The sequence below is a fragment of the Clarias gariepinus genome, chromosome 28 (genome assembly GCF_024256425.1).
Source record: "Clarias gariepinus isolate MV-2021 ecotype Netherlands chromosome 28, CGAR_prim_01v2, whole genome shotgun sequence".
Taxonomy (NCBI): domain Eukaryota; kingdom Metazoa; phylum Chordata; class Actinopteri; order Siluriformes; family Clariidae; genus Clarias; species Clarias gariepinus.
In genome coordinates this window covers 6194741-6266829 of record NC_071127.1, presented here as the reverse complement: position 1 = coordinate 6266829, position 72089 = coordinate 6194741, and the positions used below count along the sequence as shown (strand labels likewise).

General features: G+C 39.8%; 1 protein-coding gene and 1 long non-coding RNA gene across 2 annotated transcripts; one reads left to right on the top strand and one right to left on the bottom strand.

The window, feature by feature from the left end:
- The first annotated feature begins 30923 nt into the window (after positions 1-30923).
- On the top strand, positions 30924-32510 carry LOC128516066 (uncharacterized). Its single transcript, XR_008356737.1, has 2 exons — positions 30924-31427; positions 32157-32510. It is a non-coding gene; the product is annotated as an uncharacterized LOC128516066 (long non-coding RNA).
- Positions 32511-37876: 5366 nt separating this feature from the next.
- Positions 37877-71005, bottom strand: LOC128516061 (NACHT, LRR and PYD domains-containing protein 5-like). The gene is made up of 9 exons (XM_053490365.1): positions 70891-71005; positions 69479-69621; positions 65135-65251; positions 62362-62415; positions 60374-62140; positions 53452-53646; positions 51175-51348; positions 38787-38963; positions 37877-38054 (listed from the first exon to the last, which is right to left on the bottom strand). The coding sequence occupies exons 2-9, from the start codon at positions 69529-69531 to the stop codon at positions 37877-37879; spliced, it is 2715 nt and encodes a 904-aa protein (XP_053346340.1). The 5' UTR covers positions 69532-69621; positions 70891-71005.
- Between the last annotated feature and the right edge of the window lie 1084 nt (positions 71006-72089).

Sequence of the window (72089 nt, the reverse complement as noted above, 5' to 3'; positions counted from 1 at the left end):
ATCATTAACCACGTTTTCTGCCGCTGCAATATTCAGACATCATTTGGACAGTTCTGAATACGCCTTGTTATTGAACAGTGATGATCATTATACTGTCCTACTCCGTCTTCTAAACTGTCCAGCTGTTTACAAACCCCTACTGCTATTCAGGCAGAATGAAGCGACAAGTCCGTATACACTGAAATGACTTCCGTTTACACTGAGAATATCATAGGTGTGTGTGCGCAGAGAGTTTGTGTGTGTATGTGCGTGCATCTCATAGGTGTGTGCGCGCATTTCATATGTAGTTGTTTAAGCAGTTAGTAGTATATACTGTGTGTATGTGTGACTGTTTCATATATGTGTATGCAAGTGTTTCATGTGTGTGTGCATAAGTGAAGTTTGATTTAAACCCCATACGGTGCCTCATATAGAAATGTGTTGTACAGAACTAAAAAAATAATAGCCAATGAAAGTGGATCCATTAAACATTGGACATTTGTTAAGTTCGACTTTGTTAAATTAGATTAGATGAGTTTAGTTATTGTTTTATTGTAACTGGTTACTATTAATAAGTGAATAGTGTTTTTTAAAAAAGTCATGGAACACATTCCAGAAGATTTGCAGTTGTAAATGCACCCCTGTTGGTGACTGTTACTTAAGTGTGCAACAGAAAAGAACAAGATGTCAAACATTTAATGACTCAGTTTTCTTTATTTTCTGAACCAGAAGGAACAGGATAATAATGATGTGTCCTACATTTGTAACACTTCGGGAAAGCTGGAGTGCTGTGACGGGTGTCCACGGGTGACCAAGGTATGAAAACAATAGATATTTTATGAAAACTTAAGCGTCATCATCATAGTGTGAAGACATTTGTTGCTGATTCAAAGCACAGACGGGTTCGTGCAGATAAAGGCAGAATGAGCAAGGTTTCTGCCAGACAAATTCATCGGATTAAAAGAGCAGCTGCAAAAAAGACTAGTCTTGTTTACTGATCTGAACCATCCAGTGTCGTGCAACCATGGGGGACTGGCCTTTGGGAGCACCGGGAGTTTTCCCGGTGGGCCGGCCCAGTCAGTGCGCAAATATATTAAAAATTAATGGAAACCATAATATTGTATCTCTTTTCTGCGCAGATGGATAAGTGTTAATCGTTGTTAATCGTTGTTAATGGCACGGGCGCCGCCGACAAAGTGCGCGTGTTTGTGTGCACTCCCTCCCTCTTAATTAGTTTGGGCTACTGCATACTGTAGGTTTCCTGAACACACCCCCTTTCAGTTTATTTTTACAGAGAAGGAGATATTGCTCCTTTCGTGACACAAACGAATTTCTCTGAGTAAATAATTAATAATTCTTTTAATGGATGAAAAGGGGAAAAAAAAGAAAAGGTGGAGCTGAAAAGTTACACAAAAAGAAGAAAAAAAGCTTTGGAAGCAGATGCTGTGAAATGCTTCAGATTAACAGATTATGCTTTTGGTGTGAAGGGAAATTTCAGTTCTGCAGGGTCTGATGATTCTAGCATTGCGGTCAAGGATAAAGAGGCTGGTTCCAGCAGCAGGGTCAGTGATGATGACCAACACCTCTCCTCTTCTCTACCTGAGCCGAGTGAAAAGCATGCCAATCAAACTGAACAGGTAAACTGGAATAAAATCAGTAGCAGCATTAGCTCGCGCTAGCAAGCTAGTTACTCATTAAAATTATTATGGTAGTCAAAATAATATACCTTAATTAATTACATTGTTTTATTTTAAAAATAGGTTCCTTGTTGTATATTTATCTTTTACTTGATACTGTAATGACCATTTTACTGATACTCTAATTTCATTTGTCTCTAAGAGGAGAGAAATGTGAATTTTCTAATAACATTTGTAGATTTTATACCTATGATGACCATTGCAGATAAAACCAACATATAGTATTTAATATTTTATAAATATTAATATTATTTGCTTTTTTGAATTTTGGAGCTAGCTAACATTGTTCTGTTCAAACTCATAAATTATCCTATATTTTTTACTCCACCTATATAAAATTTAATTGCAAACAGCATTATTATTATTATTATTGTTATTATTGTTATTATTATTATTCAGGAAGATAGATTGAGTCAGAGTCAGGAAGCCACCACCAGCTTTGATTTCTTTAAAGTACCAAAATCAGACAACCTAGAAATATTTTTCAAGTTCCACCCTCAACAAAATACAAGAAAAGCTTTAGTGCAAAAGGTTTTCTGCAGTAAAGATGGTACCAGCAGAAAGTGGTTATCATACAGTGAGGAGAGCCATGTATTATACTGCTTTGTATGCATGGCATTTGCAAAGCCCACAGACACCAGCCCCTTTATATCTGGAATGGTAGACTGGAAGCATGTTCATCAAATACTAGAAGAACTTAAGAATACTGGCATATGAGGCATACTTTCTGAGAGCATCCAAAAGTAACATAGAGGGTTTGCCCATGGGGAGTCAATTATTAGTTCACAGACAACAAGTACACAGGAAAAGGCAAGTGCTAGAACGAATCATCGATGTTATTAAAGTCATTGGCAAAAGAGGGCTGAGTTACAGAGGCACTAAATCCGAAGCAGCATACACCCTTGATGATAGCAGTCTTGACCATGGTAATTTTTTAGAGATGGTCATCCTCTTGGGAAAATATGATATTTGTATGAATGAGGATCTTGTTGAGTGTATTAAGAAAAGCCAAGCACTCCACAAGGCTGTGTCAAGAGGGGGAAGAGGTGCTCTCATCACATTGTTGTCCAAAACTACTGTCAATAACATCATTATCACCATTCAGCAGACAATGCAAGATACCATGGCTAGACAAATTGAGAAAGCTGGTATGTTTTCTGTGCAGATTGACACAACACAAGACATTACAACACAAGACCAATGTTCTGTTATTGTCAGATATGTCACTGATGACAACATCCATAAGAGGCTTGTTGCAGTGGTGAAATGCGAAGCATCCACAGGGCAGTACTTTGTCCAGGTGTTGACTGATGTTCTGGAGAGGAGGAAGCTAGACTTGTGCAGTTGCATCAGTAATTCTACTGATGGTGCCGCTAGTATGCAGGGGAGGTATAAAGGCTTTAATGCCTTGCTTTCAGCAAAATCTCGAAATCAGGTGCATGTATGGTGTTATGCTCATGTGTTGAACTTGGTCTTGGCAGACACTACAGAGAGCATGTTGGCAAGTGGTAAACTTTTTCCTTTTGAATACCACTGCTGTTTTTCTTTAAGAATCATACCAGAGAATGAGCATCTGGGAGAATGAAAGCAAAGACCCCAAACACAAACGCCTTGCCCCCATTCGAGAAAAAAGGTGGTGGTCAAAAGACAGCATGTTAAAGAAGGTATTTGGAGATTTTGGTAATCCAGGCAATGCAATGTATGTTGCTCTTCTCTTCACACTTTCAGCTATATGCACGGGTAAGAGCACAAGGCTTCATTGAAGGTCTTCTAAAGTATGAGACCATCCTCACAGCCCAGATCTTTCTAAGGATATTTGATGTAACCTCCCCAGTGTCTAAATATCTGCAGACAAGTGGCATTGTTATCCTTGCTGCTCATCATATGGTTGTCTCCTCAGAGGAACAGCTGAAAAAAATGGCACAAGATTTTGATAGTGTCAAAGCAGCTGCAGACACAGGAGCGGGATGCAGAAACAGACTTAGTGCATAAAACACTGCCTCCAAAAAGGATACAGAGGAAGAAAACTATCCCTGGAGAGATGGCTCAACATGAACCTTTTTCTGATGCAGAGAGTGCATACAGTATTGAGGTCCATAATATGATTATGGATACAGAAATTGAAAGCCTACATCAGCGGTTTCTGAGTAATGGGACTTTGTATGCCGACTTGGCTTTTCTAGAACCTAAAAATTTTGACCAGATTACGGGCAACAACAATGATTTTCCACAAAGTTTGACAGTAAAGCTACAGGGACCAATTTAAAAATTGAGCTCTCAAGTCTGGCTAAACAGTGGCCTAGACTGAAAAGATCAACACTCGATGAATACACTATCAGGACAACAGAGGATGTGCCTAAAGAAGACGATGGGATGGAAATTGTGAACAAGAGCTGCTCATCTTGCAAGAACTGTCCAGTGTGTTGTTACCGTATTCTTTGTCAATACAACCTTTTGACCAATGCATACCTCATTTTGGGACTTGCTTACAAGTTCTTACTTACACTCTCAGTCACCCAAGTAGCTTGCCAACGAAGCTTCTCCACTCTTAAATTCATAAAGAGTAGGCTCAGGAGCTCTCTCACACAACAGCATCTAGAAGCTTTTATGCTCATGGCTTCAGAAAGAGATGTTTTAATGGCCTTGGATAGTGATCAGATCATAGATGGCATTTCTGAGAGAAGTGAGCAACTACGGAAATTGCTCACCTAATTTAAGGGAACAGAAGGTACTCATTTTCAGATGTAAGTTCTGCTTAACCCTACTTCTATGTTGTCTTGTGTACTGGATTTCTTTACTATTTAATAATTTATCATAAATAATAATCACTAATCTGTTTTGTCTCCTTCACAGGAATCCTTTCATTATCTCTCACTGCATCAAGATAATACCCCTAGCTAGCTAAAATATTGTCTTTATAGTTTTATATTTTGTCTTAATGTTTTTTCCTATTTGTTTTACAAATATGATGCAATTATGTATATTGTATGTTCAGTGATACTTCAAATAAATGTTTAAATAGCATTTATTCTGTATTGTGTTATATTTTTATGCTAGTAAGTGGTGTTAAATCTTGAAAAAAAAAAAAGCAATTTCCCTCTGGGATTAATGAAGTTATTTGAATCTTGAATCTTGAATCTAAAAATGAGTCTCCCCATTAATGAGCCGATATACATGTATAATGATGTGGGATGTGGTGTGGCGCTGTGGGCCAGGAAGTCCAGGGCCATTTTTTGGTCCCAGTCCGCACCTGCGTGCAACCCTGGATGGTTCAGATAGATGGAGTAGTGGATGGTTGGTGGGAGGTCACCATGTCCCAACAAGGCTGCGACGTCAACAAGGAAGTGGCGGAATCATGTTTTGGGCCAGAATCATGGGGGGAGGGCTGGTAGGCCCCATTAGGGTCCCAGAAGGTGTGAAAATGACCTTGGCAAAGTATATGGAGTTTTTGACTTTCTTCCATGGTACAAAAAGAATAACTGTGCCTTTAGTAGCAAAATCTTCTTCATGCATGACAATGTACCATCTCATGCTGCAAAGAATACCTCATATGTCATTGGCTGCTATGGGCATAAAAGATGAGAAACTCATGGTGTGGCCACCATCCTCCCCTGACCTCAACCCTATTGAAAACCTTTGGAGCATCCTCAAGCAAAATATCTAGGATGGGAGGCAGTTTCATCAAAACAGCAGCTCTGGAAGGCTATTTTGACATCCTGCAAAAAGTCTCAAGCAAAAACTGTCCAAAAAATCCCAAGTTCAATGAATGCAAGAATTGTGAAGGTGATATCAAAGAAGGGATCCTATGTTAAGATTTAACATGCCCTGTTAGGATGTTTTTGATTTAAATAGCTTTTGATTTCAGTAAATATGACCTCATAATGCTGCAAATTCAACAAAAGCCTGTTTTCAGTTCTTTACAACCTATCAGATGTTTTAACTCTGTTGTGCATAATAATTTGGAACAGTGCATTTTTAAAAAATAAATATTATTATTAGGAGGTTTGTTCAATAAAATTTGAATTATACCCTGTCGTGGCAAATTTAAAAAGTTAAACTTTGCTGAAATAGCAAAAGAGTTTATTGCAGCCAAAAGTAAATGGACAGCACTGGGCCAGCCAGACAAAAGACAAACCGACAAACTGCAAAGCTGTCTATTCCTCACCTCCTCTAACTTCCCTAATTTTACATGGTTTATATACCTTTATTTAACAATTACATCATTGTTTGCTCCTCCTTAAGTCAAGAAATCACTTAATATTTATCTCAATTGCATAACTTCTTCTTTTACTTTTTTCCATCTCATATTTATTTAAGTCTGGGCCTAAGAAGTCTTATGCTTTCCTTTTTTGGAGAAAATTTGGTTCGTTCCTTTTTCTTGACCAGACCATTGACCACCGCTGGTGACTTGGGTTTTGTTGAAGCCGCAATAAATTTTTCTGAATTTTCCTCATCAAGATGTTTAAGTGTTCTATTTAAATAGTTATATTTAATCATTTTTATTATTCCCATCACAGTATATTTTGTCTTATTTGTCTTTAACTGTCCGTTACATATATTTTTCCCATTTATAGAGATTATTTGTCTATTAGTACTTTAACATCTGTTCTGGTTATTCATTTAGATTATGAATATAACTAATTAATTTAACAGATTATTTTAATGATTTGCTCTTGTATTTTAACTAAGATAAGCATTGAGGTGAATTTAATCAGCTTAAATCTGATTAAAGTCTTGAAATAACTTCAATCAGATTAATTCAATCAACTGATCATGTTTGTTAATATTTATTTTTTGTTTACTTACTACTATTCCCATATTATGTGGGAATATAAGGTTAGTTTAAGACAATCACATTAATCTGATCATTGCATGATTATTCGTATTGCTAGTTTTGAACCTACACTACTAAAATCAAGATTACGTGATTACATGTATACATATATAGTAGATTATTATTGTGTATATTACAATATTAGTTCAATTTGATAAAGTAACGAGTAATTTTTTAGTTGTGCATGTTGCAGTATGCTTTGTTTTGTTATATTACTTTTAATATGTGCAAAGTGCATTTGTTCAGATTTTTGTATTGTTCTAGTTCGCAGGCAGCGCTCTTCTCATACACCTTCTCGTCTAAGATTCCTTCTGGGAGCAGGTGGCTACAAATAGTCACAATTTGCATCTGATTCGAGCTCTGATGGGCGAGGATGATGATACAGCTGAAGACCAGTGATTTACTTTAACAATTTACCTGATATACTTCTTATATTTTTCTTCCCAATCTGATAAGTCTGATTTATGTTGTTTATCTGTTTTTCAAAGCAGTAGTCTGCCTTTTTGCACTTTGTCCCAATTAAAGCAGAACTGAAAGTTTATTTTTATATTTTGGATCACTGCCTGCACTTTCTGTATTTTTCCATTCCAATAAAGTTCCTTAATTTCTTGCACCCTGTTTGTACGGGTTGTTCTTGGGTCACACTTTGCATATTTTCTTAATGTACATTACCCAACCATCGTTAATCATCTTAAGCGTAATCGTAGTGAATATTATTAGTATTATTATTACAGATTACAGGTTATAATTTTTTCTGATGTTAGTTTTCTTATCTTATTGCTTTATTACCTAACCCCCTTCTGCCTGCATGTTTTTCTCACTTCCTCAATTTGTCGTGCAAGCGTCTCTTTGAACAAGTACTGCGGGGATTAAGGCCTCTTGAACTAAGGCCTTCTGGGTATTTGGTACCTTCCACTCAACTTCAATTATAGATCAATAAGTTTTTTCCACAACCCTAATGGTTGATGACTTGAGAATTATACTGCCTGTCATTTGCATTGACTAATTATGAAAATCGGAGAAAGATATCATTTGCGTAATAATTTGGAACACAGTGTGTATATATATATATATATATATATATATATATATATATATATATATATATATATATATATACACTCACCTAAAGGATTATTAGGAACACCATACTGATACGGTGTATGACCATCTTTCGCCTTCAGAACTGCCTTAATTCTACATGGCATTGATTCAACAAGGTGCTGCAAGCATTCTTTATAAATGTTGGGATGCACATCCATTCCACCACATCCTAAAGATGCTCTATTGCGTTGAGATCCGGTGACTGTGGGGGCCATTTTAGTACAGTCAACTCATTGTCATGTTCAAGAAACCAATTTGAAATGATTCGAGCTTTGTGACACTGTGCATTATACTGCAGGAAGTAGCCATCAGAGGATGGGTACATGGTGGTCATAAAGGGATGGACATGGTCAGAAACAATGCTCAGGTAGCCCGTGGCATTTAAACAATGCCTAATTGGCACTAAGGGGCCTAAAGTGTGCCAAGAAAACATCCCCCACACCATTACACCACCACCACCAGCCTGCACAGTGGTAACAAGGCATGATGGATCCATGTTCTCATTCTGTTTACGCCAAATTCTGACTCTACCATTAGAATGTCTCAACAGAAATCGAGACTCATCAGACCAGGCAACATTTTTCCAGTGTTTAATTTCAATTTTGGTGAGCTCGTGCAAATTGTAGCCTCTTTTTCCTATTTTAAGTGGAGATGAGTGGTACCCGGTGGGGTCTTCTGCTGTTTTAGCCCATCCGCCTGTGGCTTTACAAATGCTTTGCTGCATAGCTCGGTTGTAACGAGTAGTTATTTCAGTCAAAGTTGCTCTTCTATCAGCTTGAATCAGTCGCCCCATTCTCCTCTGACCTCTAGCATCAGGACTGACCTCTAGCAACAGGACTGCCGCATACTGGATGTTTTTCCCTTTTCACACCATTCTTTGTATACCCTTGAAATGGTTGTGAGTGAAAATCACAGTTACTGAGCAGATTGTGAAATACTCAGACCGGCCCATCTGGCACCAACAACCATGCCACGCTCAAAATTGCTTAAATCACCTTTCTTTCCCATTCTGACATTAACTTTGGAGTTCGGGAGATTGTCTTGACCAGGACCACACCCCTAAATGCATTGAAGCAACTTCCATGTGATTGATTGATTAGATAATTGCCTTAATGAGAAATTGAACAGGTGTTGATAATAATCTTTTAGGTGAGTGTATACACACACACTATATATATTTCACAACTTTTTAGTTGACCTTTTTGCTCATGATAATTCTGCGCCCAGTCTTGGATGTAAGCAGTTCTTGGTTGTAGCCCAGCAAAGCAAAGGGTTTGGAACCAATATTTATAGCAAAGGGGAGGTTCTTTGGCTGTGTGAAAATAAAGATCTGGTTTAAAATTCTGCACCAAAAATTTGTAAATAAGTAAATAAACAATTAAGACAGATTAAACGATTAAAAACTGTTTACTCTTAGATGCTGTGATGTAATACTCATAGACAACAGTGTTGTGTGTTGGTTTTGTTACTTATTTATTTACATTGATCACTTTGTAAAATGTTAGGTTGCCTTGATTTGGTAAGAGCTTCTTTTTATTCCATTAAAACCAGTAGATGGTGATTATGCATTAATGACATCATGTTTTATTCAATGTACTGTATTCAGACTTTATTTAATACATTTAGACTTTCATTTAATATTCCCAAGTTTTATTCAGTATATTGAGAGTTTCATTCAATATGGACTTTCTCTCATGTCCTCCATTCAGTTTTGTACTTTTCACCCTTCAAAGGGAGTTCACACATCACAACTGTCACACGGTTGCAAACAACCTTTCGTATTATATATTATTTTTTATTTGTAAGAAAATTATTTCATACCTATCACTCGATCTATTAACAGATCATTGGTGTCACAAACATTGTACCTAATGCTGAACCTTCTGCAAGTTAACAAGTAAAAGGCAATCCACGTTTTAAGTATTCTTGTTTTTTGGCTATGGTTTCAGCAATGGTCATTAGGTTGACTACTTCTATTATACAGTAACTCCATGTTATCATGTTTTTCACGCTGTTGGTAATTTGTCACTGGGACATGATTTTGTGCCTTTCATAAATTATTTTAAAAAATTATAATGAAAAAAAGGATTATTTGAATGGTCCTTCGTTTTCTTATGGATAAAACTCCTTTCATAAGATCATGTACTCTCCATCAGTCTTGTGCACTCTACTCTATATTAAAACAAGTGCAAAAGCTTAATGGAAATTTTTCATTACTAGCCCTATTTGTAAATGTGTTTGTTTGAAAATAATTTCCTTTATAATTTATCTACTAATATTGTAGTAGTACTAGTATATCTGCATTAATGTAGTTAGTCATAAAACATATAGAATATTAACTTTCTTGGTGATAAATTATGTTTAAATAATATGTATGTGTGTGTGTGTGTGTGTGTGTGTGTGTGTGTGTGTGTGTGTGTGTGTGTGTATACAGGATAATGAGTTTGGCAAGATGGAAGACAGACTGAGCAAGCTCTTTGTACAGGATCTTTACACTATCTTTAAAATCAAGTAGTGTGCTTAAATTGTAGTAACTCTTTGATATTCAGGGTCTATTATACCCAGTAGGGTCTTTAAAATTTAGTAGTGTCTTTATTATTTAGTAGTCTTTTTTTCTTTAAGGTTTTGCATTGACTATTTAAACAATATACAGTATACAGTATTTAGTGTCTGTTTATTTAAGTTAAACGTTCAGCTTCTGTAACATTTGTTTATAAGGATATCAGTTTGTTGGAGCTAACTTTCCAACAGTACTGCAATCAAACCAGATGGTAGTTTGTAAAAATGTGTATAATCAGTTTAAAATACACATGCTACTAAAAAAGTTGTGATTTACCATGAGCATGGTATGTAACACTGATTTCTTTTTTATTGTAGCCATTAATATATATATATATATATATATATATATATATATATATAATCTTTATATACAGGGGTTGGACAATGAAACTGAAGTTTTTATATTGGTGGGGACCACATTTTTGACTGTTTTTATAGTTTTGGGAAGTTTTTATTTCCACACACCAAATAGCCATAACATTATGACCACGCATCTAATATTAAGTAGGCTTCCCTTCCGCCGCAAAATCAGCCCTGACTCATCACGGGAAGGTCACTAGACTTCTGAAGGTGGGCTGTGCTATCACCAAGCTATCGATAGCTGCCCTTGGTGGTGGAGTGTTCATACATGTAGGTTATGTTTTTCCAGCACATCCTGTGTTTCCCACAGGTCTGAAACATATTTGTGGTGGTAGCTACAGTAGCAGAATGGGATGGCATTATCCGCCCGCACAAAAGTGGTCTTCTACATACAATACAGTATTTTGATTTAGTTGATATGTCTATTAATTTCAAATTTTAAAGATCCCATATACTCATATGTAAAGAGTAAGACAAAGTAAAAAAAAAAAAAAAAAAAAAAAGATATAAACACTCTTTGGTGTTCAGAGCTTGTAGACCTTAAAAGCATTTTTATCCATTCTTTGCAATACTATGTTTTACCAAATATGTATGGGGTGACATATTCTTTTTTTTCCAGCATAACCAAGAAAAAACTGTATGTTGAACTGAATTTTATCTTATACCATAACTATTAGCAAAAAAAAAAAAAGGTCACATAGGAAAAAACATAGCATTGATACTTATGATCATATGTTTTTATGGTTGTTTTAGGTCGTTTCTGTAATAATAATAATAATAATAATAATAATAATAATAATAATAACAATAATTTGCATTTTATGAGTTTTGCATTTTTGTAGTGTCATTCCCATATTCTGGTAGCAGTGAATTTTATTTCAACTGATTGATGTGATACCTTTGGTTCTACATGACATATCAGAAATGTAAGGGACCACCACCGGAAGTCGCTGTTTTTTAGTTCTAGTTTTGTTGGCTGACTCAGTTTCCCAGAAGGCACCTCGGTCAGGTGATGCAAGTGCACACCTGAGCCGAGGTAGCCATTAATCAAACTATAAATAGCTGTTTAGTCTGGGAAACTGGGTTGATTATAGATATGTGGAACAAAAGTTTAGAGACCATATTCAGATTTTCACAGACGGATCAAAATAACCTGAAACTGGAAGGACTGGATCTGCAATTGTTATAAGTAACCAGGGAAATGAAGAAAGCAAACGAACATCGAATAATCTGAGTGTGTATACAGTTGAACTGTATGCTATCAAGATGGCATTAGAATGGATTGGAAAGGAGGAAAAAATAAGCAAATACTTAATTGGAAGTGATTCATTGTCTGCACTGATCAGTCTCAGATCAGGGGTATCCAATAGCCGTCAGGATTTGGTATATACAATATTGATAACATATATGAGAATAAAAGAAAAAGGTAAAGAGATTTAGCTTATTTGGACGCCAGCCCACATAGGTATATTGGGAAACGAGAGGGTGGATGAATTAGCCAAGCAAGCAATTAAAAAAGATAGAATTGAAGTAAATATAAAAATGTCAAAGGCGGAAGGGGAAATGCATAGTTTGGAAAGAAGCTGTGAGAGAATGGCAACAGCAGTGGGATAGAGAAATTAAAGGGAGACATTTATATGGCATTCAAAATAAAGTTGGTACTGAGAGGAACTGGGGAGGGACTAGAAGAGAGGAAACAATAATGACAAGATTAAGAATTGGACACAGCAACCTAAATAGTACACTATACATTATAGGGAAGCATCCCACGGGGTTTTGTGAGGTTTGCCAGACTTTTGAAACCATAGAACATGTACTTATAAATTGCAGAAGATATGAAGAACAAAGGAGGAAAATGATGAAAGAACTAAGAAAAGGTGGATTGGTTGGGACAGAGATAAAAGAGGTATTGAAAAGTGGGATGATTGGGCAAGGAAAGAAAAATATCTGTAACTTCTTTGTTGCAACTGGTTTGATGGATAGAATATAAGCGATGAAAGAAATAATCTGGAAATAGAGTGAAGAAACATCACAGGAAAAGTAACCAGAAGGTGGCGGTAGTGCAACACGTACGGATGCAAGCCGCCGTAAAACTCCAAAAGAAGAAGAAGAAGAAACTGGGTTGAGCATTATTGGTTTAACTACTGTCATTTGTGTAGGCATTTTGTTCTGGTTTGTTTTGTTCTTTGTTTAGTTTATATTTTGATTTAAGTTGTGTTGACTTGGGCTCTCAGTTTGGCAATGTTTTCTGTAGATGTTCTGTGTGTGTGGAGCTGATTCAGTCATGTCATATGTGTATGTACGTACTGTGGTTCTTGTCCCCCTGTTTTCATGTGTGTTTAGCTAGATCAGGTAGGTAGATAGTTGTGTGTTGGCTAGGAGTGCGTTTAGCTAAAACCTATGTTAAACTAACTAACATTCTTCTAGCCATAGCCCCTTTGTGTCTCTAGCTATTCTGTGTTTCCTGCCTCCCTAGTGTCCCAGTGAGCTTAGCCTTTGAATGTCCCCTAGCCTAGCCACTGGGTATCCTGTGTCTCTTTGTTTCTGTGCCCCAATTCCCTAGTGTGTGTTGAGCTATTAGGTAAGTGTAGCTTAGTGCATGTCGGGCTAAAGACATGCTTAGCTAGGTGAATGTGTAGCTGACTGCCATGGTTAAGTAATCTTAACCATGTTTAGCTAAAAGCCATGCCTAGCTGATTGCCATGTCTTTAGCCCTAGTCCCGAATCTAGTCTCTACGTGCCCCCCCCCCTTTAGTCTCTACGTGTCCCCCCCTGTGTGTGTGTGTCCCCACTCTCTACGTGTGTGTGTGTCCCCACTCTCTACGTGTGTGTGTGTCCCCTCTCTCTACGTTTGTGTGTGTGTGTGTGTGTCCCCACTCTCTACGTGTGTCCCCCCAGTCTCTACGTGTGTGTGTGTGTGTGTCCCCAGTCTCTACGTGTGTGTGTGTGTGTGTGTGTCCCCAGTCTCTACGTGTGTGTGTGTGTCCCCAGTCTCTACGTGTGTGTGTGTGTGTCCCCATTCTCTACGTGTGTGTGTCCCCATTCTCTACGTGTGTGTGTGTCCCCATTCTCTACGTGTGTGTGTGTCCCCATTCTCTACGTGTGTGTGTGTCCCAGTCTCTACGTGTGTGTGTGTGTCCCCATTCTCTACGTGTGTGTGTGTCCCCATTCTCTACGTGTGTGTGTGTCCCCATTCTCTACGTGTGTGTGTGTCCCCATTCTCTACGTGTGTGTGTGTCCCAGTCTCTACGTGTGTGTGTGTGTGTCCCCCAGTCTCTACGTGTGTGTGTCCCCCAGTCTCTACGTGTGTCTTGTCTTGTTGTGTCTAGTTTCAGCTCCACGCGTAGTAGGTGTGTTCTTTCCCGTGTTTCGTCCTTCTGTGTGTCTTCTGTTTCGTCCTTCTGTGTGTCTTCTGGGGGACACACACGTAGAGACTGGGGGGACACACACGTAGAGACTGGGGACACACACACACGTAGAGACTGGGGGGGCACACACACGTAGAGACTGGGGACACACACACACACACACACGTAGAGACTGGGACACACAAACACACACACACGTAGAGACTGGAGACACACACACACGTAGAGACTGGGGGGGAGGGGGACACACACACACGTAGAGACTGGGGGGGAGGGGGACACACACGTAGAGACTGGGGGGGAGGGGGACACACGCGTAGAGACTGGGGGGGGAGGGGGACACACACGTAGAGACTGGGGGGAGGGGGGGACACACACGTGAGACTGGGGGGAGGGGGGATACACACGTAGAGACTGGGGGGGACACGTAGAGACTAGATTCGGGACTAGGGCTAAAGACATGGCAATCAGCTAGGCATGGCTTTTAGCTAAACATGGTTAAGATTACTTAACCATGGCAGTCAGCTACACATTCACCTAGCTAAGCATGTCTTTAGCCCGACATGCACTAAGCTACACTTACCTAATAGCTCAACACACACTAGGGATATGGGGCACAGAAACAAAGAGACACAGGATACCCAGTGGCTAGGCTAGGGGACATTCAAAGGCTAAGCTCACTGGGACACTAGGGAGGCAGGAAACACAGAATAGCTAGAGACACAAAGGGGCTATGGCTAGAAGCATGTTAGTTAGTTTAACATAGGTTTTAGCTAAACGCACTCCTAGCCAACACACAACTATCTACATACCCGATCTAGCTAAACACACATGAAAACAGGGGGACAAGAACCACAGTACGTACATACACATATGGCATGACTGAATCAGCTCCACACACACAGAACATCTACAGAAAACATTGCCAAACTGAGAGCCCAAGTCAACACAACTTAAATCAAAATATAAACTAAATAAAGAACAAAACAAACCAGAACAAAATGCCCACACAAATGACAGTATTGTGTGAAAATGTAAGGAGTATGAGTAAAAAGTTGGCTGAAAAATAATTACTCCAGTAAAGTATAGATACCCAAAATTTCTACTTAAGTAAGGTAACAAAGTATTTGTACTTTGTTACTTGACACCTCTGCTACAGAGACATACAAAACTCAAGTATCATGGATCTGTGCGGCAACACAGCATTGGTCAAAGACAGCTTTTTTGCTTTTCAGCTGCTTATACAGATCTGGCCTTAAAAAACGCACGTTTTCGGAAAAGGGATCCCACGACTTGCCGCGAGTGCGCGCGGCAAGCTGTGAAAATGCCCTTCAATACCTGTAGGGGGCAGTCGTGTTTCAGTCTAAAGTATTGTGTGTCTACTGAAGCCGAAAAATGTTATGTCTCTTAGGCGCCCATTGACGGCAAGCGACAGAGCTCATAAACGTGTCAAGCTCAAACTGATATGTATTTATTCTTCATTTTCATTCAGAATTATTAATATTAGTAGTAGTAGTAGTAGTTCTCCAAATTTATTATTATTATCATTATTATTGTAACGCACCCGCGCGTGTGCAAAAGGACTACAAAGATGTATGACGTTAGCCTATATGTACGCGCTTTCAACGCAGACGGGTACTGGTGGCTCAGTGGTAGGTGATTCGCCCGCCATGCGGGAGACCCGGGTTCGATTCCCAACCAGTGCTTAAAATACCGGTGCTATTCGCTAAAATACCTTTATATAGCCATTACATTATTAACTTATGCTTCAGTACTAAATGCATGTTTGCAATTGAGAATTTTTTTTCTTAAGCTATGAAACACATAAGCACTCACCTCACAGTTGCTGTAATTTAATGATTATCATAAGCAAAAAGTGTAAAACAAAGGATTCACATTTATTACATTTTCACCCAGAGCGGGATTCGAACCAGGGTCTGGACGATTTTATAGGATATACGGATATTATACAGATATTATTTAAGCAACGCCACACCACGTGGAAAGCAACAAAAATGCTTCAATTTCATTGGCTGTCACTGAGTGTCAGCTATTCACGACTGGCCCCCCGCGGAACACAGAATCCCCGGGCTTTGACTGCGCTTTCTCCATTCGTTATTACAGGGGCGAACTGGGACCAAAAAGTGGCCCTGGACTTCCTGGCCCACAGCAGCCCACACCATAATACATTGGCTCATTAATGTGGAGATACATTTTTAACACCAGTTATTAGTATAAAAATATAACACAATACAGAAATCAATGCTATTTAAACATGTTATTTGAAGTATCACTGAACATATATTGGGTCAAAGAAACGAAAAAAAAAGAACATCAAGACAAATATAAATCTATAAAGACAATATTTTAAAAAGAAATGGCAAAAAAACTGAACAGGTAAGCTGAAATAAAATCAGTAGCAGCAGTAGCTCACGCTAGTAAACTAGTTACTTATTTTAATTATTATGGTAGTCAATATTAACACGAAATAATGCTGAGAAGCATTATTTCAATTAATATTGACCACCATCATAATAACTAGCACAAGTTAATGCTGCTACTAATTTTATTCTGTTTGATTGCCATTCTTTTTACTTGGCTCTGGTAGATCAGGGGAGACGTGTTGGTCATCATCAGCATGTATTATGATGTGGGATGTGGTGCGCTGCTGGATCAAGCCTCACTGTCCCTGACCTGTTATAGGCAGAATCTGTTCATTTAAAGCATTTCACAGCATTTACCTCTAAAGCTTTTTCTTATTTTCGCGTAACCTTTTCTTCTTCCTGCTTTTCATTCATGGAAATTATTATTAATTTGCTCAGAAAATTCGCTGCATCGAGAAAGGATCAATATCTAAAAAGTTTAAGATGCCCACGTGTGTGGACAAAGAATACAAAAGTGTATAATCTTTAATAAAGTTAGCCTAATACAATATTGTTTCCAATTCTGAAGCAAACATGATTTTGTTTTAGTCTATTCATTGAATACAACGCGACAGCGCGCTCCGAGGTGAAGCGCACCCACAGTTACTGTAATCCCCCATCTCACCTTTACAACAGGTGTGAAGTCACCAAACCGGTTTCGCTGCTGGGGGAATTCACAGAATTGGGGTTTTTTAAAACAAATTAACAAGACTTCAGACAGGGGGTTTGGTTGGTTAGAAGTGGCGCTGACGGGGGGGCGGGAGGGAGTCTCGCCCGCGGAGCAATTCAGTGTAGAACCGCCACTGCCTATTTTCCACCACATCGCGGACTTTCCTGATCTCCATCTCCGCGCTTTGCTTTTATAATGTGGAGACGGCCCGAGATTATATTTACGTAGAATTCATCATTCAAAGTTATTCATATCAGTGTATAGTAAGTGTGATTTGAAAAGTGCTATAACTCCACCTGCTACAGTTTCAGCCCAGTGGAACAATCTGACTACATGTGAAGTGCCATGAAAAAGTATTTGCCCCTTCCTATTTTTTTTCTTTGCATATTTCTCACACTTGTATAGGTGGAATTTTACCTAAACACTTTAGGTGAGAACGTATATGTTAATATGTATAGGTGAGAACAGCTGATTCACACTTGGGGAGAGTGAATAGTTTGCATTTGAATGTTGTCTGGCATTGTAAGCACACGCTGTGACACTAAAAGAACAATAGGATTAATAGGAATAGGAGGCACTACAGAGGAGGATTTTAATTTAGACTATAAAAAATTAACCTGCGTCTATTTTTAATCGTGCCAGCTGCCACTTTTTAGTCTTATAATGCTAAATAATATAATGATTTGCACCCTGCGCTATAAAATACGAATACGACGGCCATCCGCGGACAGCAGCTCCTGCCTCCGTCCGCTCGCGCTTGCTCTTCTTTGAAGTCTGGGGCGCGTTCCATTTGCCCCGCTTGCATGCCGCACTTCCGCGTTGTGTGCGCGCGTCTCATTCACACCGCGTAGTAAAATCCACTGTAAACCAACAAACCCGGATATAGCGCGGATGAACCCGGGATAATTAGCAAGGAGAGCTCTTCTTTACTATTCGTGCCTAATTCTGCAGCCCTGCTTCTTCGTATATCTGAAGGAGAGGCCGCCTAACTAGTGAGCGAGGAGCGATATTGATTTGGGCGCATGCCGTGACAGGCTGAAAAAAAACTATTGTCCTCAAAAATGTAACAGATGAGGACTCTGATTAATGTGCAAAAACTGTATAATAAAACTATATAAGACTACATGCCTTTATAAGACTCAACTTTTATTTAAGCGCACTCACAATAACGAAAAAACGTGATTTTATAAATGTTTGAAAGCAAATAAGCTGCGCTGTTCTGTATTGTTTTTGGTGAACTTGAGCGCGTCAGAAAATGAACGCAAACGTTTTTTAAATGGTCAGAGTCAGTCTGCTTGCTGTTTTCCCGACGCGTTCATAATCATTAGTCTACTTCTGCCGGTGCGCTCTGGAAAACTCCATGCATGCGGCTGAGCGCTGATTAAAACTATGGAGTAAATTAAAGAGGAGAATCACGATGCCGAATCGAAGTCCTGAGCCCAAACCTCATTTAAATTAAATTAACAAATACTATAAGTAGGCTAGGGGACATTCAAAGGCTAAGCTCACTGGGACACTAGGGAGGCAGGAAACACAGAATAACTAGAGACACAAAGGGGCTATGGCTAGAAGCATGTTAGTTAGTTTAACATAGGTTTTAGCTAAACGCACTCCTAGCCAACACACAACTATCTACCTACCTGATCTAGCTAAACACACATGAAAACAGGGGGACAAGAACCACAGTACGTACATACACATATGGCATGACTGAATCAGCTCCACACACACAGAACATCTACAGAAAACATTGCCAAACTGAGAGCCCAAGTCAACACAACTTAAATCAAAATATAAACTAAATAAAGAACAAAACAAACCAGAACAAAATGCCCACACAAATGACAGTATTGTGTGAAAATGTAAGGAGTATGAGTAAAAAGTTGGCTGAAAAATAATTACTCCAGTAAAGTATAGATACCCAAAATTTCTACTTAAGTAAGGTAACAAAGTATTTGTACTTTGTTACTTGACACCTCTGCTACAGAGACATACAAAACTCAAGTATCATGGATCTGTGCGGCAACACAGCATTGGTTAAAGACAGCTTTTTTGCTTTTCAGCTGCTTATACAGTATGGGAGTCCTCTCAGTGTCTGTCAATGGATTAGGCTTCGGACATCAAGCTGGGCATTTGGGTTTTCTTGTCACGATCGGGGTGTAATGGCTGGTGTTGATCGCCGTGGGCGGAGAGAGCAGGCATAGAGGCAGAGGTGTGTTGTAACTAAAAAGAGTCTTTTAATGATGGTAAACTCAAAAGTATAAATAAATACACAAAAACAAAGGAACAACCAAAGTCAAACAATACTTAATAAGTTTGGGTTAACACGGGCTCTCTGGCGTAACACAGGCAGAAGGACGAATACCACACGTCCTGTGGCATAACACAGGCAGAAGGACGAATACCACACGTCCTGTAAAAAAAACAAATAAAAAAAGACAGCCATGTAAATCGCGCCATCCGGATGGAGCGAATTTGATTGTGGTTGGATGAGAAGTATAAACATACCATTCCGACACCCTATTGGTTGGTACGTGATCCATCGCACCTGCACATGACGTCACATCACACACTCCAGCAAGGACATTTGAATAAAATAGCATTTTCGGTTGATAAGGTTGTGATAAGTAGACGAAGATGCCCGTGATTGAGACTGAAGATTCGAGCGAAATGTCACAACTAAGCACCAGTGAGGAAGGTAACAGCACAAGAAAGGTAACAGGAATGATGTATATATATATTTTTTTATTATTAATTACTTAGATTAATCATTCATTCTGACAGCACTAATGTTTATTGTAGAAAACCATACAGGGGTAATTGTTACTAAGCCTGCCCTGGGTACACTAATTTTTTTGTATGTTGCCCTCACAGATTCCTGCAGCTAAGCTTGGATGTACATTTACATTGCAAGAAAGGTTACTGATGACATGCCCCTGAAGTTTGACTTTTTGCACCATTAAAATACTTATAGGCAACTAGTTATCATATCTTCTTCTCCATGAAACATGTTAATGCTCAGTAGTACACATATATGGTTCTTCAATGTATTTGCATTGTTCTAAAATGCATTCTTTTTCAGTTGCCATATATAGTATCCCAAATCACCATGGCCGTTAAAAAATACAACAAAAAAAACAACACATTTTTCTTGATTTTTTTTTTTAATGAGGTGCATATAGGCCCGTGGCACAGCCTAAGCTTTTATCCTTAATGCTTTTTTCCCCCTCACGTTACCTTTTACTTTTATACTTTAAGTAGTTTTGAAACCAGTACTTTTACACTTATGATGAAGTAAAAAGCTTGAGTTGATACTTTAACTTCTAAAGAAGTCTTTTTAAACCCTAGTATTTATACTTCTACCCAAGTTATAAATGTGAATACTTTTGACACCACTGCTCTGGAGATCATGTGTGAGCATCAGTATTCCCTTCCCCTGGCATCTGCTGCATTTACTGCCTCTCACTACACCACCCTCATGGTAGCAGGTACAGGAGCAGAAGTGTGACGGGTAACTGCCTGCTTCTAGTTGATTGATCACCAATGGCATCATTCCCCCAAGGTTTGAGATATGTGGAATTTGGAGGCAGAGGCAACACCTCATGTTCATTGTTGTGTTCCTCAAAATATTTCTGAACCACTTTGCAGTGTCAGGTCTAAATTGGCCAAGTTTCATCTGAATGACAATTAAGAAAATTTTAAGGTTTGAAGTTATGGACACTACATAAAAGGGCGGGCATGAAATTGTATTTAGAAAATGTGTTTCTTTTTCATCTAATAAAAATATAAATGTATACAGTATGTCAAAGCAGCATCCTGATGAAAAAGTGTTTTATTCTAAAATGCAATATTGTTAAGATATCACAACATCAATTTTACATGTTTTTTTGTTACGGACACTACAGCTTTTTCTTTGGGGGGGGGGGGGGGCGGTCATATGTTTCTAGAAGCTTACAGCCATTTTTGCATCAATACTCATAAAGAAATATGAATAATGCATTTTACATTATAATTTAAAAAAAATCCTCGACATATAAAATCATCACTCCAAAATGGCTGAAGTTAATAACTTAAAATGTTTACGGAAGCAAGATTGGTTACTTCCAGGTTGCATAAATTTCAGAAGTAGCTACTTCTGGCTACATATATTCATTATTGTGTGTGTGTGTGTGTGTGTGTGTGTGTGTGTGTGTGTGTGTGTGTGTGTGTGAGAAAGTGAGAGAAGACATACACTAATGGAAACACTTTTCTATTGGGAAACTTGTCATGACACTCACACATGCGCACACACACACTAACATAATCACTGCTTTCTGACAGAGAGAGACGCTAGAAACTGGATCTTTAACAAGGAATCTCTCTAATGACACTTGCTTTACACACGTGCACATGTGGTCATAATGTTATGATAAACAGTACATACAGTACAGAGACTGAGCATGAAAGACAATTACCCCATTGTGCATAAAAAAGAAGAACCATTGGCTCAGTTGTAATCACAAGACGCTTGTGGCAGACAATGCACATGCGTACTACTCGTATGTTAAGACCTCGCTTATTATATAACTTATACTAGGTTGAAATTTTTGCTCATCTTGCAAAATGCTCACAGACTGAATTTTCACTATACCGCATAGTAACAAAAAAATCTAGTCCAAGAAGTAAAACATAACATTTCCTATTAAATATGGTAGTGGTTTACCGTGGACAGGTATTTTTTACACCCACCATTATGAACTACTGTACAGTGTGTAAGCGCATACAGCCTTTGTCAAAAATTTTGAGAATGACACAAATATTATGTGTCTCTTGTCTCATGTGTCTCTTGTCTCTTGCTTCAGTCATTTTAGACCTTTTGTCAGGTGTTACTATAGTTATACAGGTACAGATGTGGCCATTAAGAATGTGTGTTTTTCCCGCGACATGCCACAATTCGGCGTGTGCCATGCCGCAAAATCCCACAAGCATTATTCGAGAATTTGAATAAATGATGTGCTTCACTGAATATCCGCTAGATGCCGCATGGCAGGACTTTATCTAAAAGCCAGACCAGGTACAATGAAGAATTGTGTATAATTAGTTAGCCTAAAACAATATTGGTTAGAAAGTTTAAGCAAGAATGAATTTAATTTTGTTTTACAAAAGATCTTTTATGATGAATTTGTGTAATTTGCTTCAGATTATTTTCATAATGTTAAAATAAGATGCCCAAAATTGTGCTTTAAAATTCCGAATAACTTTTCTTATATAGTTTTTAGTCTTAACAAGGACAAAACAATGAAAGACATGTCAATGCCTCGATTTAAATGGTCTTGGAATTAATTGAATTTCCTGATAGTAGGCTATCTGATAGTGTTAAATATGCGAATGTCCTGATTCGTGAACATGCCAACATATCTTATTTAAAACGTAAAAACGTGTTGACATTGAGCATCATCAAAAAACATGAATGAACAATATATATATATATATATATATATATATATTGTTCATTCATGTTTTTTGAACATGATATATATGATAACTCCTATATATATAGGAGGGTCTAGGAGGGAAACAGGTTTTGTTATTTTACAAAATCTGAATATATTCAGTAAATTTATGAATTACACTCCAAGTATCAAATCCAACTATGAAGTCTGATTTAATTGGTACCATTAAACATTTTATTTCTATTTATGTTTATGTTTTGCTGGCTAAATACATTTTAGGCAGAGACGTCTGCTCGGTCTTGTTATATCATTTTAAACTCCTCAATTCAGTGAATTCCCCCATCAGCAAAACCGGTTAGATAACCTCACACCTATTGTGAATGAAAGGTGAGATAAGGGATTACAGTAACTGGGGTTCTGTGGGTGTCACCTCGGAGTGCTCTGTCGCATCGTATTCAGCGAATAGACTAAAACAAAATCATGTTTGCTTCCGCATTGGAAACAATATTGTATTAGGCTTATTATTGAGATTATTCACTGTTGTATTCTTCGTATTCGTCTTTTTGTACATACGCGTGGGCATCTTTAAATTTGAACAGAACATAATAGTGGGCTGGTAGGAACGTTATTTTTCATATAACTTAAACGGCTTCTTCTTTGTCTTTCGGCTGTTCCCTTTCAGGGGTCGCCACAGCGAATCATTTGCCTCCATCTAACCCTATCCTCTGCATCCTCTTCTCTCACACCAACCAACTTCATGTCCTCTCTCACTGCATCCATAAATCTCCTCTTTGGTCTTCCTCTAGACCTCCTGCCTGGCAGTTCCAACCTCAGCATCCTTCTACTGATATATTCACAATCTCTCCTCTGAACATGTCCAAACCACCTCAATCTGGCCTCTCTGACTTTATCTCCAAAACATCTAATGTGGGTTGTCCCTCTGATAAACTCATTCTTAATCCTATCCATCCTTGACCCTAAGTACTTAAAATCCTGCACCTTCTTTACCTCTGTTCCCTGTAGCCTCACTGATCCTCCTGGGTCCCTCTCATTTACACACATGTATTCCGTCTTGCTGCGGCTAACCTTCATTCCTCTGCTTACCAGAGCATACCTCCACCTCTCCAAATTTTCCTCCACCTGTTCCCTGCTCTCGCTACAGAGCACAATGTCATCTGCAAACATCATAGTCCATGGGGACTCCTGTCTTACCTCATCTGTCATCCTGTCCATCACCAGAGCAAACAAAAAGGGGCTTAGAGCCGATCCTTGATGCAGACCCACCTCCACCTTGAACTCTTCTGTCACACCTACAGCACATCTTACCACTGTCTTACAGCTCTCATACATGTCCTGCACCACTCTAACATACTTCTCTGCCACTCCAGACTTCCTCATACAATACCACAGCTCCTCCCTTGGCACCCTGTCATACGCTTTCTCTAAATCTAAAAAGACACAATGCAACTCCCTGTTACCTTCTCTGTACTTCTCCGTCAGCATCCTCAAAGCAAATACTGCATCTGATGTACTCTTTCTAGGCATAAAACCATATTGCTGCTCACAAATGCTCACCTCTGCCCTTAACCAAGCTTCCACTACTCTTTCCCACAGCTTCATTGTCTGGCTCATTAGCTTTATACCTCTATAATTGCCACAGCTTTGCACATCCCCCTTGTTCTTAAAAATTGGCACCAATACACTTCTCCTCCATTCCTCTGGAATCCTCTCACTCTCCAAGATCTTGTTAAACAAACTTGTCAAAAACTCTACTGCCACCTCTCCTAAGCACTTCCATACCTCCACAGGTATGTCATCAGGACCAACAGCCTTTCCACTCTTCATCCTCTTCAACGCCCTTCTCACCTCACTTCTACCAATATTTGCTACTTTCTGTTCCACAACAGTCACCTCTTCTACTCTTTGTTCTCTTTCATTTTCCTCATTCATCAACTCCTTAAAGTACTCCTTCCATCTTCCCATCACCCTCCTGGCGTCTGTCAGTACATTTCCATCTCTATCCTTAATCACTCTAACCTGCTGCACATCCTTCCCATCTCTATCTCTCTGCCTTGCCAACCTGTACAGATCCACCTCTCCCTCCTTACTGTCTAGCCTAGCATACAAGTCCTCATATGCTCTTTGTTTGGCCTTTGCCACCTCTACCTTCACCTTACTCCGCATCTCCCTGTATATATAACTTAAACGGCTGAATGAAGTTAAATATACACAATAAATTAATAATTGCTTTTGCTTTACATTTAAACACTCATTGAGCTTTTTCATTTTATATACTACCATATCATATATTTGTGTCTAATACTGTTTTATTTATATTTTACAACATCACCTGCAGTTAGTAATTTACTTTCAAAATGTAACATACATATCTACAGTATAAGCATATTTAACTACCTCAGCAGTGAAAGAGAAATCTGGTCGGTCTGGCTTTTAGATAAAGGGGGGCAGTGTATGTCTGCATTTTTATCAATATATCTTACGTAAGTATGTTTCCTGTCCCTTAGAAGTCTTCTTAAGTCGCTGCCTCTTATGTCCGATGTTTCAAGGTGCTGTCTACAGTGAAAATACTGAATTAGCTGACATCGATTGCTCAGGAATCGACTTTTGACTCCTTTTGCATGACAGCATTGAGAAAGACGGCACTTTCTATACAAATTAAACATTGCACTAAATTCTTTTAATAATGTTTATTTTTACATGGGTTAACTTATCAATAGCATGCCATAATAGACAAATATATAAATTAAATCACCAAACTGTCGCTAATATTTTCATGCAACCTGTAGTGGCAGTGAAACGAACCGGGAATACAATCATGGTTGATGGACAAACTGCTGACAACACTCTTCACCAGCTTCAGAAACAATGTGAAGCATGTCAGTTGTTGGGGTTGTATAGCGCACTTATGGAATTAATACGATGGGTATCTTATGGAATGAATACGATACGATCGCGTCAAAAAATAAACATGTTAAATTTTTAATCATGTTAAATTTTTTTGCCGTTCCTCGCGGAAGCTCGCGGACCATGCAGAACTTCGCGGAACATCGGTGGGGCGTAGAGCATAATTATGACGTTTTGGCCTGGCAAGCGCAGGTCTGAGCAGGTCAAGAAGCTTCATAATTTGTTGGCTTGGCGACCCTTTTTTTTTTAAATAGCCACCTCAGGCAAAATATGAAAAGGGCTGAAGCTTAAGCTGTTTTGCTTAAAGAAAATGTTTACATAAACCACACGGCTCTGCGAACGGCTCCATCTTCAGTTTAGCACAATAACACACTGTATTGCTGCCAACTATTTGCTAACTGTTCAATATTAAAAGTGATTGCCAATTTTAATGCATTAGTCACATTATAAAATAGGCTAATTAAAAGTCACTCTATTAGTTAACAGTAAACAGGCCTACAGTATATTCCATCATTAATACGACTTTGATAACGTGCCATAATGTGCTTGCATACACCGCTGATTTATAAAGACTGCTGCACAGTGGCGGCGACCAACGTCTTGAGCTGAAACTACGCTAAGAGTAAGTTAAGGTTGGTCCAGACCAATCTTACGAACGTGTGACTTACCCAAGAGATACTTAGCGTAAGAACGTTTCGGGAAATGCGCCATAACGTTAAGAGAGAGGTTAAGGTACAACTTAAGAACTACAGTATTTAGCGATAAGAAGTTTTCGGGAAACTGGGCCCAGATCTGTACATTGTTTGACTGTGACCATACCTAACTGTTATCTCTCCTTCTCTTCTGCTCCATTCTCCTCTCTTTTCCCCCTCTACCTGTCTCTCTGTCTTATTACACATGTCGCTCTTGAGCTGCCAGTGATCCAGACTCCCTCTGCCCCTGGAGCTGTCTGACTCGTCTTGGTGTCCTGCTTCCAGTTGGAGGTCTCATTACATGGATGCCCTGTGTGGTCTGCCTGGGATGCGTGTGGGGACTGGGGACTTTACCATGAAGACGTTCCTGTCCCCGGCTGATGCAGACAGCTGTTTTTTGAGGACTTGTGACTGCAGTCACTTGATAGTTCAGGACTGGAGTTTTCTATAGTCTACCTGAACCTCCAATAACAAACTGGACTCAATTTTTACTTAAACACATCCCCTGTTATACTGAACTTCCAGTCTCACACAGTATGATGCAGATCAATCCCTGCTATCCGTTATCACCCAGATCAGGATGGGTTCCCTGTTGAGTCTGGTTCTTCTCAAGGTTTTATCCTATTACCATCTCAGGGAGTTTTTCCATGCCACTGTCACCGTCGTCCTCGGCTTGCTCATCAGTGACAGTCTTATCATTTTTTTTCATACACATTCAAATCTCATAAAAACTTAAATTATTCTTTTAATTGTGTAAAGCTGCTTTGCGACAATGTCAATTGTTAAAAGCGCTATAAAAATAAAATTTAATTGAATGTCTGAAAAACAAAGTTAATTTTAAAATTTTTAAACATTTTCATGCTTGAAATTTTTTTAATCAAGATTTCATAAGAATCACCCATTCGATTTATTTTGGCGGTGAGCACAGCGGTAATAGGCATTCTGGTTGACTACCTATTGTACGTAGGCTAGGTATGAGCAAATGTGAGCAACTGAAAATTTTTTAGGCTTTTGAAAATAGACATAGAAATAGAAGATTCGATCGAGAGCAACAGTAGCACCAAGTCTGGTCTTTGAAATGCATGTGTTTTGGGAACCTGAGTTTTATTGTGGTGATGTATCAGTAACATGCCTGGCAGTTCCAACCTCAGCATCCTTTTACTGATATATTCACAATCTTTCCTCTGAACATGTCCAAACCACCTCAATCTGGCCTCTCTGACTTTATCTCCAAAACATCTAACATGGGTTGTCCCTCTGATGAACTCATTCTTGATCCTATCCATCCTTGTCACTCCCAAGAAGAACCTCAACATCTTCAGCTCTGCTACCGCTAGCTCTGCCTCCTGTCTTTTCTTTAGCGCCACTGTCTCTAAGCCGTAGAGCATTGCTGGTATCACCACTGTCCTGTACACCTTTCCTTTCATTCTCGCTGATACTCTTTTATCGTACAACACACCTGACACTTTTCTCCACCCATTTCAACCTGCCTGCACCCGCCTCTTCACCTCCTTTGAACACTCTCCATTGCTCTGGACCGTTGACCCCAAGTACTTAAAATCCTGCACTTTCTTTACCTCTGCTCCCTGCAGCCTCACCGATCCTCTTGGGTCCCTCTCATTTACACACATGTATTCCGTCTTGCTGCGGCTAACCTTCATTCCTCTGCTTTCCAGAGCATACCTCCACCTCTCCAAATTTTTCTCCACTTGTTCCCTGCTGTTGCTACAAAGTACAATGTCATCTCCAAACATCATAGTCCATGGAGACTCCTGTCTTACCTCATCTGTCATCCTGTCCATCACCAGAGCAAACAAAAAGAGACTTAGAGCCGATCCTTGATGCAGACCCACCTCCACCTTGAACTCTTCTGTCACACCTACAGCACATCTCACTACTGTCTTACAGCTCTCATACATGTTCTGTGCCACTCTAACATACATACATACCCTAACATACTTCTCTGCCACTCCAGACCTTCTCATACAACACCACAGCTCCTGTGTACCTTTTCTGTACTTCTCCGCCAGCATCCTCAAAGCAAATACTGCATCTGATGTACTCTTTCTAGGGATAAAACCATATTGCTGCTCACAAATGCTCACCTCTGCCCCTAAAATAGCTTCCAGTACTCTTTCCCACAGCTTCATTGTATGGCTCATTAGCTTTATACCTCTATAATTGCCACAACTTTGCACATCTCCCTTGTTCCTAAAAATCGGGACCAATACACTTCTCCTCCATTCCTCTGGAATGCTCTCACTATCCAAGATCTTGTTAAACAAACTTGTCAGAAACTGCCACCTCTCCTAAGCACTTCCATACCTCCACAGGTATGTCATCAGGACCAACAGCCTTTCCACACTTCATCATCTTCAACGCCCTTCTCACCTCACTTCTAGTAATATTTGCTACTTTCTGTTCCACAACAGTCACCTCTTCTACTCTTTGTTCTCTTTTGTTTTCCTCATTCATCAAATCAAAAAAAGTACTCCTTTCATCTTCCCATCACACTTCTGGCATCTGTAAGTACATTTCCATCTCTATCTTTAATCACTCTAACCTGCTGCACATCCTTCCCATCTCTATCTCTCTGCCTTGCCAACCTGTCCAGATCCACCTCTCCCTCTTTACTGCCCAGCCTAGGATACAAGTCTTCATATGCTGTTTGTTTGGCCTTTGCCACCTCTACCTTCACCTTACTCTGCATCTCCCTGTACTCCTATCTACTCTCTTCAGTCCTCTCAGTGTCCCACTTCTTCTTAGCTAGCCTCTTTCCCTGTATACACTCCTGGACTGTCAGAGGTGGTTACGAGATGGCTAAACAGGGGTGAACCCAATAGCAGACAAACAGTGATGAAATTGGTAAAAGATAGTGTTTCTTTGTTCTTTATTGGATAGGCTGAGGCTTGGGTAAACAGGCGCAGCAGGAGCAGGCGAGAGAAGCAGTGACTGGGTGTGCTTAGTGACTGGGAGAGCGAGGAAGCCTTTAGTAATGAAAGAGGAGGCGGGGCTGTGACGCAAGGGAATCTCCACAAACCCAGAGCTGAACGCGGAGAATCCTCTCGGGTTGTTGCAAGCGTTTTCTCGTTGTCAATCCGCTTAGTGTGTAGTGGCTCGAGAGTGGAAGGCAGCGGTTTGTTTTCCTCAGCGAAAGCGGAGGTCGGCGCATAGCAGGAATGTTGTTTCTGCGGTCCACGAAGACAAGAGAGCTCTAATGCGGAAGTGCCCGCGTCGGAGGAATAGCTGGTTTGACGAAGAAGGAGAGGTGGTGGCTAGGAGAATCGTCTTTTAATCAGGCTGGGGTTGATATCCGGGAATTCTAGCAGTGGAAGCGAACAAATCCAAATCGTGAGTAAAAATCTAAAGTCCTGTGAGCATGCGAGGTCATACACATAAATCAGTCCGACAATAACAGAAGTACTGGCAATAGGGCGCAGACGAGGGAGAAATCCGAGAAACAGGCAGGGTCGATAACAGGCTAGGTTAAACCAAATTTGCTGACAAAAACGCGAGGCACACGAGTGAGATACTGCGGTACTGAATGGTTCTCTCGGTATGCTTAAAAAGCCTAGAGATGATTACCTGATTGAGTTCAGGTGTGCGTGAGTGGCAGGTGAGCTTGCAGGAAAAAAAAACCTGGAGTGCAGTTTAGGGTCCCAAGATGTTGTTGGTGAAAATCCTCAATGAGGGATGGGTCCAAAATAAATCTTGACGGAACCCAGCTTCTCTCCTCTGGGCCATAGCCCTCCCAATCTACTAGGTACTGGAGGCCCCTACCTCGTCGTCTAGCCTTCAACAGTCTTCGTACGGTGAATGCCTCACCACCATCGATAACTTGGGGAGGAGGAGCTGGGTGAGTCTGACAGTGCAGGGGTTGATGGCTTTAATGATTGTGAATGGGCCAAAAAACCTGGGGGTCAGTTTCCGAGAGATGGTCTTGAGGGGGATATTACGAGCGGACAACATGACCCTTTGACCCACTCGATAGGGCGCCGGTCGGCTTGTTGTTTAAAGGCTGAGACAGCCTGACGGATCTTCGACCTTGCGTTTAGCCAAGTTCTCCGGCATCTATGAATGAAGGCTTGAGCAGAAGGGACCGAAACCTCCTCCTCCTGCAAGGCGAACAGGGGAGGCTGTTACCCGAGACAGCACTGAAACGGCGAGAGGCCGGTAGCCGATGTGGGTAAGGAGTTGTGGGCGTATTCGATCCACGGGAGCATTCGGCTCCAGGAACGTGGCTTCTTTGAGGTCATACAACGGAGGGCTGTCTCCAGGTCCTGGTTGGCCCGCTCCGTCTGGCCATTAGTCTGTTGATGATACCCCGAAGATAAACTGGGTGTGGCACCGATAAGTTTACAGAAGGCAGCCCAGAATTAAGCTGCAAACTGGGGCCCACGGTCCGATACAATGTCCGTCGGGAGTCCATGAAGCCGGGAAACATGAGTGACTAGTAGTTCTGCCATCTCCTTGGCGGTGGGGAGACTAGACAGGGGAACGAAGTGAGCCGCCTTCGAGAAACGATCCACTACTGTGAGAACACAGGTGTGACCTTGGGACTCGGGGAGTCCGGTGACGAAATCAAGAGCTATGTGGGGCCAGGGTCTATGTGGGATTGGAAGATGTCTGAGATGGCCAGCGGGCGGCTTATTGCTGGTCTTATTCCTTGCGCAGACATCGCAGGCACTCACAAAGCGGCGGATGTCGTCTCTCATGGTGGGCCACCAGAACCACTGCTGGACAAGGGCTAATGTGCGTGCTGCCCCCGGGTGGCAGGCCAGCCTCGAGCCATGCCCCCATTTCAGGACACCAGGTCGTTCTGCTCCCAGGACAAAGAGCTTGCCTGTTTGTGTCTCTGGAGGGTGTCGTGGCAAATTTTTTGTGTACTATGCCAAATTTCCAAAACAAAATCAATAACTACTCAAGCACTGAAATAGCAAAAGAGTTTATTGCAGCCAAAAGTAAATGGACAGCACTGGGCCAGCCAGACAAAAGACAAACAGACAAACTGCGAAGCTGTCTATCTCTCACCTCCTCTAACTTCCCTAATTTTACATGGTTTATATACCTTCATTTAACACTTACATCATTGTTTGCTCCTCCTTAAGTCAAGAAATCACTTAATATTTATTAGATGTAAGCCAATTTTGCCTAGGTTAGGTCGATGTAGCGCCTCCCAATTGCATAATCTCCTTTTTTCCTTTTTTTGTTTTTTCATCTCATATTTATATAAGTCTGGGCCTACGAAGTCTTATGCTTTCCCTTTTTTGGAGAAAATTTGGTTTGTTCCTGTTTCTTGACCAGAGCATTGACCACCGCTGGTGACTTGAGGTTTTGTTGAAGCCGCAATCAATTTTTCTGAAATTTCCTCATCAAGATGTGTAAGTGTTTTATTTTCATAATTATATTTAATTTTTTTATTATTCTCATCACAGTATATTTTGTCTTATTTGTTTTTAACTGTCCATTATATATTTTAGAGATTTTAGCTATTCTAGAGACATTTATAGGAATTATTTGTCTATTAGTACTTTACCATCTTTAACATATGTTCTGGTTATTCATTTAGATTATGCTTATAACTAATTAATTTAACAGATTATTTTAATGATTTTTTCCCTTATATTTTAACTGAGATAAGCATTGAGGTATATTTAATCAGCTTAAATCTGATTAAAGTATTGAAATGACTTTAATCAGATTAATTCAATCAATTGATCATGTTTGTTAGTATTTAATTTTTGTTTACGTACTTATTATTCCCGTATTATATGGGAATTTAAGGTTAGTTTAAACAATCACATTAATCTGATCATTGCATGATTATTTGCCAGTTTTGAACTTACACTACTAAAATCAAGGTTACGTGATTACATGTATACATATAGGTATATATTACAATATTAGTTTAATTTGGTTACTGGTTGGTAAAGTAAAATGTAGTTGTGCATGTTGCAGTATGCTTTGTTTTGTTATATTGTTTTTTAATATGTGCAAAGTGCATTTGTTCAGGTTTTCTTTAATATATATATATATATATATATATATATATATATATATATATATATATATATATACTATTTATTGTTCTAAAATATTTATTGTTCTAGTTCGCAGGCAGCGCTCTTCTCGTCCATCTTCTCGTCTAAGATTTCTTCTGGGAGCAGGTGGCTACACCTTCCCTTACCCAAATCGTCACAATTTGCGTCTGATTCGAGCTCTGATGGGCCTAGTCCGCCACCTGGAAATTGTGTTTTACTTCAACAATTTACCTGATATACTTCTTATATTTTTCTTAACAATTTGATAAATCTGATCTTGTTTATCTGTTTTTCAAAGCAGAAGTCTGGCTTTTTTGCACTTTGTCCCAATTAAAGCAGAACCGAAAGTTTATTTTTATATTTTGGATCACTGCCTGCACTTTCTGAATTTTCCATTCCAATAAAGTTGCACAACTTCTTGCACTCTGTGTGTACGGGTTGTTCTTGGTTCACACTTTGCACATTTTCTTTAATTTACATTACCAAACCATCGTTAATCATCTTAAGCGTAAACGTAGTAAATATTATTAGTATTATTATTAAAGATTACAGATTATTATTTTTCCTGATGTTAGTTTTCTTATCTTATTGCTCTATTATCTAACTCCTGCCTTCTGCCTGCATGTTTTTCTCACTTCCTCAATTTGTCGTGCAGGCTGTGAGGATTAAGGCCTCTTGAACTAAGGCCTTCTGAGTATTTGGTACCTTCCACACAACTTCAATTATAGTTCAATAATTTTTTTCCACAAGGGCCGGATTCCTGGTTGAGCGCCGTCCTGACTCGCGACTCGACATCTAGTAATGCTGCCCCTACCAGACATCGAGGGGGCAAAATGGTGGCTTCGGATACTTGGTTGTGGACTGGAGAGAACTGATGGGAGAGTGCATCCTGTTTAGTGTTCTTTGAAGCTGGGCGGTAGGATAGGGAGAAATTAAAACGCGAAAAGAATAGGGACCACCTTGCCTGTCGGGAATGGAGGCGTTTGGCTGTCCTGAGATACTCCAGGTTTTTGTGGTCTGGCCAGACCTGAAACGGGGTCTCAGTCCCCTCTAGCCAGTGCCTCTACTCCTCTAATGCCAGTTTCACCGCCAGTAGTTCTCAATCACCAATGTCGTAGTTCACTTCGGTGGGCGAAAGTCGGCGAGAGAAAAAACAGCAGGGGTGTAGCTTGTTGTCCATGGGTGACCGTTGTGATAGTACCACCCCTACACCAGAATCTGAGGCGTCCACCTCAACAACAAACTGAAGGGAAGGATCGGGCTGTTGGAGAATGGGGGCTGAGGTAAAGTGTCTCTTCAGTTCCTGAAATGCCTCAGCGGCTTGGTCTGTCTAGACAAAAGGACTCTCTACTGAGGTCAGGGAGGTGAGTGGCATGGCTACCGAGCTATAGTTGCGGATAAATCGCCTGTAAAAATTGGCGAAACCCAAGAAGCGGTGGAGGTCTTGACGTGTGGTTGGGAGGGGCCAGTCAGTGACAGCTCGCAGCTTGGCAGGGTCCATTTGGATCTTTGAAGGGCCAATTATGAAACTCAGAAAAGAAACTGTGTTGCAATGAAATTCGCACTTCTCAGCCTTGACGAAGAGCTGATTCTCTAGAAGCCTCTGAAGCACCTGGCGAACATGTCTAGAATGTTCCTCTAAGGAGCGGGAGAAGATTAAGATGTCATCCAGGTAAACGAAAGCAAATACGTTGATGAAGTCCCTAAGGACGTCGTTGGCGAAGGCTTGGAAAGACCGCCGGGGCGTTGGCTAATCCGAACAGCATTACAAGATATTCATAATGACCGGACGGGGTGTTGAAGGCGGTCTTCCACTCGTCTCCCTCCCTGATTCTAACCAGGTGATAGGCACTGCCAAGGTCCAGCTTGGTAAAGATTTGGGCCCCCTGTAGGAGGTCAAAGGCGGTAGACATCAGGGGTAGGGGATACCGGTTTTTAACTGTAATGTCGTTAAGCCCCCTATAATAGATACAGGGATGCAGGGACCCGTCTTTTTTGGCCACGAAGAAGAAGCCAGCCCTGGCGGGTGATGATGAAGGTCGGATGATGCCGGCGGCTAATGATTCGGAGATGTACTTGTCCATGGCCTCCCTTTCGTGTTGTGAGAATGAGTAGAGGCGTCCCTGGGGTGGACTTGTGCCCGGAAGGAGGTCGATGACACAATCGTAGGGTCGATGTGGTGAAAGAGAAGTCGCCAGGGACTTACTAAAGACTGTTCTGAGATCTGCGAAGTCATTTGGGACCAAGGAGATGTCAGGGAACTCCTCAGAGGGGATTGTTACTAAAGCGGGACTGAGTGCAGACTTGAGGCATGAGGCTAGACAAAGAGAGCTCCATCTCAGGATGGCGTCGTTTTGCCAGTCTATTTGCAGGTTATGGCGAATTAGCCAGGGGCGTCCAAGGACCAGGTGGGCTTGAGCCTTAGGCATGACTAAAAACGATATTTCCTCCAAATGATAACAGGGTAGGTTAAACTGAATTTGCTGACAAAATAAATGCGAGGCACACGAGTGAGATACTGCGGCACTGAATGGTTCTCTCGTGCTGCTTAAAAAGCCTAGAGATGATTACCTGATTGAGTTCAGGTGTGCGTGAGTGGCAGGTGAGCTTGCAGGAAGAAAAAACCTGGAGTGGAGTTTAGGATCTGGAGGTGCTGGATTGGTCTGGCTGGCATGTGACATGGACTTCCTCATTCCACCACCAAGTCTCCTTGTCCACTTTTCCCTTACCTGATGATACACCAAGTACCCTCCTACCTGTCTCCCTGATCACATTGGCTGTAGTTGTTCAGTCAACTGAAAGCACCTCCTGACCACCCATAGCCTGTCTCAACTCCTCCCTAAAGACTACACAACATTCTTCCTTTCTCAGCTTCCACCGCTTTGTCCTCTGCTCTGCCTTTGTCCTCTTTACCTTCCTCACCACTAGGGTTATTTTACACACCGCCATTCTGTGTTGTCTGGCTACTGGACTGAAGAGTGGAGTAAATGTCTATTGGGAAGAATTTAAATGACATTGTAGCACAGCCACATGAAAGTGGCATGAGCAGTTGTTTAAAAGTTAAGGTGGTGTTAAAGGTATCTGTGTGTGTCAGATCATGTACAGTTAACATGTGGCGAGCCTTTCATTTATGAATCACAAACACACAATTAACAGGAAGAATATTAAAACTCCAACTAAAGAATAACATAAATGAGAGTTTTGTACAGTGCTGCACCAGATGATGTTACACTTTTTCCTCTTTCGACCCCGATACTCACCCTTTCAGTTCCTTGTTCATCTGGTGACAGAATTTACTGAAGAAAGACAGGAGACTACTGACTGAAAAATACACTGTATTTATATTTATTTTGTAATTAATTTGTGTGCAGCTGTGAATCCCTGTGAATGACGTGTTACTATAGAAATAATAATAGAATAAGTGCTTTAATATAAACCTGCACTATAGTCAGAGCTTCTGTTACAGAAAATACATCAACAATTTCTGACCAATCAGTATCCAGAAGTGAATCAGCTCTGTGATATACAGTGTGTGTTTCTCAGGATGGTGATCGAGTGGTTCGTAACCTGACAATGTAGGAACACTGTACTGCATATTAAACTGATTGAATAGAGTGTTAAAGGAGTTAATAAAAATGTTTGTTTTACAAAACTATTGCATTTTTTTTTTGTGTATGTGCTTCTAAGCAAATACGCTCTTATCTTAATATCAGGATGTATCAGTAAAAGTTAACTGTGAGCTGAGAGAGAAAGAGTCAGACTGCAGCTCTCAATCTAAAGTTATTTGAAAGGTAACAAAAGTAAATATACTGCGGAGCAGGTGGAGAGTTGGGGAGAGGTTATGAAGAACAAAGGTGGAGCACATGAGCAAATCCACCACATCTTTCAGAACACAGTCGAACACACACTACAGGGGTAGAGTAATATTCCAGCACTGAGCCAAGTACTTTATTACTGCTGATTTACAGGAGAGTCTGGTTTACATAAACAGTATGATACAGAGTACAGAATGTTCCTTCTGATAATTACACACACAGTGTTAATATAGAAATATAAATTAACATGGATAAATGTTAATAAATTAAAATCAGCATAATAATTTTAGAACTGTTGTTAGATGAATTAGTTTTTAAATGTTTGATAAAATTTTTTGTGTAAAATTTGTGTAAAAATGCTACTTAAAGAAACTTATGAAACTGAAAAAGTGATTACATTGTGTTTATATACTGTATTTTTTCAAAAGGTATCTGATACACTCTCACTCACTCATCATCATTACCGCTTAATCTTGTATTCAGGGTCGCAGGGAGCCTGTAGGTTCTTCAGGTGCTCCTTCGTGCTGTGAATCTCCTGTTCTCCCACACGCTAAAGGTGTTCTACTGAATTCTGATCCTGTAACTGGGAAGGCCACTGAACACACACAACGTCTCTGAGTCTGTTTAATTAGTTATAATTAAAGGATTGTGTTGTCTGTTCCCCAACATAGAAATGCAGGAACACTGGAGTCTTCACCTCACACACAGATGTTCATGAGAAACTAAAAATAAAAGAAAAAACATCTGAATCAATAAACACAAACTGGATTTTTGTACTTCATGATCAACAGCATGTAATCATCTCTGCTCCAAGAGAAACATTACATTTTCTGTTGATAATTTTATTTAACATTTATTCATACATGTACAATATCCGAGTTATACCATTTAGCTAAAACAAATGAGAACTTTTACAAGTTCTACCAGGAAAGTGAGCAGACATTTATCATCACATCACTGGTCTTATACAATCACAGGCTTTAGAGCTTTTTATAAAGTAACTTTTTTTTTTTGGATTTTTTCTCAGATTTTCTCCCTAATTTAGTCGTAGCCAATTCCTCCCCGTCACTAGGGGGCTCCCACATTAAGGCTACTACTACCATTCAGCTGGGAGGGCCGAAGACTATAACGTGTTTCCTCCAACCGCATCTTTTCGAACTGCTTGCTTACGCATCGTTAGGGGCATAGTAACACACTCGGAGGAAAGCGCTAGGTGCTTCTTCCACGTGCGTGAGCTCACAGATGCCCCTGATTGGCTGTAGAGCCTAATTAATGTGGGAGCACAAAGTACCTCTCATCCCTCCCCTCTGAGAGAGCTCGGCCAATTAGCTCTCTCTAGGTCTCCGGCTGTGAGAGGTAACAGCATCACCCAGGGATCGAACCAGAGATCCCCGGATGATAGGGCGAGCACTTTATTACTGCGCCACTCGGAGGCGCCTTGTGGAATGAATTTTACAGGAATGACAGAAGACACGGTGAGGAGGTGGAGAGTTGGAAGGAGTGTCAGAGTGAGTAAAGTAGCTGATTAAATCTAATATTTGTGGAAGTGTGGCATTAAATATGATTTTCATGAGTTTTTATGAGAGTTGAGGAGAAACTCTGCTGCTTATCAGAAACAGGGAAAAGCTGAGATCATCTTATTCAGACAGAAGCAGCAGTATGAAGTCAGAGATAGCAGGGTGTCACAAGGAGACCAGCTGTTCATTTACAATCACTCTCATGCACTCAGGTGGGATGTTTTGTAAACTCTGTCTGACTCCCTGTCTTCTGCTTTCACATGAAGTTTAAATCAACACCAAACAGCATTAAAGATAATTGTCAGAAAAAGTCTGATTAAATAGAATAATGTGAAATTTTAACTCTGTAATCTGATATTTACTATAACTGAAGAGAAATGCACAAGCTAATGATAATGTACAAAATAATGCTAATCAGTCTGTTAATGTTTCAGTGTTTATATAAAGAGATCATTACTCACCTTAGTGTCTGTAGTTTGTAATGTTTATCATCCTTAAGGGCAGAGAGACACTTCACTCCTGAGTCTCCTATTTTATTCCCACTCAGATCCAGTTCTCTCAAGTGTGAGGGGTTTGATTTTAGAGCTGAAGCGAGAGCAGCACAGCCTTCATCTGAGACACCACAATGCAACAACCTGCAGAAACACAATGACACACACTACACACTCTCAGGATATAAACTTCAAGACAAGCCGTGTGTGTGTGTGTGTGTGTGTGTGTGTGTGTGTGTGTGTGTGTGTGTGTGAGAGAGAGAGAGAGAGAGAGAGAGAGAGCATTCTACACAGAGCCACTTACACAGTAGCTCTGTGTTACTGTATAAATGGATTTAAGTTCTGTATTTATGATAAAATGTGAAATAATATAAGACTATTTTAAAATGTTAAAGAAAGAACTAATAACGAAAACTGCATGGGTTTATTACTACTTGTCCATTTGTCTGTTTCTGTAACAGATCTAGCAACCCTGTTCATAGCAGATAGACACAGATGTAGTGAAATAATCCTCACTAACAAAACTAATGTTTATTTCTGAGAATGTCACTGCTGCTTTTAAACCCTGCAGCTCACACAGTGCAGTTAGTTTGTGTCTCAGCTGCAGTTTGTGTGATTAGTTACAGTGTTGTAGTAAATGTTACAGTCATTTCAGACACACTGCAGTCGCATCAAGTCAGGTTTTGTGCTGTAGCTTCTCACATACGTACATCTGACCCAAAGACTCTGTGACAAATCATCAGTGTGCAGTGAAAAGAAACAATCTTCCTTCTCAGGACATTGATGATGAACCTAAAACTTCTGCTTCAGTCTCACTATTAGAGAATGTGTCTTACTGAGGAGCAGGTCATGTGACTCTCAGAGAGATGATCTTACTTCAGTGTCTCCAGTTTACAGTCAGGATTCTCCAGTACAGCAGAGACACACTTCACTCCTGAGTCTCCTAGGCTATTATTCCATGACAGATCCAGTTCTCTCAGGTGTGAGGGGTTTGATCTCAGAGCTGAAGTCAGAGCAGCACAGCCTTCATCTGAGACACCACACTCACGCAACCTGCAGAGACACAATGACACACACTTGATCAACACATTTACATCCTGGTTTATTATTTTATTTTAAGATGGTGAGTCTACAAAATGGTTCTCTAACAGACTTATAGTGCACTATACAGGGACAATAAACTTGTTTCTCCATAATCTTTGTTTAATAACACTAGACCTTTATATAATACTATAGATCTATATTACTACAGAATCAAGGAAGTAAAAGTCTGAATCAGGGTGAAAAACAAACACATTAATAATTTAAACCAAGTTCTACTAATTTCAGGCCTAAAACGTTACTTTTGAGGAGAATCAAAACTCGTGTCTTTAATAAACAATATTACTGACTGATAATTTATTACTAAATAAAATTTTACAGTAAATAAAATGTACAGTACTGTGTAAAAGTCTTATACACATGTACACAAGTGCTGTAGAGCGAGGATGACTTTTGTACAGTAACAAGTACCACAATGGAGTACAAGGTCAGCTGAAGGTTAAATGTGTGTTTTAACTTTGTGATTTAAATATCTGACTCCAAGACATTTAATTAATTATCTTATAATGTATAATCTTTTACTTATTGATAGAAGTGTAATATCTAAGTATTTTATTTACATATAAGCTGGCCAAAGCCAAAACAAGGAAAAATAAAGTATCAGTTTTCTATTAACAGAATAAGGATTATATAAGACTTTTAAACTCCTCCCACTGTCCAGAACATCTGTAGAGCTTCAGAAACCTGTACAGCACATGACACGTTCCACACGCTCAGAGAACTCACTGAGTCTGTGTGTGTGTGCGTGTGTGTGTGTGCGCGCGCGCGCGCACGTGTTGGGGGCGTGGCCTTGTATGTAGATTACCCTGACTGTTTCTCTGTGACTAGCGTGTGGGCGTGTCCTGTGTCAGGCTATTATCATATAGACAGACTGTACCTCTCATTGGTTTTATACAGATTACATAAACTGAGAATATTTGTATTTGATTTAACTTGCTTCATTTAAAAGTAGATCCTTTAAGCTTTCTGTAGATATATTTCTCATGTCTGTGTGTGCAGTATTCGCGGTGTTTCAGTTCATTTTAGTGACGCGTTTCAGAAAGATGTGAGAGAGCGGAGACTGAGACGGCTAAAAGCGACCCTGTTCATTTTCTTTATTTTACAAAAACACAGTGTTTTATGAATATTGTGAGTGTACATAAATAAATGTAGACCCTTTACAGATTTAAATGATACTAATGGTTCTAAATTTATGCATACGATTAAAAACAATGGCCCATTTTAAGTTCTTTTCACAGTTACAAGGAGAAAATACAAGTTGTCCTGCCGGATGAGTGCTAATTATTAAATAAACTGCCCTGGAACGACCCTTTGGTGACGTGCATTGTCCTAACCATTCATTATACAGATACCAAAAATGGTTGGGCAAAAAATACCCTCTTTTAATCCACTTATGTTGGGGATGTTATAAGGCATTTCACAGCCGTTTTTCCTGCGTTTTGAACCTGTATTCTCATGAACATAACATATGAAAAAAGGGATTTTTCTGCAGCAACTGGTCGACTGTAATATTGTAAATGTTCAGTTATATCAAAGGAAAACCAAAATTGATTGTTAAAGAAGGCTAACTGTTAGCCATTAGCCACTAACCTAAAAATGTTTTACACATCGCCCAAAGATGTAACTCCATATCAGTTCGGTTTTTAATTTTATATGAATAATATCACTTTATATTTACTAAACAGGTGAAATTAAGGCTATGGTGAAAATAACACTCTTATATTCACACACAACATGTCTTTTGCTACTGAAAGCCAGTACAAGCTACAGTTAGCAGTATTAACCTCACAGTGTGTCTAAATTCAGCAGACAAGATTAATAAACAATAACTTTAAAACAGAGCGTATCTGATACTCAATGTATTTTCTGATGGTCACCATATTAGTAGAAAGGCACCTGCTGCTGATCATGACAGATATTATTATACACATATCTTATATCTGGTAAATACCTAATTATAGCAGCCCCAACATCAGGAAAACTAACAAACAATTAATGTGATCTAGATATTTTTACCAGAGCTGTAGTGATATTTCTTTATGAACCAGAACACTTATGAGACACGCATGTGTGTACACACAGTTATCTCAGGACCAGTAACACACACAATACAATTGATCACCGATGTTACCTTTTTATATGTTCCCAAATTTTTTTCTATGCATTTTAATTTCATTAGTTAGCATAAGCTAGCAACACAGCTACATTCTCTGGCAACTTTTAAGGTGGAATGTTTCTGTGTATTTTACTTAGTGCAGAAGTTAACATAATGATATAAACTCAGCAAAAAAAGAAACGCCTGTTTTTCAGGACTGTGTATTTCAACAATAATGTTGTACAAATCCAAATAACTTTACAGATCTTCATTGTAAAGGGTTTAATCATGTTTTCCATGCATGTTCAATTAACCATAATCAATTAATTAACATGCACCTTGTAAGGGCCATATTTCATTCTTGTGATTTGTTGTTATGTTTATCTTATTTCAGTTTATTAGTTAAGCATTAAGCATTAAGTATCATACACATAATTTGTATTGTGACATCATTTCATGTGTTGTTCTGTGACATCATCCCACAGTTATGCAGTTCCATGTCTATCACGCATGTTAGTTGTAGTTGTTGTTAAGACACGGAAGGATACAGAAAGGTGTGGAGCACACAAGCTTTTGACCGTGATAACGTGAGACAGTAAGCTAAAAGGAATACAGTAAAATAAGTTGTTGTAACTGTAATCTATCGAAGCTACAGAACACAGCAAGCGACTTGTCGTGACTACAGTGGATTTATGCAAGAAACTGTAACAACCGTTGTTTTTTGATGTTGAAAATAAACAAGAGACAAAGAAATCAACGAAACGTCTGATGTCGTCAGTGACACTGTGTAACTAAAGACACGCGTCAGAACTTGTGAATAACATGCTCCTACATTAAAGTCAAAAGCTTGCTCCGCCGCAGAAATGAAGATAAGTGATTTAAGATTGTGAAGAGCGCGCGTGCGACTTCAAAAACGCGCATCAACCGAAACCGAAAGCGAGAAGAGGACTTGCCTGCCTTAAACTTCACCATGTCACACGGCGAGGACAACGCCGCTATCGCCGAATCTGAGCAGGTGATGGTGCTCGACAAACTGAAGAGCGCCAGAGAAGGCAAGTGGAGTCAGTTGACTGTATTATACAATGAACTAGAGGCGCTTATGGACAATGCTTGTAATTTGCATGACGTTAAAGCCAAGCGCCGCCAATACAAAGCGCTGCTAAATGACTTTATTGAAAGTAATGTAACAGTGCGATCGTGTGCAAAGGATGAAGAGCGTGAAACCGATCAGCACCACTGGTATCACCCTAGATTAACGCGCTGCACAGAATTCATGATAAGAGTGGAGTCGTGGATCGCGGACACTAGTAATCGCTTTAAGCTGTCTCAAACAGTTGACGATGGAGTTTCGCCAAACGACAGTGTGTCAATGGCGGAGCGTAAGACGCCCGCCCCCCAAAGGCAAGGAAGCGTAACGTCAGCGGCATCTAAGAGGTCCTTAACGTCAGCAGCATCCGAGGCTCGACTAAAAAAGGCAGAAGCCAACAGAGCAGCTTTGCTGGCTAAAGCAGCAACTTTGAGAGATCGGCAGGCGCTGGAGCTGGAGGAAGCACAATTAAAGGCTGAGGAAGAGCAATTGAAAGCAAGACTAAAGGTTGAGGAAGCACAACTAAAGGCTAAACAAGCACAATTAAAGGCACAAAAGGAAAGGCTGGAAATGGAAACGGCGCTTGCAATGGCCGATGCTGAACTAAATTCTTACCAGAACCGCAAAAAACAACATCCTGCCAGACGGAGCGTGGTCGTCGAAACGAGTGGTGCACGCCCCTCGGAACCAGAGCAAAACGACCACTGCAACCACAGTTCGGCAACGGAATACCTCGAGCTGCCATCACGCCTTCGAGCAACCCACTTAAGCATCCCAGTGAGTGCCAAAGCCATAATGTCAAGCACCCTAATGGAACGGCCCACCCAAGGTAACGAACACTCACTTTACAACACTGACATAGTGGAGCCTCAGGGTAGGATGCCACTCCAGGCAGATCTTACAGAAATGTTTGCAAAGAGTCAGAGGCAACATTCCTTACCCTCGCGCAACGTTCCTCCATTCTATGGTGACCCTCTTGAGTTCACGTCCTTCGTAAGAGCCTTTAAACACGCCATCGAAACCAACACTGATAGCAATCATGATAGGCTGTTCTTTCTCGAGCAGTATACTGAAGGACAGCCTAAGAACCTAGTGAGAAGCTGCCTGCTCATGCCAGAACATCGTGGCTACGCAGAGGCTATGAAACTGTTACATGACAATTTCGGAAATAGACAAATAATCGCTACAACGCTGATGCAAAAGGCACTCAACTGGCCGGAAATAAAGTCAGAGGACGGAAAGTCGCTAAAAACTTTCTCCCTGTTCCTAGTAGAATGTTACAATACCATGTCAAGCATTAACTACATGGATGAGCTAGACAATGCTACCAACTTGAGAGGTGTTGCCTCAAAACTGCATTACAAACTGCGTGAAAAATGGAGAAGCCACGTATACGAGTACGAAGAGCGCAATGAAGAAACAGCTAAGTTTGTGCAGCTGATGAAATTCGTAGAACGAGAAGCAAAGGCAATGTCTAACCCACTTTTTGGAGACCTGAACGTTTCGACTAGTGGTACAACGACTAGTGGTAAAAAACACAGCAGCAAATCCTCTCCAGGATTCAAGCAAAAAACTGAAGAAAAGAGGGGCAGCAGCTTTGCGACCGGCGTAAAACAGGTTGGTAAAAATCATAGAGACTCAATCACAGTAAAGAGTAGTGGTGCATTAGTTATTAGTGCCTTCACTAAACCTTGTGCATCCTGTGAGCAAGATCATACCCTAGACGAATGCCACAAGTTTAACAATGAGACATATAAGGTCAAATTGGACTTTCTAAAAAAGAATGGATTCTGCTTTGGCTGTTTAGTAAAAGGACATTTAAGCAAAGACTGCACGAAGAAAATTACATGTCAGTTGTGCTCAAAGAAACATCCTCGCATGCTACACATTGCAGCAAAGGACACAGCTCAAGCGATCGTAAAGGCTGACGAAACCGAACCAGTTCAAACATTGCCTGTTGCAGCGAGTCACGAAACGAGTGCATGTATCGGGGCTGGAGATGACTGTATTCTCTCCATAGTACCTGTTAAAATAAAGTCCAAAAAGGGCAACAAGACAGTAAAAGTATACGCCTTTATGGACCCAGGTAGCTCTGCTACATTTTGTACAGAGTCACTAGCAAGGCGATTAAACGTACAAGGTAAAAAAATTGACATCATGTTAAGCACCCTGAACGCAAAGAAACAAGTAAAAAGCTATGTGCTTACTGATCTAGAGGTTAGCAGTCTGGAAGAAAACACCTTTGTTGAACTCCCCAAAGTGTTCACACAAAAGAGTATCCCAGTCTCAGTGGAAAATATTCCACAACAGCACGACATTGATAAGTGGCCATACCTCAGCGAAGTAAAACTGCCTTACATTAATGCTGGAGTTGAAATTCTCATAGGTAACAAAGAGCACAGGCTCCTAGAACCATGGCGAGTAATTAACAGCAGGCACAATGGGCCATATGCAGTAAAGACTGTTCTTGGATGGACCATCAATGGACCTCTTCGAGAGTCGGTCGAGAAAGGCACATGTGACAATGAGCAAGTGAGCGTTGCAGTCAACAGAGTCTCCATCGAAAGTGTGGAACAAATGCTGATACAACAGTACAACCATGATTTTCCTGAACGGAACTGTGATGACAAAGCTGAGTTGTCACAAGAGGACTATCAGTTTTTAGACTCTGTAACTAACTCCCTGCAATTTACCGATAATCACTTCTACATCGGTCTCCCATTTAAGAAAGCAGCTATTCAAATGCCCCAATAACCGAAGCGCAGCCATGCAGCGCGCACTGAACCTCAAACGGAAGTTTAAGCATAACCGCTCCTTTCACAAAGAGTATTTAAACTTCATGAATGACATGTTTGAGAAGGGTCATGCAGTCAAGGTCCCCACACCCCACCTAAGTCGACAAGACGGGCAGGTGTGGTACATACCTCACCATGGTGTGTACCATCCTCAAAAGAAAAAGCTAAGGGTAGTCTTTGACTGTGCTGCTAGCTATCAGGGAATATCATTAAATAGCGAGCTTCTGCAGGGACCCGACCTGACAAACTCACTCATTGGGGTGCTCGCACGCTTTAGACAAGAAGAAGTTGCCATGATGGCAGAAGTGGAAGCCATGTACTATCAGGTCAGAGTTCCGGAAAAGGACACAGACTTGTTGCGTTTCCTGTGGTGGCCGAACGGAGACGTGAGTCAGGACTTGGTTGAGTATAAAATGGTTGTTCATTTGTTTGGTGCAAAATCATCTCCAAGTGTAGCTAACTTCGCCCTTAGGAAAACAGCAGAAGAAAACCGCAGCAATGCATCTGCCGAGGCAGTCAACACAGTACTTAAAAACTTTTATGTAGACGACTGCTTGAAGTCTGTCTCTAGTCATAGTCAAGCAGTTGCGCTATATAGTAATCTCACCAAACTGTGCGCAAGTGGAGGGTTTCACCTCACCAAGTGGGCAAGTAATAGTCGTACATTGCTAGCTTCCATCCCTGAGGGTGAGAGAATTAAAGACATGAGGGACTTAGATCTGAGTAAAGACGTACTCCCTGTTGAGAGGGCTCTAGGGGTGCTGTGGTGTATTAATTCAGACACGCTCAAGTTCAAGATTAGTTTAAAAGAGCGGCCTGTGACTAGAAGAGGAATCTTGTCAGTCACTAGTTCAATTTATGACCCCTTAGGCTTCCTTGCACCAGTCATACTGCCAGCTAAGATTTTAATGCAGCAGTTATGTAAAGAGAGACTCGCTTGGGACGATGACATTCCCGAACAATTTATAAAACGATGGAGGGCCTGGCTACACGAGTTGCATCAATTGTCTGAGTTTAGTGTAGCAAGATGCGTAAAACCAGTTGACTTTGGAGTCACAAATACAGCACAACTTCACCACTTCTCAGATGCAAGTGAAATGGGATATGGAGTTGTCTCATATATTAGGTTAGTAAATGCTGATGGACTTACACACTGTGCATTCATGATGGGGAATTCTCGCGTAGCGCCCTTGAAACAAACTACTATCCCCCGAATGGAATTGACAGCGGCAGTGGTCGCCGTAAACAACGACAAAATGCTGAAAGGTCAACTGGAAATAGAACTGCTGGACTCTGTGCTTTGGACCGACAGCACAACTGTTTTGAGATACATTGTTAATGAAAAACTTCGCTTCAAAACCTTTGTCGCTAACAGAATCTCCATCATACGAGAGTCAACCAAGCCACAGCAGTGGAGGTACGTCAACACTTTAAAAAACCCAGCCGACGCTGCTTCCAGAGGAGTTTCCTGTGAAAAATTCATGAAAACCAACAATTGGATCCATGGTCCGCCCTTTCTTAAAACACCAGAGAGTAAATGGCCTGAAAACATTCACGATCTGTCGACGAAAGAGGATGACATTGAGATTAAACACTCAGCCTCAGCGAATCTCGTAAAAACTACAGAGAGCACAGATGCCGTGAGTAAACTGATTAACTATCACTCCGACTGGTATAAGTTAAAAAGATCCGTTGCCTGGATTCTTTGCGTTAAAGACATGCTTAAACAGAGAACGAAAAGGATTAAGGGACAGGCAAACAACTCAATAATAGAAAACCATAAGTCTCTATCAATTAAGGACTTAACAAGGGCAGAAAACGAAGTCATTAAGTTCGTTCAAAACCAAAAATTCAAAGACGAAATTTCCATGTTACAAAAGGGTAATGCTTCCGTAAAAAGAAACAGTTGTCTCTCCAAACTAGATCCAGTACTGCAGGATGGAGTGCTAAGAGTAGGAGGACGTCTTGGTAGGTCTGCAATGCCCGAGCATGCAAAACACCCTGTCATTATACCCAAAGACTCACACATTACAACTTTAATCTTAAGAAACACTCACGAACAGGTCAGACATTGTGGAAGGAATTATATGCTTTTAAAATTGCGGCAGAAATACTGGATTCCGACAGCAAATTCCCTTGTGAGAAAGTTTCTGTCCAGTTGTGTGACATGCAGAAAGATCAGAGCGAAGAATAGTGAACAAAAAATGTCAGAACTGCCACGCGATAGAATAACACCAGATCACCCACCGTTCACTAACGTAGGGGTAGACTATTTTGGACCCTTCGAGGTCAAACGGGGTAGAAGTAATGTTAAAAGATATGGCGTATTGTTTACTTGTCTGACAACAAGAGCCGTGCACATTGAAGTCGCGCAGTCATTAGATACAGACTCCTGCTTAAATGCTATTCGACGCTTCATGTGCAGAAGAGGCCAGGTGTCAGTTATGAGAAGTGATAATGGAACAAACTTCATAGGCGCTGAGACTGAATTGCGTAAAGCTATCCAACAGTGGAATCAGTCAAAAATTGAAGGCGTCCTCATGCAAAAGGGGATACAATGGATATTTAATCCTCCTGCTGGGTCTCACTTCGGTGGAATATGGGAAAGGCAGATAAGGTCAGTTAAAAAAATCTTGAGGTCTGTACTAAAAGAACAAACACTAAACGATGAGAGCTTGCACACATTCCTGTGTGAGGTGGAAGCTATAATGAATGACCGTCCCCTTACCACCGCTACAGACGATCCCACAGACCTGGAGCCCCTGACACCTAACCACCTGCTGCTGATGAAAAAACAGCCAAACTTGCCTCCTGGTCTTTTCAAAAAAGAGGACACTTACGCACGTCGCAAGTGGAAGCAAATTCAGTATCTCGCCGACCTATTCTGGAAGCGATGGGTGCGTGAATACTTGCCCTTGCTTCAGGAGCGCCAAAAATGTCTCAGGTGAGAAAAAACCTCTCGATTGGAGACGTAGTTCTAATAATTGATGAGTCTTCTCCAAGAAATTCATGGGTCGTCGGACGGATCACGAAAGTGTTCCCTGATAAAAAAGGACTTGTGAGGCGTGTACTGGTCAAAACTAAAACCAGTACCCTGGAAAGACCCATCGATAAGCTGTGCCTGATATGTGAAATGGACTGTTAATTACCTTATAAAGTAGTCATGTTCCTTTCATTTGGTACGCAGCAATATGAATACCTTAAGTTAAACCGTTAAAAAAAAAAAAATGTTTAAAGTGTTAAGAAAGTTAATTCTAAAGTGTTAAGAAAGTTAATTCAAATTTTAATCCAATAGTAAATGTTGTGGCCCAATTGTAAAAAAAAGAAAAAAACAACAAAACAAAAAAGTGTGTAATTGTCAGTCTTCCTGCCTGTCAATTAGGGGCTGGAAATGTAAGGGCCATATTTCATTCTTGTGATTTGTTGTTATGTTTATCTTATTTCAGTTTATTAGTTAAGCATTAAGCATTAAGTATCATACACATAATTTGTATTGTGACATCATTTCATGTGTTGTTCTGTGACATCATCCCACAGTTATGCAGTTCCATGTCTATCACGCATGTTAGTTGTAGTTGTTGTTAAGACACGGAAGGATACAGAAAGGTGTGGAGCACACAAGCTTTTGACCGTGATAACGTGAGACAGTAAGCTAAAAGGAATACAGTAAAATAAGTTGTTGTAACTGTAATCTATCGAAGCTACAGAACACAGCAAGCGACTTGTCGTGACTACAGTGGATTTATGCAAGAAACTGTAACAACCGTTGTTTTTGATGTTGAAAATAAACAAGAGACAAAGAAATCAACGAAACGTCTGATGTCGTCAGTGACACTGTGTAACTAAAGACACGCGTCAGAACTTGTGAATAACATGCACCTACACACCTGTGGAATGGTCGTTAAGAGGCAGGGAAGCATGAGGACTGCTGATGTGGCTAGGGCAATAAATTGCCATGTCCGCACTGTGAGATCCCTAAGACAGCGCTACAGGGAGACAGGAAGGACAGTTGATCATCCTCGCAGTGGAAGACCACCTGCACAGGATCGGTACATCCAAATATCACACCTGCGTGACAGGTACAGAATAGCCACAACAACTGCCCGAGTCACACCAGGAACACACAATCCCTCCATCAGTGCTCAGACTGTCCGCAATAGGCTGAGAGAGGCTGGACTGAGGGCTTGTAGGCCTGTTGTAAGGCAGGTCCTTACCAGACATCACCAGAAACAACGCCGCCTATGGGCACAAACCCACCTTTGCTGGACCAGACAGGAGTGGCAAAAAGTGCTCTTCACTGATGAGTCACGGTTTTGTCTCACCAGGGGTGATGGACGGATTCGTGTTTATCGTCGAAGGAATGAGAGTTACACCAAGGCCTGTACCCTGGAGCGGGATCGATTTGGAGGTGGGGGGTCCGTCATGGTCTGGGGCAGTATATCACATCACCATCGGACTGAGCTTGTTGTCAATCTCAATGCCTTGCGATTAAGGGAAGACATCCTTCTCCCTCATGTGGTACCCTTTATGCATGCTCATCCGTTATGATCCTCCAGCAGGACAATGCCACCAGCCATACTGCTCGTTCTGTGCGTGAGTTTCTGCATGACTGCAATGTCAGTGTTCTGCCACGGCCAGCGAAGAACCCGGATCTCAATCTCATTGAGCACGTCTGGGACCTGTTGGATCGCAGGGTGAGGGCTAGGGCCATTCCCCCCAGAAATGTCCAGGAACTTGCAGGTGCCTTGGTGGGGTAACATCTCACAGCAAGAACTGACAAATCTCGTCCAGTCCATGAGGAGGAGATGTACTGCAGTACTTCAAGCAGCTGGTGGCCACACCAGATACTGACTGTTTATACTCTACTTTTGATTTTGAGCCTCCCTTCATCACATTGTGAAACATTTTTAGTTTATGTCTTATTGTGTTGACTCTTTCAGTGTTTTTGCTGAGATATATATATATATATATATATATATATATATATATATATATATATATATATATATAAACGACACCTACCAAGAACATTATCTGAGCAGTTGCTACGTTTATCTAACGATATGGCAGCAGCAGAAGTGTGTGACATTGTGTGTGTTTACTCTATAGCAGGGGTCTCCAAATCCAGTCCCGGAGGGCCAATGTCCAACACAGTTTGGTGATTCTTCTCCTCAAACACAGCTGATTTAACTAATCTGTTAATTACTAGGTTCAGTGGGTCTGTTTAAGTGTTGGTGAATTACAAACTGTGCTGGTCACTGGCCCTCCAGGACTGAATTTGGAGACCCCTGCTCACATTTAGAGCTTTAGGATCCACACCTCATCATTATCATTTTTATAAAGCCAGCTCAGCCTTAATAATAAATGTTTTAAATGTGAAATGTTTCTCTCTCTCTCTCTCTCTCTCTCTCACACACACACACACACACACACATGTTCTGGTCAAGCTGTATATAAACTTTCTGATTCACTCAGTAAAAATATAACATGTTCCCCTGGGAGAAGCTGAGCCCCGAACTGGAGGAGGGTCTAACACATTTCTCTTGTTTTTTAAGAAAATTGTCTTACCATCACAAAACGGACAAATATGAAGAGTGGGATTGTTTTACAAGAATTGACACAAGCTGTACACACACTACAGAGACTCATGTGACTGTCCTTAATGATCAAAAAGTGAATTTTACTTTCACAATTTATAAATTCTCTACACTATTGAGTGAATCTGCATGGGTTTAATACTGCTTGTCCGTTTGTCTGCTTATGTAACACAGATCTGGAAACGCTGTTCATAGCAGATAGACACAGATGTACTGAAATAATCCTCACTAACAGAACTAATTTTCATCTCTGAGAATGTCACTGCTGCTTTTAAACCCTGCAGCTCACACAGTGCAGTTAGTTTGTGTCTCAGCTGCAGTTTGTGTGATTAGTTACAGTGTTATAGTAAATTTCACAGTCATTTCAGACACACTGCAGTCGCATCAAGTCAGGTTTTGTGCTGCAGCTTCTCACATACGTACATCTGACCCAAAGACTCTGTGACAAATCATCAGTGTGCAGTGAAAAGAAACAATCTTCCTTCTCAGGACATTGATGATGAACCTAAAACCTCTGCTTCAGTCTCACTATTAGAGAATGTGTCTTACTGAGGAGCAGGTCATGTGACTCTCAGAGAGATGATCTTACCACAGTGTCTTCAGGTTACAGTCAGGATTCTCCAGTAAAGCAGAGAGACACTTCACTCCTGAGTCTTTTAAATTATTACAGGACAGATCCAGTTCCCTCAGGTGTGAGGAGTTTAATATTAGAGCTGAAGTCAGAGCAGTCCAGCCTTCATTTGAGACACCACAACACACCAACCTGCAGAGACACAATGACACACACTTCATCAACACATTTACATCCTGGATTAATATTTACAGTGCATTTTTCTGCATATTTATCACACCTAAATCATCCAGATAATCAAGTTTTAATATTAAACAAAGATAACCAAATAGATTATTTTTTAATAATGATTTTTCATATCACACAATGACACACACTTCAACATTACATGTTAGTTTAATATTTACTTTAAAGATGATGTGTCTGTAAAATGATTTTAATATTCAGAATGCCACAAGGATTTTATATCACCTGGTTATTATAATTAACCATGTAATTAATAATGATAATACTGAGTGTTGTATTTATTTTCTAACTTTTAACTTTAACTAGCAGCTGTAGCTAAACAGAGACCAATAGACTGACCATGAACTTTAGTGTGTGTGTGTGTGTGTGTGTGTGTGTGTGTGTGTGTGTGTGTGTGTGTGTGTGTGTGTGTACAGTATGTACTTGAATAAAACAGAGGAAGCCCTTTATTAAAGTACTTTACTGTAACACCAGATACTGTACATGACACACAGTGAACTAAATAAAAGTTCCACAGCCTTTATTCTCTCTCTCAGGCTGATCTCTGGTGTGATGTGACTACATAGTAAATCTCTGGTTTGACCCTCATGGACATACCATAAAAACAGAATGGATCACATCGCTCATCAGTGTAAAATCAATCACTGTTACCCAGCAGCATCACACACATGTTTGCCTTTGCTACAAGTTTACTTCCACCTTTAACGATAAGCAAAACAGCTGCTTTCAGCTCTACTGCACCGCCGGTGTTATTATTATTAGTAGTAGTATTATTATTGAGTAATATATTTGTTCTGCATGCTGTACATGTAAACTCAGTTTCCCAAAAAGCACCGCGGTCAGGTGATGAGAGTGCGCACCTGAACCGAGGTGGTTCATTAGATCTTTCTATAAAGCCTGTTAGTTCTGGGAAACTGGGTTGAGCATTATTTGTGGGAACGATAAGGTCATGTGGGCTTTGGTCTTGTCTTGTATTTGGTTTAAGTTCTGTTATGTATTTGTCCATTTGAGAAGGCTCTAGTTTGTGCTCATGTATATGTTCATTGTTTTTTAGTGTTTGTGGAGCTGTTTCTGTCTAAGGAAGTGTTATATTTGTCTCAGTTCATATGTAAGTTCTGTTTTGTGTTCCCAGTGTTTGCTCGCCGCCTGTTTAGGTCACTGTGTGTTTGGTTATGTCTTTGTCTGTTTTGCCATGTGAGTGCTTAGCCGCTGGCAGGTTTAGCCGTTAGCGGAGTTAGCCTCTGATAGGAATTAGCCTCATGTGTGCTTAGCCTTTTGTGTGTTCGTTCCCCAAGTAGGTTCAGGTACTAACCTATTTAGATGCTAACATTAGTAGATACTAACACGTTTAGATCATCTACAAGGTTACAATAACCAGATTAGCTACTAACCCCACTATTTACTAACCCATTCAGTCATTGGTCTCTCCTGTCCTAGACTCGTCTAGTTTTTAGTCTTATGTCCTGTCCTGTCTCGTCCTGTCTCGTCCTGTATTGTCCCAAGCCTTGTCTTTGGTCTTGTCTCGTTTCAGGTTCAGTTTTTGTCTCGCTAAAGAGCCTTTTGTCTCGCTAAAGGGACACCATTCAGTCATTAGTCTCTCCCGTCCAAGCATTGTCTAGATTCTAGTCTTATGTCCCCAGGCTTGTCCTGTCTCTAGTCTTGCTTTGTCCCCAGGCTTGTCCTGGCTCTAGTCTCATCCTGTCTTGTTCCAGCCTTGTCTTGTCTTTGGTCTAGTCTTGTCTCGTTTCAGCCCCAGGTTTAGTTTGTTTGTCTCGCTCTTAGCCTTTTATCTTGATAAAGAGCCTTTGTGAAGCTAAAGCGCCTTGGTTTATAAGTCTGAGTTCTTGGTTTGTTTTTGTTTAGTTTCTTATTCCATGTTTTGTTTCATGTAAATAAAAAGACTCTATTTACCATCATCCCTTTTACACCTATGCCTACCTTTTAGCCCATGGAAAGTAACATCAGCCATCATACCACCAATTCATGACATGAATAAACTATTAACTGCTGCTTTTAGTGAGTTATTGTGACTCAGAGAGCTGTTCGTACCTCAGTGTCTTCACTTTACAGTGAGGATTCTCCAGTACAGCAGAGAGATGCTTCACTCCTAAGTCTGTTAGTTTATTCTCAGACAGATTCAGTGTCTTCACAGTCAGATGCAGTTCTCTCAGATTCGAGGTTTCTGAGTTGAGCACTGAGACCAGAGCTGCACCACTTCTCTCTCCAATTCTATGACAGGTGATACTAAAGGAAATAAAATAAGACATAATGAACTAACACTAGTACAAATGATCAAACAGATCCTCAAAGCTTTCACTGCAACTCAAGCACAAACAGCAGTTAGACAAAACAGATAAATGCTGTAATAGTAATTCAAAGTCAGAGCGGCTCAGAATTGACTTGGTGGGAGTTTCAGCTTCATCATCACACACACACACTTTATGAACATGGAGCATAAGATTCAGACAAATTGGGAAGTGAGAGTCTGATGTAAAAAAGTTTCATTCAGAGTTCAATTTATCTGAACATTAGATTTGTTGTGTAATTAGTAAGATACTGAAATGATAACCAGCCCAGTGGTGAAGGTGATTTATGTATATACAGTACCTAGCATTAGCTAACAGTGTGTGTAATTGCTCCCTGTATCTGTGATTTACATTCTAGGTGTGACCTCCACTATGTGTGTGTCTGTGTGTGTGGTTAAGAGAAAGTTACAAAAAGGACCACAGCATGAAATAGAAGTTTTTAGAACCTTTACAGTACTAAGAAAAATCAGTATGTAATGAAGACCCTCTGAGAACAGCATTTATGTTCATACTGGACTCAGTAGGAGTAAATCAGTGTGTAGTAGGACCCACTAATAAAGCAGGTCACACTTTAGATTTAATATTATCCTTCGGATTAAGTACAAGAAATTTATTCACAACTCCACTGTCCGAAGTTATCTCAGATCACTATCTTGTCTCAATTAAAGTGTGTCACAGCGCGCTACCATATTAAACGTACATTCACATCAACTACCACACAGAACTTTATCAGTAATCTCCTAGAGTTACCAACTTTGACTGGATCACTGTCTAACCCCACAGAACTAAGGTGGCTAAATATTTAAAGTCGACGTTCCGTTATACCTTAGATAATGTAGCTCCAGTTAAAAGAAAAAATAAAAATTATTAGAGATAAGAAACTCGTCCCTGGTATAACGACCACACACGCACTTTAAAACAGACCGCTCTGAAATTAGAACGTAAATGGCATCAAATTAAATTGCTAGTATTTCAAATAGCATGGAAGGAGAGCATCCTGAACTATAGGAAAGCTCTTAGTGTAGCTAGATAAATGTATCTCTCCACTCTTATAAAAAATAACATAAAATCTTATTATAAAATCTTGATATAAAACATATATCTTATTTATATCTTGATATAAAAATAATCCTAGATTTTTATTTAATACCGTAGCCAAATTAACGGAAAATAAGACCACTGAAGAAATCCCCACAACCACATCGTACAATAGTGAGAACTTTATGAACTTTTTTAATAATAGAATTGTAAATATCAGGCATAAAATTGAGGCTTTGAAACCGGACAATGTAATTGATGCAGATGTTAAACTAGCCATGTCAGATCGGAATCTAGAATACTTTACTCCCCTTGAAGAGAATGAACTAATTTTACTCATCTCTTCTGCAAATTCATGAACTTTTATATTAGATCCTACACCGACACATTTTTTAAACAGATAGTACCAGCAATAACAGAACCCATGTTGAGAATAATTAATTCCTCACTCAGCATTGGGTATTTTCCAAAATCTTTTCAATTAGCAGTTATTAAACCGATAATTAAAGTTCCACTATTATGCCATTTTAAAGGTTGCTAATATTGCTTAATAAGTCTCTTAAAACATGTTTACATGTATGCAAGGTCAAAAAACACTTTAGTTTTCTCCAAAGATAGATTTAATTTTACCCCATTTCTAAATGATTCGTAAACGACTTGTGTGAAGCAGTTCGAAGATTCAGTCTGTCTAAACCCCTCCTTTCCATGCACCCTCACTGCTGTGATTAGTCTGATGGCTCTGGAAACCCGTCAATACATAGAAAAGATGGCGTCGGTTTTACCGTGTAACGACCAGCTTATTTTATATTAACTGTGGCTACAAAAATCGAGAGGACTTTTATTTTTGTGTGGGTGTTGCGTTAAAAGGCCGGTGAGCTAAAGGGACAAACACAAACAAGTAGATAAAGCAATTGTGTATTATACAAAACTAAATAAAGTAAACGAAAAAGGTGCACCACAACCAAACAAGGATATAAACAATATTTACAAACTATATATAATAAACGGTATGTGTATGTGTGCGAGTGAGTGAAAAATGTCCGAAATCCGTGTTTATTGTATGTGTGTTATCCGAGTATACCGAGTATGGTTCGGTCTCACCGGGGTTAATGAAGTCCGGGAGGCCGATGACGGAGGATGAGAAGTCCGGGGAGTATGTGAAGTCAAATGTAATCCGGTTAAAAAATCTTCGAAAGAAAATGATTGTAGCAATCTCTTCTTCTCTCGTCCAAACAAAAAACGTCTGGTCCCCCACCATTACTACTCCTCGCCGCCCCCCGCTCTTTCCCAGCTGTTCCTTTGAAGGCAGGTCAGGAAAAGTGCGCATTGCGCCTTGCCACTTCGCAAGTGTTAAGTTTAGTTTTGATGAATGGTGGAGAATAACCAGTTTAATAGGATTTCGTGTGCTCTCGTTTTTTATTGTTTTATCACTTTTTTAGTGTTTAAGCGAACCCGGCATGAATGCTTGGTCACATCAACAAGAGTGTAGAAACATTAATTGTAAGATGGCGGGCAAGTTGTTCGCGACATAGAACGTGGGCGGGCAAGTTGTTCGTGACGTAGAACGTGGGCGGACATTATGCAAATATGTTAACGACTTGTTTTGGCGAATATGAGCCGACTCTTTTTTTAAATAGACAACTACTTAATTTATTGTGCACATATATCTACATAGAAATAGCATACATGAACTGTATCAGTCAGGATCTAAGCCTCACCACAGCACAGAGACAGGACTCATTAAAGTAGTAAATGAACTCCTATTGGCCTCTGATCAGGGTTGTGTAACTATGCTTGTATTACTCGAGCTCAGTGCAGCTTTTGACACCACTGATCATAGAATTTTCCTGCACAGATTGGAAAATGTAGTAGGAATTAGGGGAACAGCCCTCTCTTGGCTCAGATCCTACTTGACCTATCGTTATCAGTATGTTGACTTAAATGGTGATTATTCTGCATGTTCTCTAGTGAAGTTTGGTGTTCCACAAGGTTCAGTTTTAGGCCCACTGCTTTTTTCCCTTTACATGCTTCCTCTGGGCAACATAATCCGTAAGCATGGTATTAGTTTTCATTGCTATGCTGATGACACACAGTTATATGTCTCAGCAAAACCAGATGAGAAAAAACAGCTTACTAAAGTTGAGCAATGTGTGCAGGACATAAGAGATTGAATGCTAATTAACTTCCTTCTGTTTAACCCAGATAAGACAGAAGTTTTTGTCATAGGACCGCATACAGCTAGAAGTAAGATTTTAGATCACACTGTAACTTTAGATGGCCTTTCTGTTCCATCAAGTGCAACAGTAAAAGACCTCTGTGTGATTATCGATTCTAGACCTTCATTGGAAGCTCATGTAGATAATATTACCAGGATAGCATCCTTTCACCTCAGAAATATTGCCAAGATAAGAAATATATTGTCGCTAAAAGATGCAGAAAAAAAAGTTCATGCTTTTATCACCTCTAGGTTGGACTATTGTAACGCCTAACTGTCTGGTTGTTCAACTAGGTGCATAAACAAGCTTCAGCTAGTCCAGAATGCAGCAGCGAAAGGCCTTACTAGAACCAGAAGAAACAAGCACATCACACCCATCTTATCTTCACTCCATTGATGATTTTAAAATACTACTCTTGACATATAAAGCATTAAATGGTCTCGTGCCGTAGTATCTGAGTGAACTGCTAGTGTCTTACGATCCGCCACACCTACTTCGATCAAAGGATGTAGGCTGCTTGTCAGTACCGCCTATTATGGAAACTACAGCTAGGGGCAGAGCTTTTTCTTACAAAGCCCCAACGTTATGGAATATCCTTCCAAATAGTGTTCGGGACTCAGACACAGTCTCAGTGTTTAAGTCTAGGCTAAAAACCTATTTATTTAATCAAGCATTTTTAGAAATAGATTTGTCTTGGGTAAAGGAGCAGATCTGGGGGACTCATGGACATAGAGTATTAGGGCAACTGGTATGTTTAGATGTTGTCTTCTCCACTTAGGTTGATCACTCAGGTTTGTTGACGGTGAGGTGATTGGTTGCTTTACATCTCAAGGAGCCCTCATGTCTGTGTTTCTGGCTCTCCCTTTTAGTTATGTTGTTATAGTTAGTCCTGCCCGAGTCTCTGCTTGCACTCTACAGCAAATATACATTTACATTATACAATATGTGACTGTGACCATTCCTAACTGTTATCTCTCCTCTTCTACTCTCCCCTCTCCTGTTCTCTCTCCCCTCTCTCTCTTCTCTCTCTCCCCCTCTCTCTCTCGTTCCTGAGCTGCCAGTGATCCAGACTTCCTCTGCCCTTCGGACCTGTCTGACCCATTTTGGTGCCGCGCTTTTGGTTGGAGATCTCGTCACATGGATGCCCTGTGTGTCTCTTTGGGATGCGTCTGGTGTCTGGGGTTGGTTTCACTCTACCATGAAGACAGTTCTGGCCTCGACTGGTGTTGACAGCTGTTTCTCTGAGCACTTGACTTGGCTGCAGTTGCTAAATAGTTTAGGACTGGAATTTCCTACAAGTCTACCTGAGTCTCCAATAACTACCTGGACATATTAACATCAATTAACATCACCTGTTATAGCTGAACTGGCTAACACACCTAACACATAGTATGAATGCAGATCAATTCCTGCTTTCTGTTTCACCCAAATGAGGATGGACCTCTCAAGGTTTCTTCCTATTACCATCTCAGGGAGTTTTTCCTTGCCACTGTCGCCCTCGGCTTGCTCACCAGGGACTATCTATAAAACCAACACCAGATCATTTCTTTCTGGAACTCTCTCACTACTCTAATACACATACAGTGACTGGGGTCTGTTGGGTTTGTTGTGGATAAACAAAATGGAGACTACTGGGTGGAGCTGAGCTTCAACAAAATTACACCTTTTTACACTCAAACGTCATTAACCCTAGCAAATCTGAAGCACAGATTTATAAAGTCATTAGACTGTACAAAATGATCCAAAAATTTATTTTCCATAATTTTGCCTCCTTAAGCAAAATGAACAATAGGGATCAAAACATGGCGAACAGTAAACAGAACAGAGGAAACTACAAGAGACGCAGGACAAGAATCTGTAAGAACACAGAGCTTGAATAATGACACTAATCACGGACCAAACCAAACATACCTGTGGAACATACCTGTGGATATATATACACTTTAAGAACAAAACTTGCTTAGCTTTTTGACTAGAGAGACGGTTCCTCTTCTCATCAAGAACATGACATGCTGAACTGAATAGTCTCTCACTGTCTGTGCTAGTGATTGGGCAGGATAAATACCTGTGTGCAACCCGTGCAAGCAATGGAAAGCGGTCTTTGTTCAAGGGCCAGTAGTCAAGAGGATTGTCAATTCTGGCAATGTGTAGTTCAGCAACTAGTCTCTGGTTGTTGTGCGACTGCGCTTGTTCTATCACCGCTGCCGATTGGCCAATGTGGAAATGTTGCATATTGTAATAATACTTCAATACCGCTGATGTGCTTTGTCTTTGATTGGCAGACACGTGATAACAGCTCCAGCATGGGTGAAACCTAACTTGTGCTGCGCGAGGATGGGAGGGGCAGATAATGGCATTTTTGAAAATGCCAAAATTTCAGTGCACCACTATTAAATACATTAATAAGGTTTCTTTTGCACGTGTGAACATTAAATATCCAGCATCACTGTTTTAATAAATCATAATGTCAATAATCTTCCTCATTCTTTCAGCCACCAAGGCATACATTCAACATTTTGTTCCTCTTAAGTGACAGAAACTGTCTTCCACACATTTAATATCTGCCCTTCAGTCTTATTCATTTATTCAGGTGATAGTTATTCTCTTACTTAACTATTTATTCACATTAATACCACTGTATCACCTGAAGCCTCAGCCATCCCAACAATGGACTGTTCTCTCTGTTGAGGTCAGGAAAGCGATTCCGCTCCCTGAAGTCCAACACAGAGAGACTGAGGAGGAGCTTCTTCTCACAGGCGATAAGGTCTCTCAATCACACCACCACACAGTACTGACACACATATGGTCTTTACACACATACACTGGACATTCTGGACATTCGTTTACACTAGTGGCCACTGCACAACTACACCTGGTGGTCACAAGTCACAAGTCACTTTACATTAATCACTTTTTAAGCATCTTTTGCACGGCACTAGTCACTTTAAATATGTGAATTGCACAAACAGTTGACATTACATTACCATTACAACTACCATTCCATACAAAAATTACATAAATATACCTGCCTGTTCAGCTGCTCTTATTGTTTTATATTTCATTATACATTCTTCAAATATTTTCTATATTGTGTATTTTTGCTGTATGGTTATTTATTTATTTTATTTTATTTATTTTTTTAACTTTAGTTTTATATTCTATTTTATCATTTTCTAGTTTTATGTACCCTATATTTTAATTCTCATATTAGTCTTTATTTTAGGTCATGAGCAGTTGCCTAAGCATTTCACTGCATATCGTACTGTGTATGTGACAAATAAAATTTGAATTTGAATTTGAAAATTTGAATTTTGAATTTGAAGCTCAAAACATCTTAAAAGTAAATATTTATCAAGGTGTTTTCAATTTCTCTCTTTGTACAGTAGAACAGATTTATACAGATTTACTTACATTGCTTTTCTGGATGCTGCAATCACAGGCATCACCCTCACAAAAACAGTTTCTGTTATCTTCTCTGGACTGAAATATTTATTCAGGTCAAATTCCTCCAGCTCTTCTGCTGATGTCAGTAAGACAAACACCAGAGCAGACCACTGTGAAGGAGATAGTTCACTTTGTTTTCCAGATTTCAGGTAGTGTTGGATTTCCTCCACTAGAGAATCATCACCCAGTTCATTCAGACAGTGGAACAGATTGATGGATTTCTCTGTAGGAAGATCTTTACTGATCATCTCCTTAATGTAATGAACAGTTTTAATTTTGCTCTGTGAGCTTCTTCCTGTCTGTGTTACTAAGTCATGTAAGAGTTTCTGGTTGGACTCCAGTGAGAGACCCAGAAGAAAGCGGAGGAAAAGATCCAGATATCCAGTCTCACTGTTTAAGGCCTTATCTACAGCACTAATGTGGACATCTGAGATTGTATTAAAGGACTGACACTGTTGAAGAAAATTTCTTTTTTCCCTCATGAATGTCAGGTGCACATACAAAGCTGCGAGATGTTCCTGAATACTTAGATGAACAAAGCAGTACACTTTACTCTGGTGAAGCCCAAACTCCTCTCTGAAGATCTGGGTACACACACCTGAGTACACTGCTGCTTCTCTCACATCAATGCCACACTCTCTCAGGTCTTCATCATAGAAGATCAGGTTCCCTTTCTCCAGCTGCTGAAAAGCAAGTCGTCCCAGTTTGAGAATCATTTCTTCATTACTCTCCTGCTTTTCTGAGTACTTTTCTCTTATGATGTTTATCTGTATGATGAGGAAGTGTGTGTACATTTGAGTCAGAGTCTTGGGGATCTCTCCACTCTCTGCTTCACACAATATTCTCTCTAGAACAGCGGCTGAGATCCAGCAGAAGACTGGGATGTGACACATGATGTAGAGGCTTCTTAATGATTTCAGGTGTGTGATAATGTTATTGGCCAGGCTCTGATCACTGATCCTCTTCCTGAAGTACTCCTCCTTCTGTGGGTCATTGAACCCTCGTACCTCTGTGACTTGATCGACATACTCAGAGGGGATTTGATCAGCTGCTGCTGGTCGGGAGGTGACCCAGATGAGAGCAGAGGGAAGCAGATTCCCTTTGATCAGGTTTATCAGCAGCACAGGCACTAATGCTGATTCAGTTACATCACACACTTTTACTGTGTTCTGGAAATCCAAAGGAAAACGACACTCATCCAATCCATCAAAAATGAACAGAACCTTTTCCAAACTGGAGATTTCTGTTTCTTTTGTTTCCTTAAAACAGACATAAAGGAATTCCATCAGACTCAGTTTCTGGTCCTTCATCAGATTCAGCTCTCTTAAAGGAAGTGGAAATATGAGGGGGACGTCCTGATTGGCTTTTCCTTCAGCCCAGTCAAGAATAAACTTCTGCACAGAGACAGTTTTTCCGATGCCAGCGACTCCCTTTGTCAGCGCAGTTCTGATGGGTTTCTCTTGATCAGATAAGGGCTTTAAGATGTCATTGCAATTGATTGGTCTTTCCTCTGATGTTGTTCTTCTGGATGCTACCTCGATCTGTCTCACCTCATGTTCTTTATTGACGTCTCCACTGTCTCCCTCTGTGACGTAGAGCTCTGTGTAGATCTCATTTAGGAGTGTTCGGTTTTCCTGATTTATTATCACTCCATTTAAACACTCAAACTTCTTCATCAGATTTAATCTGAACTTTTTCTGGAATTCAATTACAGCAGCAGATTCTTGTTCGTGTCTGTGACAGGGTGAAGTAGGAAGACATGGTAAGCAATTGGGTTAATTATTAAAGATTTTTGAAAAGATTCACATTTTCTGAGTGGTTACCACAGACAGTTCTTTATGATTTTGCCATTCTGTATATCTCCTGTATGTTTGCTATTATCTAATCACTCTGTATAAAATAACAGCAGAAAGGTTTTTAATACCATTGTGTGATGTATTTAGTGTTGATCTTACCTTGTATCTGTAATAATTATCTTTTTGATTCTGTCTCCTGTCTTCTGTGGATCACTGGGAACAAACAAAATATTTTAAAGACAATAACTTCAACCAGTTCAATACTACAGCCGAACTTTTAGTCCTAATGTTTCATTTATTCTCTATACTGCTTATCCTGTACATGGTTGTTGTAAACCTAGAGTTTAGTCCTAATTTCAATAAATAGTTTTGTATGAGTGGATTAACATTTGAAGAAAAATATTGTAAAACTGGAAAAGAAATTTGAGGTTTACTATTTTTTTTCTGAACAGTCATTAGAGATGTAACAGAATATTACTACATCATACAGTATGAACAGATAATGTGTTTTACTTTAGCTCTGAGAACTATTGATGTTACCTGTGTACAGATGAGGAGATTCCACGTTTAAAGTTCCAAGGATGATCCATAGACATATCACTCTTCATGGAGACAGAGCTGGGTTCTGGTGAGTCTGATCTCTTCATCTTGACTTCACTGTACAACATTATAGAGTGAACATGAGACAGAAATTAATTGTCTAATCAGCAATTCGTATCATGATACTTTTGTTTAATAATCTTCATGAGCTCCACCTCATCTTACAAACTAGATGGCAGCACCAGAGTGTGTAGCATACAGAGCTCATCAAACACTCTTTTAATATTGACAATGTTAAAAAGTAAAACATATATATATATACATATATATATATATATATATATATATATATATATATATATATATATATATATACACTAGGGGTGTGCATTGGCACTGCCCTCACGATTCGAATATGATTTACCAGGTAACTATTCGATTCAATTCGATTCTATGATGCATTGCGATCCATCAAAATTCTACTGTACACAAGGCAAATTTTTTATCAGTCATGAGGCAATACAAGCAGATATTAAACAACAGATTTTATTGACTGCTATGTGTCTCCTGTATCTTTGACATAAAAGTTATTAAATTAAATAAAATGTGATTAAATAAAATGGTACAGGGTATTGGATATGGCATTTTCAAACCTGAAAAAGAAAACAATCAAAATCAGTGCTTTCAGTGCTTTGAATGAGAAATGTTTCTCTTCTCTCTGCTTAAGAACTATTTAAAATTAAATAAATAGAGCAATAAAATAATTAGGAAATTAGTAGGGAATTGTTCATGCCCCCCATCGCGATGCATTGCCGAATCGATTATTTACATTTGGGCATTTGGCAGACGCTCTTATACAGAGCGACTTACATTTTTATCTCATTACACATCTGAGCAGTTGAGGGTTAAGGGCCTTGCTCAAGGGCCCAACAGTGGCAACTTGGTGGTTGTGGGGTTTGAACCTGGGATCTTCTGAACCATAGTCCAATGCCTTAACCACTGAGCTACCCCTGGCCCCCCAGGGGATTATTGTTACCCCTAATATATACTCAGCAAAAAAAGAAACGTCCCTTTTTCAGGACTGTGTATTTCAACAATAATGTTGTAAAAATCCAAATAACTTTACAGATCTTCATTGTAAAGGGTTTAAACAATGTTTTCCATGCATGTTCAATTAACCATAATCAATTAATTAACATGCACCTGTGGAATGGTCGTTAGGACCTTAACAGCTTACAGAAAGGAGGCATTTAAGGTCACAGTTCTAAAAACGCAGGACACTAAAGAGACTTGTCTACTGACTGTGAAAAACACCCAAAGAAAGATGCCCAGGGTCCCTGCTCATCTGCTTGAACGTGCATTAGGCATGCTGCAGGGAGGCAGGAGGACTGCTGATATGGCTAGGGCGATAAATCACCATGTCCGCACCGTGAGATGTCTAAGACAGCGCTACAGGGAGACAGGAAGGACAGCTGATCATCCTTGCAGTGGAAGACCACGTGTAACAACACCTGCACAGGATCGGTACATCCGAATATCACACCTGCGTGACAGGTACAGGATGGCCACAACAACTGCCCGAGTCACACCAGGAACACACAATCCCTCCATCAGTGCTCAGACTGTCCGCAATAGGCAGTCCATGAGGAGGAGATGCACTGCAGTACTTCAAGCAGCTGGTGGCCACACCAGATACTGACTGGTACTTTTGATTTTGAGCCTCCCTTCATTCAGGGACACATTGTGAAACATTTTTAGTTTATGTCTTATGGTGTTGACTCTTTTAGTGTTCATACAAATATTTACACATTAAGTTTACTGAAAGTACTGTAAAAACAGTTGAAAGTCAGAGGATGTTTCTTTTTTTGCTGAGTATATATATATATATATAAACGACACTTACCAAGAACATGATCTGAGCAGTTGCTCTGTTTATCTAACGATATGGCAGCAGCAGGAGTGTGTGACATTGTGTGTGTTTACTCTATAGCAGGGGTCTCCAAATCCAGTCCCGGAGGGCCAGTGTCCAACACAGTTTGGTGATTCTTCTTCTCAAACACAGCTGATTTAACTAATCTGTTAATTACTAGGTTCAGTGGGTGTGTTTAGGTGTTGGTGAATTACAAACTGTGCTGGTCACTGGCCCTCCAGGACTGAATTTGGAGACCCCTGCTCTATAGTAACTATATAGTACATTTAGTCCTAATTTCAATAAATAGTTTTGTATGAGTGGATTAACATTTGAAGAAAAATATTGTAAAACTGGAAAAGAAATTTGAGGTTTACTATTTTTTTTCTGAACAGTCATTAGAGATGTAACAGAATATTACTACATCATACAGTATGAACAGATAATGTGTTTTACTTTAGCTCTGAGAACTATTGATGTTACCTGTGTACAGATGAGGAGATTCCACGTTTAAAGTTCCAAGGATGATCCATAGACATATCACTCTTCATGGAGACAGAGCTGGGTTCTGGTGAGTCTGATCTCTTCATCTTGACTTCACTGTACAACATTATAGAGTGAACATGAGACAGAAATTAATTGTCTAATCAGCAATTCGTATCATGATACTTTTGTTTAATAATCTTCATGAGCTCCACCTCATCTTACAAACTAGATGGCAGCACCAGAGTGTGTAGCATACAGAGCTCATCAAACACTCTTTTAATATTGACAATGTTAAAAAGTAAAACATATATATATACATATATATTTATATATATATATATATATATATATATATATATATATATATATATATATACACTAGGGGTGTGCATTGGCACTGCCCTCACGATTCGATTATGATTTACCAGGTAACTATTCGATTCAATTCGATTCTATGATGCATTGCGATCCATCAAAATTCTACTGTACACAAGGCAAATTTTTTATCAGTCATGAGGCAATACAAGCAGATATTAAACAACAGATTTTATTGACTGCTATGTGTCTCCTGTATCTTTGACATAAAAGTTATTAAATTAAATAAAATGTGATTAAATAAAATGGTACAGGGTATTGGATATGGCATTTTCAAACCTGAAAAAGAAAACAATCAAAATCAGTGCTTTCAGTGCTTTGAATGAGAAATGTTTCTCTTCTCTCTGCTTAAGAACTATTTAAAATTAAATAAATAGAGCAATAAAATAACAGCCAACTTTTTTCAGCAGTGAACATAAATATATTTTTTTTACACACAGTAAAATAGCAGCTCTAAGACAGGCCACTTCCTGAAGTCCTGTGCAAATATTAAAATAATAAGTAGCACTATTTTAACAACAACCTCCCAAAAATAAAAATTTTCAGTGCAACCACACACAGTAACCAATAATTACTGTGAAAATTTTTTCAAGTAGTAAAGTGCAAACTATTCTCAACAAAACAGCAGCTTAGCAGCTCTAAGACAATGGCAATTATATGCCTGCCCTGATCCTACATCATATCAACTGCATACAACAAAATATCAAGATGTGAAATACAGTAATGTAAACCAAAAATAAAGTGTGTAGGCTTAACCTACTACCAAATTTGTGCAAACAAACAACTCCTTCCGTCTAAGTTTAAAATCACCATCGTCAACAATCCGTTTCAGAGTGAGGAAATGTATAGTTCAACCTAAGCCTACATCATAACTTCTTACTGTTTAGCATTTGGGAATTTCAAGGTTCTTGTGCAAAAACACAAGCTGATCAACATGGTTCGTGTAGTTAGTTGTATTGCCAACGTGCTTGATTTTAGTGTGGCAGATTTTACACACCGCGTAAGACTTGTCTAGTTTCCCATTCACTTCATGAAATCCGAAATGTGCCCAGATGTCCGCTTTCCAAGTTTGGGCGTGTTTTAATAACCCGTCTATCGCGGTCATCTCTCTCTGCCTCAGCCATCTTGCTCGTTGTTGTTGTTATTCCCCCGGAACCGGAAGTATTTGAAACTTCACAACTTTATTTTCGCCAGAAAATAAACAGTGACATAATCGATTATGGCACTTTGCCGCATCAATGCTGAATTGTTCATGCCCCCCATCGCGATGCATTGCCGAATCGATTATTTACATTTAGGCATTTGGCAGATGCTCTTATACAGAGCGACTTACATTTTTATCTCATTACACATCTGAGCAGTTGAGGGTTAAGGGCCTTGCTCAAGGGCCCAACAGTGGCAACTTGGTGGTTGTGGGGTTTGAACCTGAGATCTTCTGAACCATAGTCCAATGCCTTAACCACTGAGCTACCCCTGGCCCCCCAGGGGATTATTGTTACCCCTAATATATACTCAGCAAAAAAAGAAACGTCCCTTTTTCAGGACTGTGTATTTCAACAATAATGTTGTAAAAATCCAAATAACTTTACAGATCTTCATTGTAAAGGGTTTAAACAATGTTTTCCATGCATGTTCAATTAACCATAATCAATTAATTAACATGCACCTGTGGAATGGTCGTTAGGACCTTAACAGCTTACAGAAAGGAGGCATTTAAGGTCACAGTTCTAAAAACGCAGGACACTAAAGAGACTTGTCTACTGACTGTGAAAAACACCCAAAGAAAGATGCCCAGGGTCCCTGCTCATCTGCTTGAACGTGCATTAGGCATGCTGCAGGGAGGCAGGAGGACTGCTGATATGGCTAGGGCGATAAATCACCATGTCCGCACCGTGAGATGTCTAAGACAGCGCTACAGGGAGACAGGAAGGACAGCTGATCATCCTTGCAGTGGAAGACCACGTGTAACAACACCTGCACAGGATCGGTACATCCGAATATCACACCTGCGTGACAGGTACAGGATGGCCACAACAACTGCCCGAGTCACACCAGGAACACACAATCCCTTCATCAGTGCTCAGACTGTCCGCAATAGGCAGTCCATGAGGAGGAGATGCACTACTGCAGTACTTCAAGCAGCTGGTGGCCACACCAGATACTGACTGGTACTTTTGATTTTGAGCCTCCCTTCATTCAGGGACACATTGTGAAACATTTTTAGTTTATGTCTTATGGTGTTGACTCTTTTAGTGTTCATACAAATATTTACACATTAAGTTTACTGAAAGTAAAAACAGTTGAAAGTCAGAGGATGTTTCTTTTTTTTGCTGAGTATATATATATATATATATATATATATATATATATATATATAAATATATAAACGACACTTACCAAGAACATGATCTGAGCAGTTGCTCTGTTTATCTAACGATATGGCAGCAGCAGGAGTGTGTGACATTGTGTGTGTTTACTCTTTAGCAGGGGTCTCCAAATCCAGTCCCGGAGGGCCAGTGTCCAACACAGTTTGGTGATTCTTCTTCTCAAACACAGCTGATTTAACTAATCTGTTAATTACTAGGTTCAGTGGGTGTGTTTAGGTGTTGGTGAATTACAAACTGTGCTGGTCACTGGCCCTCCAGGACTGAATTTGGAGACCCCTGCTCTATAGTAACATTTAGAGCTTTACTGTAGGATCCACACCTCATCATTATCCATATACATTGTGATTATTTCCCTTCAGGATCTCACACAAATGCTGTCAGGATAGTGGGAATAGATTTATAACTCTGAAGAGAATGTGGATAATAACGGAGTGTGTGTTGCTCTCTGGTTTTTATTTCCAGTTCTCATACAGTAAATGAACCTTTTTACATGAAATGCACACTCAAGCATGCACACCTTGTTTCTGGCCCTGCAAACGCATCCAAGCACTTTCTCTCTCCCTCTTTCTGTCTCACACACACACACACACAATCCCTCTCCTCAGGTGTGTGTTATTTTCTGTAACTTTACTTGACTCCGCCCCTCACCATAGACATTAGCTTTAATTAATAGTTATATTTTATTGCTGATACTCGGCTTTTCGTTGGATTTTTAAAGACATGATTACATTTATTTAGTGAAGTTTTCATCTTTATTGTCTTCATTGTTAGTTATCACAGGCACAAAACAACCTCAAGCTAAATTTAAAACCTGAAACCTGAATAAGAGCTATTAACTATTTGTGCCAATACTAGTATGATTAATCAATTAATCATTTCAGTAATCAATATATTAATCAATAATCACAATAGTCGTTAGTTGCAGCCCCGCTTTAGTGTACTTAGTGTTTTTCTGTTGCGTCACATCAGTTTTTTTTCAGGAAAGATCCAATCATAGCACATAGGACAAACACCAGGCCAACAGCCTTGTCTCATTCTCTCTGCATGAACTTGGGAAAATAATAATGAAACTTGTGTTTAACATGATCACACTACCCAGAATTCACAGCAGATCCACAGTGCAGCCATCTGAAGGTAGTTACTGTAAACTGCTGTATATACATACACTCCAGTTTATATCACGGTTGGCTTGACAACAATCTAAAATGCAGGTTAAAATCAACACCTGTGTGCTGTGCTTGATGTCATACTCGTGTCTAACACCATTCAGAAGCACAGTGTGTTTGTACTGGTGGTGTGATTTTATATTAATTAAATTAAATAAATAAATAAGTTAACACTGCCTGTTCATTATTGTGAAGCCTGTATAGCGATATGTCTTATATCATGACATTAGTGTATTGTCTCATGACTACTGTTTACTTTTTAACTGCACTTTTTAAGAACATCTTTTTACAATGAACAGAATCTGGTATTTTTGTCAGGTGGTGTCTATGTTATTTATTATTTTTATGAATACTCACTACATATATTAGATATGAATGTTCAGTGGCTAAAACACTAGGACACAGTAACTTACTGAGTTTCTGAGGGTGGGGTCTCATTCTCTGTCTCCAGATCAGGGCTCTCCATGTTTGAATGTTAGTGTATGTACAGAGAGCTCACGGACACACTGCTGAATCCTGAAGATGCTGATCTCTACTGCTGGAATAAATTATACTCCTAAACACACAACAACAATCATGAAATTAATAAATATTTACTTGATTTAAGGAAATTGTATTTAGTCAGATATAATCACAGCAGAGGGATTATGAGCGTTATGCAGTGTGTCATGTCATACTGGTGCAGAGAGAGAGAGAGAGAGAGAGAGAGAGAGAGAGATTTCTGTTTGTGTAGTATATAGGGAATAGATGTCATTCAGGTAAAGTCTGAAGCTACATGTTCTGAATTATTAGGAGTAAAGGGCAGGTGAAAAGGGTTAAACATGATCAGGACAAAACTGACAAAATGTCCAAATCTGAAAGAGTTCCATCAGAATGCCATGTTGATCTCTTCAGCAGGATCCTGATGATTTATTGTTCCTGGAAAGACTGAACTGTAAACAAATACATGTGATTGTCAGGAGCTGCAGTTTGTCTGAATAAAAAGCATTAAAGGCAGTACTTGGTGTAAAAACTTTGCTTTAAAATAAATGTACATGATCCAGTTAAACACGTTCTCTCCAAATCCCATTGCATACAGTTTTATTAATAATCCCTCTTTTAATAGCAAACTGTATCATAATCCTTCTCCACATCACAATAACTGCAGTCACCGTCTCTTTATTTACTTTGTCTTTCCTTATCTTATCTTCTAACCACAGCACTGATCCACAGTGTTTCTTCCTCTCCTGAATACACTTTAGTAGAGTGACAGCATACCTGTGTGTTCCTCTCCCTCACACACTCCTTTAATACTCCAGGCTCTAACTCATGACCCGACACACACACATGCTGGATGGAGTTCAGCATGATTTCCGCCAAAGGGAATTAAACTAGAACGAAGTTCATTGATGCCAAATTTTGGTTTTGGTTTAGTTTTAGAAGGTTTGAAGAGTTAGAATTTATTCATAAAAAAATACCATTAAAAAAAACAAAAAAACTAATCTGTGATCAACAGACAACCTTACAGAAATAATGGTAAATACACAACACAGCGTGTGGCCTTTTCTGGACTTCTGTTAAAATCAAGTCTTAAACTTTATTATTCTTTTGTTCCAGATTATTAAATCTAAATTCACACAAACACTTTGAATGTTTAATTAATAATAAACAGAGGAGATAAACTCAGTATATAACACACACAGGAGATAAACAGTTCAGTTCCGCTGAAATGACGCAATTTTCCTGCTGTTTTTACACCAGCTCAATAAGATATAACACGAGTTTTATATTAAATATAAACTCATTATTCCGATATAAAGGTGTTTCTGATAAAGAAATCACTCACTTTTACTCAGCAGTCCTTGTTGTGTGACATTAATATCACCGTTTCTGCCTGGAGTTAGTTTATTTGTTTTTTTCCAGCAGAAACAAAATGGAGTCTGTGAGAGAAACACTTTCACTTCCTCTGAGTCATGTGTCGTTCAGAGAATCGACTCTTTGAGTCGACTCATTTGGATGAACTCACACAGACTATGTTCTTATTTTTATCCTAATGTGACACAGATCTGATGTGTTTAACTGCTCGCCGTCCTCTAGAGCAAAACACCAAACAGATTTTTCATGACATTTATTGTTTGAAGCCAAAGAGAGCCCACAAGAACCCATGACATGTTTTAACCACAGATTTCATGCACAAATATCGATGTGCTCATGCGTGCCGTTTTAGACACTAGCAACAGAAAAACGTGGATTGTAATGTGAATCTTTGAGAGTTTTTACTCTCAGAACTGTGTTCTGTTAATCAAAAGTCCCGGTTTGACTCGAACACTCCCGGTCTATAGACAGAGAGAGACAGAGACTGCAGTAGCTGTGATTTCCTTTACAGAGATTATTTAGAGTCCACGTGTGCAGTGTGGAATCTCAATGAAACACACTCATCATTTACAGCTTTAATAAAACACAAATTAATAAATAAACCAGGGGTTTTCTTACTGACATCTGCGACAGATCTTGCTGTGTGAGTGTGTGTGTGTGTGTGTCGGCTCTACAGGTTTCCCCATCTCTCTCTGCTGGAGGAAACTGGTCCAGCTCACCCACTTCACAGTACTGTCTCTCACTGAGGAGGAACATCAGCTTGTAGCCCAGACACACCTTTTTCTGCATTACATACACACATACACACACTGATGACCCAAACTCCATAATACTGCACTAAACAGTACATTACTGTAGACCAGGTCCTATTCATCAAACAGTTAAATGAAAAGTTAGTTACTGTATATAAACACTTATCAGATGTAATGTTGCTCTGTCGACTCACTGAAGTGTTAAACCACTCACATAATATTTTATTTTATTTACAGAACCCACACTTCAAGTGTGTAAAGTTGCTCGGTCTGTCCGCTGTGCTTCGGTAAGCTTTTCTGGCTCCAGGAAAGACTCCACCAATCACACACACACACACACACACACACACACACACACACACACATTGTCTATCAGATAGGTCTCTGTTTATTAACAGCAAAAGATGGGGTTTTTATA

What these genes read in the sequence shown, in the direction of transcription:
- LOC128516061 (XM_053490365.1), bottom strand. Translation starts at nt 69,531, where the DNA reads ATGGAGAGCCCTGATCTGGAGACAGAGAATGAGACCCCACCCTCAGAA. An exon ending in ACCCCACCCTCAGAAACTCA is followed by an intron (nt 65,252 to 69,478) that starts GTAAGTTACTGT and finishes AATGTTGTACAG; the next exon opens with TGAAGTCAAGATGAAGAGAT. An exon ending in ATCTCCTCATCTGTACACAG is followed by an intron (nt 62,416 to 65,134) that starts GTAACATCAATA and finishes GTTTGTTCCCAG; the next exon opens with TGATCCACAGAAGACAGGAG.